The following is a 72,089-nucleotide window of genomic DNA, read 5'->3' as shown; positions in this document are numbered from 1 at the left end:
CATAAAATAATCATAGATCTGCCACTGGTGACACAGGTGTTTCAGGCATACTATTTGAATTGGTTGAAGCATACTAACGACTCTGCGTGCCTGTACTACCAGCACCCACCGAACACTGTTGAACACAATTTTTGATTGTATACCCACAGAGTCCACTCAGATGACAGTTAAGATGATCGTCGGCCGAAACATTACTCCGAAGAACGTTCTGGATTCGCTGTGCAGCCCCACCAACGTCTCGTCTCTCGAGAACGACTGACTACAGACTGCCTTTCGATGTACTACTCAGTCCTTCTAAGAAATAGTTAAGAATATATTACTTTGTAAAAAAATAGAACGAGAAAGTCGCGAACGTAGGACATTTCGGGAGGAAGAGGGTCTGAAAAAAATGTTCATGTATATCATACTATTCATTTGTAAGTCGGGTAATTTATTTTTTGTTCCCGATATTTTTTTTGGGGGGTGGGAAGGGGGTGAACACTCCCTCCTACGATCGCGCCTGTAACGAGAGGATAGCTGAGGCTGAAGTAAGAACTAATCTATGCGGGTAGCCACTCTGACCGATGTCTGAGCACTCCTCGGACAAACAGTGTCCAGTGGAACAAGAACCCAGGCAGGCGAGTGCATGCGACATCGGGCCGAGAATAAACGGAGGACTATTCTTATAATATCTATTTTTTATTTTATAATATGATGCAACACAACTTACAATCACCCGATGCGTTATTTCAGTTATTTGTATTATATGTACTATGCTATTTTTGCAGAATTTATATCACAATCAACCAGTGAATATATCAAAAATCTCTATTTAGTATATATGTTTACGATAATTTCCGGTTAATTACGTAATTTCCATGTGTTACATCATTTACTATAACATATATATACATAAATCAACGATGGCAGCTGAGGAACACATTATAGTATTGTACATACAGGGCTTCTTCTGCAGTCGGTTAAAAAAATTATTACAACTAATTATAATACAAATTCTGGATATCGGAAACTCAACACACAATGTTGATCTATAATTTTTTTTTTTTTTTTTTATAGATCGAGCCATAACTCAATGTAGTATGTACAGAGATCTTAGGTATAGATTAAAAATTAAATATACTGAATATAAAATAAATACAATTTAAACTAATGAACACAGAAAAAAATATTAACGACATAGAAAGAACGGGTTGACAATGTGCATCATAATTATATAATAATTAGTGGTGCAATGGAATGTAAAAATACAAGACCAAAACTATAATTATGGAGTTGTAAAGTTAACTTGACTTAGCGTATTCCACGACTTACCCTTCAATAAGCTTCAGTAGAAACACTAGTTATTAATGATTTGAAATACTAGCTTACTAGCTAAAAATAGTAAACCTAAAACATGTTTATAATTATATAATTCATACTCTATGACATTATGAAATGCGTTAAAAATGTTATTATTAAAAGTTTATAGACATACCAAATTTTTGATAGATTATTATTAAAAGGTACAAGTTTTATAATCGGGCGTTTACATCATTGTATTATTTCTGATATCCACCCTACTATAAGGTATATAGTATAAAATATGTCTGTAAAAGCACAAAACAAAATCTTAAAAAATTATTTTGTGGTAAAAGAATACATAACACACATGCATGGGGTGAACCAAGTTTGTACGTGATAAAAGTATAATAGTAAAAAATATATTTTTAAGAATATGTTCTTTGAAACCTAAAATTTAAGAAAAATGACTGAAATATTTTCAATTATTTACAATAAATTACTTATAGTATAAAACTACTTCATAAAATAAACAAAAAAATGCATAGTTAAAAATGCTAAAAAGCGTAAAAAAAATGTACAAAATAAAATTTAATTTGACCACTGCTACATCGTGACATTGCGTATACCAAATTAATTTATTATTCAGTCACCAATATGCACGACCAAAAAAAAAAAAACTACGTAAAAATCGAAAACATCCAGACCCGGCTAACCTTATAACAATATAATATTATTCTAATACTTGCCTGAATTAGTTTTGCACGCGCGGTGTGGCTTCTACTATATTAATATTATGCTCCGTAGCCTAATATGGCCGATGTCATTGCACAAAGGAAAATAGTATATTTGTATTTTTTATTTTTGTCGTATTTTAAATATTATAATATACTCATTGATATCAACAATTCATTTCCGCAAATTAAGATTATTGTTATTAACGATGTTTGTATCACGCATATTGTATATCATTATTATACATATCATATTATAATATTGTACAGACATTCGCGGAAACGAATATAATTTAGCTGTTAAACGATTATCGATTTACAATATTTTTCCGTATACATAATGTATGCACGCGCATATAATATATATATATATATGACCTCGAGGATACGTAACGTTTGAATAAAATTATTTATCCAAATAAATGACGTAAAACACGTTAAATTAATTTATGATTGAAAAAAAAAGTAAAATGTTTACCAACAAACGATAGATATATACATAGAAACTAGGTCGACTTAAATTAGCTATTATCATTATTATTTTAGATAACACACATACATTAATTATTTTGAATTATTGTGCCAGCAGATATACACATATATATATGTGTGTGTGTGTGTGTGTGTAATGTGTACATACCTACTGCAGTATAATGTATGTATACACTTCTAGACAAGACAATGCAATATCGTAATGTTTAAACAACTCTGTTGAAAAGCGTTTACCCTACTACGTACACTTCAGTTTGACAATTGTAAATCAATATCGAAAAAAAAAACTAAACTATAGAAAACACTTTACGGTTATTCAAACAAATGATATATTGATATATATTATATGTTGGAAATTGAAACGAATTATTATTAGTAATTATTATAATATCGAAACCGGTGACTTATTTTATTACACCTATCGCTGCGTTTATGAATAATACAAAATATTAATTCTCAATATATCTTAATCGATCGATCTATTTAATGATAATATAATATTGCAATCGACCACTTTAGTCTATAATAATATAAAAGACTTGTATAATATTATGTACGTTACCTAGTGAAAATTTCACTGATTTCGAACAGATTCGTTCGTGTGCAAAATAAAACATTAATTTTGAATTTCGTTTTTATAATTTGCATATCAAATCTATAAATTGTATACATATATTGAGTTGATACCTATACCAGCTATGACTACAGACTATCGAATATATTACAGTCGATCGTATAATAATATTATGATATCTTACACGGTGGCCCACCGTGCGTGTTTTCCCGTTTTCTCTTATGACTAATATGCGAGGAAACGGGTAAACGCGGTTAGTGACCGAGCCACCCCGTATATATAGGTTCTGGTTGATTCTGTAATAACACACACACACACACACACACACACACTATTTTATAGTTTTATATGTACAACAACGACACTCGAATAAGCTAATCATATTAGCTAAGGTATTATATAGGTATACCTAATATGACATTGTGAGATTATTTTTCATTATTGGCGTGGCCTTTACAAGGACCAACAAATAACTGTTTTACGGCCGGAACGTGATTTCTTTGTTTTTCACCATAAGGCAATAACATTATTGTAATGTGTACATTACCGTGTTATCGCGTTGAAGCGATTCGTATAAACGAAACCGTAAATAGTCAGCCGCTGGCAGGTACATCAACACGATATCGGTAGGTATAATATTATATGTGCGTAAACTGTACTCAATGCTGCACTCAAGTGTGTAGCCTTCAACTTAAATTTCAAACTAGAATCGAATACCTAGTCTATAATAATATATATATATATAAATAAATAATATAAATATATAATGTTACGAATACATAATATATTATACACGGCGGTTGGCTAGGTCAACTTTATTTTATTGGTAGTGTTTGTATGATTCGATAATTATATCATGACAAGGCAATTACTCTTCAAACGCGTTTTAATAATATTATAATATATTTAAACCTATTTGTTTTTTTTTTTTTACTATTTTTATTTATTTTAGATTTTAACCTTGAAAATTTGCCATAAAATTCTTATTGATGCAATTAGTTATTTTTAGTTTTTATACCGTTACAAAGCACAATTTTTTTTTAATATTTCTATTCCAATTTCCAATCGAATCATAGGTAATTGATGGTTTTCATGATTAAATATGGTGAACAATAATAATTAATAATATAATAAAACATGCGTCCATATTATATAAAATAAATAAGTAATAAAAATATATAATAAGTTTTAAAATATTTATATCAATACCTACTTATTTATAGCTAGTTGTTCCCACTTATAGTTCCAGCCTTCTACCAGTACACAGTCAGAAGTCTTTATCGGAAGTTAAGATCAAAATTGAAAGCATGTAATGTACAAATTTCATAAAAAAAATAAAAGGTTATAAATAATGTTATTAAAAATAACAGTTTTGATATTAATTATCGATAAAATTGTCTACATTTTTTTTTATTGATCATGATTCATGAATAATGCTTCGTTGACTTGACCAATAGCATTACATATTATAATATGTATAAGAAATTTAAAAAATAAGAATAATTGGTATATTAACCTATAAAATTCAAATAATTTAACAAATTAAAAAAAATATATCGTCTTGATAGGTATTTGAATAAATTTATAAAAAACCACAAATACAGAAGAATTTAGTAAACTCAGAAACTAGATACCTAAGTCGACATAAGTCAATAATCACCTTGAAAACTCATTTGCTCTCCAACATATAATAATTATACTGTTTATTCCAGCTGGACAGCTGAAATTCATTCTTTTTCTTTGTCCCCTCAAAATCCGGATTTATCGAGATTTCAAGTATCTTAAATATTTATATATTCTAAATGTTTTTTTTTTTTATTATACTTTAAGATTAGTCAAATTAAATGTAAATACTATATAATAATTGTTTTACCTTTTATTCATATCAATAATTTATTAATTTAATGATGTACAAACAATTATTATACAAATACTGAAATACACTTCAGTACATGCATACAAATAAAATAATCAGCACAAACTGATTGAATTTACATGGGTTATTGTTTATCAATTTGAGTTTCAATAAACTACCTACTAACTATTAAGATTAGGTTCATTTCTATCTAATAAAATGTTTATTATAAAGTTTTGCAATTTTGCAAAAATTAAATTAACAAAATATGTTTTCTCGTTAATAATAAAATGATAGGTAGTTGACCGATAGCTGAAAGTACTAATCAGTATAGATAAATAGCGTATAAACAAACCCATAGGCCATAATATCAAAAATAATTTCCTAATTAAGTGACCATTATATAATTATATAATACACGTACATTATAGCATTGATTATAAATTTATAATCAATGATTATAGTAACATAATAAATAGAAACATAAAATCTGATAAAACCGTGTAATCAGTTAACATCATATATCTTAATATATAATTATTAATTATAATAATGCCATATGAATTGTTTATGAAAAAAAAATCCAGAAATATTTGAAATTAAAAAGAAAAATATTTTTGATATAACTTTGAATAATTATTGAAAATATTATTATTTATTGCATATAATCTTCTTTTTAATAATCTCTATAAATAAATAAGTTAATGATATACTATTACTTATTATTATCAAATCCTACGGACAATTTGTAATGCTTTGATTTAATAAACTACGCAGATTATTTCTTACCTCAATACAAATTAACCTACTAAAACTTTATTGATTTACAATTTTTTCATAATTAATATTATAATAATTAATTACAAGTATATTATAACTATATGGCACAAGATCCATGGATGGACTTTTAATTTTACAGAAGTTCTTTGGTCCTTAAGGAAATTCTGTGAATAACGCAAAAAGTGGACAATAATTAGGAAAAATAGATTGTTCAACTAGAAACTAATTGGGGGAAAGGAGTAATCGAGAAATTGATAGTGAGGCTAACGGACCAATCAGCGAATATGCGTGTAATATAGTGAACAAAATGTTAATTTTTTTAATATGCAATTAACTGCAGTATATAAGGTATGTACTGTTTAAAAATAATATAATATGCCTGTTTATCGATGTACACCAAAAATGTCAGAAATTCTAATCGTTTAATAATGAGTAATTCGGAAAACCCTATGTATTTATCGGTAGTAGAAAAATGATTCACTTCTGTATTTCCGTGACATTTGCCCATAATTTATGTACGCGTGCGGCGTCGTCACAACACGACTAAACAATGATATAATATGTACATACCACATACGTCATACGCATAACATATTGGTCAGACGATAGTCGTCCGAAGGGAATAAAAAACCATTAGTACCGTATCGTGTAAGGTTTAAAACGAAATTCTTCGTCATACAATTTGATATAATATATATATATACATTCTATATATAAAAATACATTTACACGAAAATTACTAAATGTTTTTGGGTAAACGATAACTACTGGACACGACGTCGCGCCGGCGTCGTCTGTGCAGTATATTAACCGTAATAATATGGGTACGCGCAAGATATCGCTGCGGAGTGACACCCGGAGAACATTTAAAACGATATCGTCCCACAAAACGCAGTGACTACGATAATAACACAAGTGTACGATGTATAAACGAATATAACAGCATGTCTAGACGCCGTAAGGTATAATATAATATTATATTATAGTGTTTCAGACGACGGCGACGACGGCGACGACGACGACGACTCTGTCCATTAAAGGGTATTTGAACGGAGTAGAAATAATGATAATAAAAAAAAATAACCCACACTACGTTTATAGGTGTATTTATATATACATGTATACCTATATATGATATCTACCATCGGCAGACACGTGGCATATGTAGGTAGTATGTTATGTATACTGCACGTTATACGGAATTGAAATCAAAGAGTACCTACATAATATTATTTGTTCCGCGCCCATCAGTGGCGAGACGCAGAATAAGAGAGAGAAAGAGCGATGGAGAAAGAGAGAGAGTGAGAGAGAATGAAACGTTCGAGGTAGAACCCGCCCACTGAAGAGGGTATTTCAAGACAGTTGTATAATTTTATAACAATATTTTTACGATGGCGAATTGATTATATTTTAATATTATTAGGTGGGTATAATTTATATGATTCACGGGCGTTCAAACGAGCAGACAAACGATTTAGGATTGAGACATGCAAATATAAATTAATCTGCTAAAATGCCTATATATTATACAAATACATTATTTTAATTAATTAACGTCAAGCGGCAATTACAAAGTTAGGTAATATAATATACAAGTTAATGGTTATAGAACATAATTATAACAACTAACAAGTGAGTACAACGAGAGTGCACGGATAATATTATAATGAATAGATAATATTTATTATATTTATGCGATATGCTGAACCCTAAAATGTACATTATAGTATTTTATAAATATTTAGTTATATTTTTGTATTTGCAATAACTAATGTATACTTATTATATAATAATGTACGACTCTGCGACTATTGCAAGTTAAATAATTGATATGATTACAAAAAGAAATATATAGTTATATTATAAATATATAAATAATAATAAATGCTGTTTAAAATTATTTAAATAATATGTGTGTTTACTGTTTATGTATATTATACCTATTATAAATGAAAAAAATGTAACACCTATTATTATAAAATACATATTTTATAAATATTAGGGGTGGCTTTAAATTTGGAAAAAGTAGTGCGAATACTGCAGTAGACCTGTCGGTACTACGTCCAACCAGTATAGTGCACAAATAGAAAATAATCCCATTTTCTACCAAAAACTTAAACTTACACAATTGTTTTTTTTAAGTTACTTAATATTACTAGAATTTGAATACATATTTTAGTCTGTTGACTATGTATTGTCATTTTTTATATCTATTTTGATGACAGTTTGAAATAACATTTGAAAAGTTTCTTAAGATTAATTTTCATAACTGTAGCTTTTAAAAATTGAATTATTGCACTTATATACAAATAGTGATTCACTCCTATTTTTCCGCTTAATAATGGATTTATTCAAATTTTGATTTTTGTATACTCTACAACATACTTTCAAATACTTAGATTTTATATACCATTTAAGAACGTTACTGGCAGCTGCGATAGTAATTTCTTTTGAAAAACACAGTGCTATAATAGCAACAAATCTTAAAAATAAAAATAAATAAATTGGTACCTACGTATACGAACAAATTCATTAATAAAAGAAAAAATGAAAAGGACATGATCATACAGATTCACACTTTATAAAATTAATGTTAGTTTTTTCAATGTGTTATACATTTTCTAAAGGTTTCTTTTTATATTCAAAGACGAATTCAATACATTTGAATAAGCCATTAAGGAAAACATACGACTTCCTGTAAAAAATAAAAATTAGCACGTTATACATTCAAGTATACTCGTATATCGAAAAGCGTGTCAAAATCGACCAATCGCATTTTCGAAAAAATACGTGATCGCGCACCATAGTTATATATTATGTTCATAAATCCAAGCCCTTATTATTATTATTTACTACGACGACGGCCTTCTCCCGCAGGGATCGTCTGACCTTCAGCGCGGCACACCCTATCCGTACGTCTGAACCGCGTTGCACCCGCGATGATGTTGCGTAACACGGTCGTCGTCTGCGGGGTGCGTCTTATAAAATATATTATTACATACAATACGTAATGGTCACATAAATATAATAAGGTTGGGTATATAGTAGGTAGTGTATTGGTTTTAATCTGCGTATGGGCTTGTCGCGAGGGTCGGTTATATGCTTATACCTCCTACCCATATAGTTGTCTATAGATTGCATGGTTGCCCGAAACATAATCCTATTTTTCACGTGCAGACACCGCACCAGAAAGAAAAAAAATTGTACTTTAGGTAAAATTGTCTACTGTACACAATTCTATAAACCTATACATCACGTCTGCTATGTACATGTATATACATACCTATATATAAAGTGTTAGCCGAGCAACAGGGTCTTATTTTCATTGTATATGCCACCGTCGCCGGAACAGCTGTTGCAGTCTATAGGAGAACCGATTTTTAGTTTTTACACTCACACACACACATATGTATTTTATATTATAATAATATAATAATATATATGTATAATAACGAGACCGTCGAGTAACGATAGACGTTCGCGAGCACAAGGCATTGAGGAAAAAAAAACACACACACACACGCACACATATATATAAAATAAAAAAGCAGGTGATAATAAAGGTAGGTAGGTAGGTAGGTACCTATAATGTACGGAGAGACTGACAGAGAGAGAGAACAGTCAGCAGCAGGTGTATTTTGGCGGGAATCTTGGTGTATAAGGTCGCGTGTGCAGGTGGTGTGCGGGTGCCGATGGCCTGGCGAGGTCAATATTATATGGTGAGGTTTTTTGGCGGGAAAATCACGGTAGGGCCTATACACGCACACACATACGCGTTTCGCCATGTTATATAACTCGTATATTATATTATTATATACCGGTCGGTCGGGGTGCAGCGCGATCGGGTTAGCGGGGGCGGGCGGGGGGTGAAAAAAGGTACCTTTTATTCGTATGCTCGTGTGTGTCTGTGCCCCGCGACTGTCTTCTTCGGGGTTTGTGTGCATGCGTTTATAAATGTATATTATATTAATGTTCACCGACCGACCAGCTGCCGTCTCCTCGTCCAAACGTGTCTGTGCCTGTGTGCGAGTGTGTGTGTGTTAAGGCCCGCGAGGTCTTCGCCGCCGCCGCCGTCGTCGTCGTCGTCGTAGTCGTCGTTGTCGACGTCGTCATCGTCCCGGGCACCAGGTGCACGCAACAGCTGCTTTGCTTGGTTCTGTCCGTGGCCGCTGCTGTTTCTGACGGGCCGACGGGCTGCTGTTTCCACGGCGATCCTCCTCCGCCGCCGATCACGCCGTCAATCTTACACGCGTTATACCTACATTATATTGTATATAATAAATACGGTTATATATCGTAAACAACGCGTATGCAATATATTATACCTGTATAGTCGCCTTTACCTGACGCCCGGCAGATTCACCGTGGCCCCCCAAAAATACGGCTTTATGTACCTTTGAAACCAGAAAAACACAATAATAATAATATCGTCTCGCGTATTATAATATCGCACAATAATACCATTCGTCCGCGTACACCCGTTGCCACGCGTTTACCAGCCGTCGTCGTTTTATTTTCGGTCGATACCGCGATCGTGTACCTCCAATCTCCATACGAATGCGTACGTTGCCGGATGTCGCGCCGCCGGACCCGCGCCGTGTTTCCGAATTTCGTGGGTGACCGAATTCGGAAGTTTCGGCTCAATCATGAATCAAATATTCAAAGCGCGCGCCGCTACCGCCGACGTCTGATCGTTTCCGTTTCCGCGACGACCGTTTGCCGCCGTCAGAACCAATTCTCTCGGCGGCACACGTCCTCCCGGCCTGACTACAGCCTATATATTAGCGCGTATTTGGATATTGTCGATTCCGGTCACTGACCGGCGATTATCTACAATAATACTATACAATACACATATTAATACATTCAACGTCTTCTGTATTATTATAATGTGTCGCGTGTGACGATCACACCATGACATTATATAGTCGTCGTCGCCGTTTCACGTTAACTGCGCGCGAGGCTCGTAATAAATAATAATACATTAATATATTATCATAACCATTTACATACATAGAAAACTTGTTATATTAACGTAAACAAAAAATTATACCATAATAGGCAGTCATTTAGTTTATCGTAGCGATTTCTAATAGCTTCACTATAACAATGTACCTAAAATAAAATAATATTTTAAAATAGAATAACGTTATTATAATTTTAAACTGTTTGATACTACAATTGAATCGAATTTATTAACACAAAATTATATCACAATTTTTCAGAAAATAACTTATAAAAATGTTTTCTTACTATATAGTCGGTGTGTTTAATTTTTATGAAATCAAATTCTCATACGACATTTATTGTGTAAGGCAATTTAAAAATTAAACTTATGTATAAATACTTTCGATTTGACCACTTTCATAAATAATTTATTCAAATAATTCCGCACTAATGCACTATACATTAAAAAGACAACGAATCCACGCGTGTTGTCTCCGTCTAGTCCGTCTTCTACAAATGTCAATAAGGAAAATCTGCATTCAGAAGCACCAGTTTCGCGATGTTGGCTTGCATATCAAAGTGAATTGCCTTATTATCGAATTTAAGAAACCAAGTACTTCATCGCTATGGTATATACTATATTATTTAGATTTTAGGACATTGGCATCTTTTATGAGCTTTTATAGAAATTTAAATCCAATGAAATACTCTTGATAATGTCTTACGTGCTTGTTTTATTATACGTTAATTCATCACTCAAATATTAAAGCTATCAAAATTGGTTCTGCTGAAGACAGATTTTCCATATTGTATGTTTATGGTTTGTAAAACGGAAACAATACGTGCGGCCCATGCGGGGATTCGGTGTTCTCGTTAGTTAAACAGTCGTATTGTACATTTTTACGCACTGTTGAGAATTCATATACCGCGTAAAGATGTAAATTATTTTCAATTTTAAAACGAACGTTTTGTAACCAAATTAATACGTTTATAAATCGGTACTTTTGTACGTCGTTACTAATCCATTATAATATATTATCGGTATCTAATAAGCGTGCGCTGCTAACTGCCAACAATTTGAGTAGAATGAGTAGATTGTAGTGGAGCCTTGATGCGGATACATAATAATACTGTGTTTTCAATCGCGAGAGTATATATTTAGATTCATCGGAAACTCGATGAAAATACTTTCTCTTCTGATTCATGCCTATAAATACAAACACATAAACTCAATGTCTAATGCTGTGAGCTAACACTAAACTATACTTTAAGAAATTTTACCAAAAAAAATGATTTTAATGTTACGTTTTCTTTACATATGTTTATCGTTTTAATATTCTATCTTCGGTTTTAACTGTTTTGTCAGAATTGCCAATGTTATTTTAAATATATTTTACATTTTTACTTATATAATATTATTCCAACAGAAGTCGGAAGTTTTTCACGCTACATCACGCATTATTATAATTATTGAATTTAATGTAATTTTACTTATTACTTTATACACTATATCGTCTATATTCCAGTTCTTAATAAAATAGTTTTTTCAATAATATTTTGAAAGTCTACAGTACTCTTAAAGTATTAGCCTTCAATTAATGCATGGTGCAAAAAGTGCATAGAAAACAATTATGGACGTCGTTCCTAATTTTATGACAAACATTTAGCAATGGTTTAAAAATATCATTAAAATACCAAAGTTAAATAGTTTTTAAAAAATGTTTGTAACTATGTGGTATTTCGTATAGACAATATATTAAGAAAATATTTGATTGTTAAAAGCTATGAAAACGATCAAGGTACTTATAGGTACCTATACGTTAACTAATTATCTGTAGGAATCCAGTACTTGCCGAGTCACACTATGCATTTTGGCGGGTCGCATTAAAAACAAATCACTTTAATTTTAATATTTGTAGATGTCTGTATGTCACACTATATTTTGGCTTGTCCGGTCGATTCTACGTCCCATCGTCGAATTGCATAGTACTGTAGTAGGTATGACGTATTGTCTTCGTCTAATAAACGTACAACATAACAAATTTCCGTTTAGTTGGACCGTTTTTTATTTTTATAGCATAATGGTTTAATATTATTGTGAATTTATACCCATCACCATCAAAATTAAAGATAAGAATATTATTCGTGTTATTACGTTGGCTTTTTACGATATGATAGAACATTATCGTAATATCGTTATTACCTTTGAGTTTGGTAAATTCCCTTAATATTAAATCTTAATACCTAACACACGGACAGGGCCGATCGAATTCAAAATGTGCTATGTTGAGTGTTTATTAGATTGGAACAAAACATGATGCTGGTGTGATCGTCTTACAAAAAACCAGACCTAAATACCTCAATATCATTATTATATTATGGTTTAGTATTGATACACTTAGGTACGTACCTTTTTATTTTCGTTTCGTAGAACTACATTATATTATTATGTTATAAAACTACGTCGCGAGCGATTTTCTTGCAACAAACCTCTCGGATTCCAAAATAAACTATGATGTCGTGATGATATCGCCATCGAATCTTTTCGGCGCGGTAGGTATGTCGAGTTTGGAAAATAACTATATACTACCTATTTATAAAACTCGTCATCTTACTCGAAAACAACGTACCTATACGCGTGTCAGCCGTTCGCCGTTTACAAAGTGCACGCGCACCTTTAACTGTGGAATTTCGTTTGTAATGTAATATATCTTTGCGCAATATATCACATCGTATATTATATTATATTCCATTATTATTATTATTATTTTTATTATATATATATATAATGCACAGTGCACTCGCACATGTACCAGCTGGAAAAAACGTATATACGTATACGTCCTGCTGGGGGCGACAATCGGGATGAAAGAAAACACGTGCCCGGCACACTTGCTGCGTATATATATTATCTTTTTATTAAAATAATACATTTTCCTCCTGCGTACCTATAATATATATATACGTCATATGAATACGCGTGTCTGTGGCAGCGGCGGCGGTTGCTGCGGGGGTGTAGGGAAGGGCCCGGGGGCAACGGGACGTGAACAAATATTCGGCACTCATCAAAGGGCCGTCCAGCATCATCGGTCTTATATACTATATAGGTATATACACACACTATATCACTCTATACATCATATATATATATATATATCTGGACAGTAGTCGGCCATCGACCGATTCGTTTGAGGGTCGTATCTTGTACCGATCGTTTTGAAAAACCGTGTACGTATATATTATTGTATATATGTTTCGGCACGAGACGGGCACGTGTTACGGAGATTCTGTAACGTCGATAATATACGACCGGGCGCGTGGTTTAACATTAGCGGTTTTACAAATAACGCGAAAAAGGTAATAATATGATACACAATTTTGTCGGCGTCGGGCAAAATGAAACGAGTCAATTTTGGACATATCTCGTAGAAATAACATAATTGTACAAAGTTTTGTTTGATTGTCGGATAATTTCTTATTTTGAGGTTGTTGGAGCCAATGCATTTTAACTTGCATAACAAAAAATCCTTTACTCATCGTTATATTCAATAATTTATTTTTATTTTTATTCAAAAGATGAAGACTTTGGGTTGGAGATCGCACTGAACTCAGATTTTAAAACTGCATCTTCAGAAGTTGTAACTAATGCCTATTTGTCATAAATTGTTGAATACTTTGAAATGTATTTTTCTGAAATTATTTTAAGTTAATTAGAAACCAAGGTTCAACCCACTACTTAATAAAGTTTTCATCTTTCAAGTAAAAAAAAATATATATACATTAAAATCCGACTATTTACATGGCGAGATTGTATTTCTGTAATCTATTGATAGTTGATATTATTTGATTTGATTTTTCCGGACGGCCGTTGTATGACTATCGCGCAATGTAACTAGGATTGTCTGAATTTTTGCCTTCTAATATCTAATATAAATAGCTAGCTCCCAACCCTTATTCCGCTTACAAACGTATACCGTAATAACATGTACGTTTAGAATAATGTGTTATTCTATTTTCAGCATTAAAGTAAATTGACTACTATAAAAACATTAAATTATATAAAAAAAAGTCTTATGGATAATTTTCTTACTTTAATATTTGATGATAAATAGGGGTGAGTTAATTCTATTTATTATGTATATATAATTTATTAATATTTTATACACTCTATTAGGTTTACAATAAGTGTAGATAAAATACGGCGGAGAAACGTGATTGGTGACTAATTGAAGAAGCCAACTTCGATAATATTAAAATAACAGCGTAAAATGAATTATTCTGAACGTAAAATTTGGTATATGTTGTACATTTGTACGCTTACGTTAATAAGACGGAGACAACACATCATGCGGGTACGTCCTCTAAATGTGAATGAAAAATCCCTTAATTTGTTAATAGAAAATTGAATGTAATGAAACTTTTTTTTTATCGGTCTCTTAAAAGAAGTGAATTTTTACTTATTCCTTTTTACTCGCATGTTGTCTCAACTAACAAATATACGTAATACAAACGATTTGATCGTCACGTTTCAATCCGAATAACATTCGAATAATACCATTAAATATGAAAAACTTGTGATATTATATAAACAGCGGCAGTGGAAATCAAATCACGATAAGAACTTATTTTCGTGGTATACCGTTTGTTTATATTGTATTTGTTTTCATTTAAAAGTATTTTATAACTATAATATAACATAGTAAATAATAATATGAAGTGTATAGTGTTACGAGCATCTTATTATAGTTATAAATATAAATATAGCGAAACCTCTCCTAACCGTAAGCACGTCTAAATTATCGAACACCCCCAAATATCACCTTTTTTTTTTTCGTTTTTTGGTGTTAACTAATGTTAACTAAATACAGAATATCTCAGAATAGTGGACAAAATATCAGTTATTGATAGTGTCCAGTAAGTAGAAATTTTGCTTTACATATATGTATATTATCATATGACGTATATTATGCCGCCTTCCTTAATGTGTTTTTATTTACGCCATAAATGTTTGTAAACAAACACGGTAATTAGCATAAATGCATCGAATCAACATATGCGTTTACCATAATATTGTTATATGACTTACACGTTCTAGCGTACCTGTATAGTATACATGGAATAATATACGAAATCATATGGTTCAAAACAACCTTCGCTGCAGCAGACGTTCACTGTACAGCTGTTCCATATACTTCAGCTGCAACTGCAGTAGAATCTACCATTTTCGAGTTCTTTTTGTACTGATATTCTACACCACACATATACATACATGTTAGGTTTTTTTCACGCTTTCTACTCGACGTCCATTTATTTTCTAATATTTTTCCTGTCCTTGGTGCAGCAGCTACATCAGCAGCTGAAATTTATATTACTTTTTGATTTTTAACAGCTTCGCGGTATAGGTATTCGTTTTATACGATATAATATCTTTATGGTAGTATAGTATATTATTGGATAATAACGTATAAAAAGTGATTCTTTTGAAAATAAACACTTATTTTCTAGCAAAGTGTTAATGTTTTTGGAAATATATGTTTTACGTACTAAGTTTAAGTCATTTCGATTACAAAATAATTACCTACTCTCATGATGAAATTCAATATTCAACCAAAAAAGTAGAGTATATCGGTACCGACGATCGCCTTAAAAAGAATCACCTTGAAGAGTATATATAGGTATACTCTTTAGTCTTTACAGTTTTTCGTGATGCGTCGTTTGTGTAAAAGAACCCGATTAAAAATCACAAGTAAGTACCATATACTTTTTGTGTCTATAAAACGCATTACTCTGACCGTCCCCCATCGCACGCACCACTATTCTTTTTTTTCTCTCGTTTTTAATTTCCACCCGTATAATATGTGTACAATATTATTATACTCGAGATTGAATAACGCATAACGAAATGTCGAGAATATTTTCCATCATATAATGCGTTATTAAGTACCACCCAGAAGTGTACGTATATCTACGATGCGGCGGCATAATATTATACACATTATATGGTGCGGTGGCGGCTTTGTCCGTCTCGGAACGAAAGGTCCGTGAGACAATTGCAGCAGTACTGTAGTCGTGTACATTCCGACTCTTAATAATCATTCTAATATGGAAACGCGACGAGCGCGGCAGAGGTCAGTTTCGTGACCGACCGCTAAGGATGATGTATATAACTATATACCAAATATAAGTAGTGATTTAGTAGCGTAAATTACATGGCTTTCGGCTCACACACAGTCGGGCGGCCCAAAAAGAGGGATTAGGAACGAAGATTGTGCGGAAAAGACGCACGCCGCCGTAGGTATACGTATTAGGCAGGTACTATATTCAATAGAAACGCGTATACGCATCATAACATATTATTTCCCTATTTTACTTGTTCAGAAGAACGCGCGTATTGTGTGTGCAGTGGTATTATATTATGTGCGTGCGTCTAATTTTTGATAATCAAGTGTCTTGACGAGATTTATGGATTTATAAGATATATATTATTAATCCACTTTGCGGCGAAATCGACCCCCTTTTCCCGAAAAGTCGCACGTATGGGGTTTCTTAGGATGGAAATCGTTTCTAAAGAAATATTAGAAAACAAGCAGACAGATTTGACACTTCTTCGTGAATTGTATATACGTTCAATAGTTTGACACGGTGTGTACTTTTTTCTCACGATTTGGCCGTAGCTCATCTGCATCGTGTAAGACGATCAATCATATTTTTGTTCTTTACCGTGTTGTTAACATATACATTATCAAACGAGAGCATCTTGGAAAACCTGTATGGTAATTAGCATGTACAGCCACTAATAAGATTTAAACACAACATCGCATTTTATTACCATCTAATTATTTATTATACACAACGATCTTTACAAATTACAATTTAAATATTCAATTAATACCTATTACATTTAGATTTATTTTTTAAAACAAACTCGTATTGTGTTATTATATTATCGTTGTCCATTAATTGTAAACATGGTATTTTTTCGACATTTATGGATAATGGTATAGGTTGGTATGATTTGAGCTATTTTTATAAGATCAAATTTTTATCATCCATAAAAGTCATCCATACCAATATGTGTTATTCACTCTTTATCAAACGCACAAGATACATTTTCATGAGTATAATAGTGTTCTTATTAGTATGTATTAATAATTCAACACGTAAAATTATAAAAACTACCAGTGCTATATTATATATTTATATGAAGAGGTCAGGATTTCTAAAGCTGATCTTGTAAATGTTATAAGACGAAAATACATGTCGACAATACAATAAAAACAAATCGTAAATAATAAATCGAATATCGTGAAAGTGTGGGAACTAGAAGTGCAAAGTAACTAAATAAAAAATACTAAAAATACTGAAAAAAATTGTCCAGAGTCGAAGTTTGAGAGTTTATTTTAATGACAAATGTGTCTACTCGAAGAAATTGTCGACTCTTCATGAAAAGGTCGATTTCAGTCTATATACTTTCTCGCGGATTATAGTGCCGGCGGCCATCACGCGAACCTTTAATTTTTATCGTTTATATTGCAGATGCGTCTGCAGCATACTCGCGTGGTTACAACCATATGCGGCGGTTAGGGTGTACGTCGTTTAATACGTTACAAGACGCGCAAGATGATAATTATAACATATATATATATATATATATATAATTGATCGTCGTGAGCCTCGAGCATTGGAATAATATCATATTATTATTATATAATTTTAAACGCGCCACCGACCCACTGCGAGTCCCATCACGTCGGATGTACAGCATAAAATATACAATGGCGTCATCTGCAGGGCTCCTTCAAACTACGTGAACCACGAAGGATTGATGTTCTCGCGCACACTTCAAACGAACACCTATACCGCGGTTATGTACAGTATATAATATAATAGCGTCAGCACGGTAGCTGTAGATCAAATTACTCGGAACACGAACGGCCTTAGGTCCCGCAATAAATGTCTTGGATCATTAGTACCTATATTATATATATATATATATGTATAAAATATAACTACTGTTGTGCAAGCGATGTTTTTCGAATATTACCCGCGACGTGAATCACATCCCCACACACAATACGAAATCAAGAAACTGAAACTAAGCTGCTGTGCGTCTTGGATTTCGTCCAAGGTCTGGCCGGATTCGTATAAGCACTAAATATATATGCATTATTAGTCTCCGATGCGTTACTGTATATTCACATTGTATAATAATATATATATTTTTTGTATACTATACACGTTACCGGCCTGCACGATGAGGATAATTTAAGTCTGAAATAGTAGTGATGTTTTGTGAACGTTTATTAATATTACGTAAGACCATGTATATTAAAATTTATTAAAAAGCATGGAAGATGCTGAAAAAGTCAAATTACGAGGAATCCTAATATTAGACTTTCCCTATTAACAACCTATTTAACTGTTTCCCTCTCTTCCCCCTCAACTTTCTTACCACTGGCCACTGGCCTATGTAAATCATATAAATTATCGTAAGCAATGTTAAATAGAAATCTGTATGATGAAAATTTCTGTGTTATTTGTATATATATATATATATAATCTTCAATGAAATAATCGGACGATGAATGTTGTATGGTTTACATGCATTACATACAATTCGTTAAGTTTGAAAGGTAGTAAGTGAATAACCCTTTGGCATCGCGCTAAAATAATATTATAAAACTATTGAACCAGATAGATTTAAAAAATATAATTGCAAAATTAATTTAAAACTTATAGTTTTGATTTTTGAGCATGTCATAAAATATTTAATTACATCAAAATTATTGTATGTGTAGTAATTTACCATATAAGATAAAATATAAATAAGAAAGATGATTAATTTAGTTTAAATAAAAAAATTGGTGCAATATCATCACATCACCTGAAGAGGATCGCATATTGATTTTTCGTTAAGTATATATGCTTTGTTGATATTCCGATTTATAGAAAGTTAGTATAATTTTTTACGTTTATCAAAAATGAATAGAAAATAATATTAATATTTCTATACACTCCACGGCAAATTTCAATATTACAAGTCATTCTTGATTTCAGTGTCTAATTATCATCATTGGTTATTGATAGTAACGCATAGTAGGTACCTGTATATGTTATACTGAACGAATATTTTATCGAAAAACACTCATTTTTATAATAACATTTGCACGTTTAAATGAACAATGTAAACTCTTATAAATAATATACTAATAGCACAGTTATTTAATATGGTTAATATATATATATAAACAATGCATAGAATATATAGATTAAATATTTAAATTTCTATTATAATTTAGTATAATATTCATTTTAGTCAGATATATTATTATATTAAATACATTTAATAACGTAAACTAATTTATTAAAAATATGAAATAAAAATTTTTAAATCTACCAAATTGAATTTTCGTATAATACAAGATATAAATGGTATATTTAAAAGAAACATTGAAAATTATTTGTAGATTACTGTAGCATAACAAAGATTGTACATTTTCTACTACAAACAAACAAAACACATCAAAGTTTTCTCGACATATAAAACGCATTCAAGAAAATGTATAAAAACTTTGTGAAAAAGAAATAATAGACATTTTGCTTTTATATAGCGTAAGTGATATATGAGTACCTTGCCACCTTATTGGGCGCAGCAGCATATAAAAGGAAATTAAAAAAACATCAAAGGTATCGACTAGGTTTATAGAAATTCCACTCTTAAACATATAAACACAAAACACATGTGTATGCAGTGCAGAAGTACAAAAACATTTAGAAAATATACTCAACTACAAAATAAATAACAAAAAAACTGAAAACACGAAAATACCGAATGAAATGGAATGCGAAAACGAAACAAATAAAAATGGTACAATCCAGGCAACCGGACTTAAAAAGGAAAGATACAACTATAAAGAATCTCTAAGAAATAAGACATGTGTTGGGACGTTCCTAACAGAACTAAACACAACAATAAATAATGCAAATTTGGTAACTTATATTAAGATCAATACTTAGACGACATGATAAAGAAAGCATACATTGCCTATTTTTTTTAAAAAAGTGGACAAAGATGGGTACCGCTTGTCGTTTATATTATTATCTGTCGAGTGGGTCATATTGTAATATAGTCTCCACGTTTATTGTATTTGAATTATATAACAAAATAATATAAACATTGTTATTCATTCATCGTTCATATAATATGTAATTTAGTCCAAATTTGAATTTGAAACACCTATGAAAAAAAATTGTCTTTGTATATTTTTTAGTTGTAGTATAAACTATTTATGAGGAGCATTGTTTTTCATTTTTTAACACCAAAAAGGGTCATAATATTTAGAAAATTATTCTACTACCTATATGTAGGAAATACTAATATAAATATTTGATGAAAATTTCAAGTATTTAAAAACACGTATCATTGTAAAATCGAAACATTCATCGCTAAGCTCAGAATCTAAAATTATGTTTTCGCTATTTTTATTCTTATAGGCAGTTTTTACTTTTATGAATATACTATATGTTTTTAATTTCTTATTGCAAAATAGAATATTTTTTGGAAGATTTGATGTATAAAAATTTAATTTTGAACTTGTAGTTTATGAGTTACATATATTAATATTGAAAATTATAACTACTCGTCTTAAATTTATAATTTTTACACATCGAAATATTTAAAATATTTTTGAAATAATGAGTGTTCTTTTATAAAAAAATCGTTTTGTGTATAATAGATATGTGTATTATAACAGCGTGTATAGTGTTTAAAATCGTTGTTTATTTCTCGATTACAATGTTATAACTCGTTTAATAGTCGATCGATATTGACACAGCAGGGACTTGATGTCGTTCGATGTATATTAAACTAAACATAAGGTTTTTTTTTTTTAGTTTATAAGTATTATGGTTAGATCGTTCATAATAATCTATATTTAAATTATTAATAATATGTATCGATGTTTGTGTTTGGTTACTTTCGTATTGTATACATATACAAATAATAGTATATAATAATACATAATAATTGTTCAAGAGTAAAATATCGAACCCATAGCGTTCCACATACGAATCAATAATGTTTTTTTATTAGAGATAATTTAAATATAGGTATTGTGTATGCCTATACAATATTTGAAATCAATATCGTCTCCGTTGACTTGGAGTAATCAAAGTTTTGTATAATATTTTACATACAATTATATATGATGTAAACCAGTTTTGGTATAAATGTTTAACTGATGGTTTCAGCAACCACCCCCACACAATAATGTCCGTCATTTTTAGTGGGCTCGTGCGGTCATCATTTCTAGTCTCCGGCCAAGCCCTAATTATGGGGCCTCGTCGAGTTGAAACATAATTTTGATCATGCAGGAATGCGTTTAATTCTGTTAGGCACCAAAAAAAAATTGTACGTTACTTTTTGGGAGAAAATATAATAACACAATCATTACCAACGGCGTACGTATAATATTGTACATGTTGTATGTTATTTGTGCGATGGCCGTTAAACATAAAACGCAAGTCATAATACTGTACAACAGCATAAACCCGACAAATTTACGAGTCGCTCGTCCGTATAATAATTCCATAACAGTTAATCCTTTGCACATGGTAATGTTCACGAAATATTCATTTTCATTATATACTAGATTATGTATTAGGTCGTATATACGTACGACTCGTTCACGTGAAACGTGCCAAACCTTAAGATAAGGGTCACGTCATGATTTTAACCATCCTCCTCCGATCGTATATTTTAAGGATGGTTTAAGGATATGGATATAAGTGCACTTGAAATAATTACAATAATATAATATGCCGGGCGCAGCGTTTCGAAGGGTTTATATTATATTTAAATGGTAGGTATATGCAAATGCCCGCGCAATAAAATAAATCTGAATAGCCCCATGTACGTTGCTCTCGGTTTTAATGATCAATAAAAATTAAAAATAATCACCTCTTTATTTTTGAAATGCAGCGGTGGTTATATGTATAGGCGATCAAATATATCGTATATCATTCGTCTGCCCCGGTAAAAATATTCAAAATATATACGTATTTATATGTATACGATCATTATCGCCCCGGCCAATTGATTTTTACGGCCCGCGGTGGCCGGTCATATAATACAGTTTGAGTTTCTGAAATGATTTAATAACAATAACAATGCTCACGAATACGACAATAATTGCAATTATTTCAATAATAATAATAATAAAAAATAATAAAAATAATAATGCGATAACAATATTATGTACCTTTGTGGGGCTAAATTACGGTCGGGGCACGTCAATAAATTTTGTGCGCGTGAATTATAATAATTGTCAAAATAATATGTAACGAGCAGCTGCATCAAATCGCGCGTGCGATGGGTCGGAAAAACAGAGACCCAAAGGAGTATAGCAAATATATAATAATATATAGGAACCTACCTACCGCCTAGTAATAATGCTAATAAGTCATCGAAACACAGTGGGATAAAATGATACTTAGCTCATCGAAAAGTACCTATTGTTTTTCAATATATGCCAATTGAATGTAAATCCCGAATTTACACTTATTGTAATACATAATATTGTTTACATTAAAACCACCTATATGGCTATATTAAAAATGAAAATGTGATTGATAAAAAGTTTTTAATTTTCTTTTATTTCCAATTCCTTTTCACAACCATTTCAATCGTTGTCGTTATTGTATCCTCCATTAATATTATCTAAATTATATTTTTTTTTTCAAATTAGTGTATGGATATAATTTGATAAGAAAATGTTGACAGTTTTTTCAAATGACTAGAGTAAAATATAGACAATATCTTCATTTATTAATCGTAATTTAATCTATCGACATGTATATAATATAAGACCAACTAAATCGGTAGTGTTAATGTTAAAAAGCTTAGAAGTTATACCACAAGTGAATATTATTTAAAATATAAGTTCCTTTTTGACTTTTTGTACTTTTTTTTTAGTTGTTTATTTTAAAATTTAGCCAGTAAAAATTACGTGCTTTGGACCACCATAGCTGCACAACAAATAATACGAGTAATTTCACAAAGCCACGCAAAGTTTTTTTTTCTATTTAAAGAACTAAACCTAATGTACCACGAGCGTGGACTGCACATAATTTTCAGGCGCGAGCAATCATTATCACGGCAGTTTACTGAGTTAGTGTTATTGTAAAATCGAAATCAATTTAGTTAACCTACCATTGCTATAGGATATTGTCTTATGACTAATTTACACAAATCTACTTTTATTTCAGTTCGTCAGCATTTTTAAAATTATTATTTTTTCACGGTGACCTAAATTATAAATAAATAAAATTAATATCCTTCTACACCACCGTGCTCCGGTACAACGCGACGGCGGCCTTGCCTTTCTACGATGACGACGACACACCACACACGTGCAGTATTATTATAAGGTAAATAATAATAATAATATGCACCGTGCACGTGTGCAGGGTGTATATTATATACATTATATTATTATATTATTACATATTTGTATCTCATGCACATGCAGTGCATCCGACAACAGAACGATCGAGGTCAGCGGCAATAATGTGTTTCGGTGTGCGATACAATAACTATAAAAAGATACCTAATCTAATAATAATATTAATATAATATAATATAATGTCGTGTAAAAAATATCGATTATTATAAAACCTACGCACGCGACGACGGATAGACGACTGTTGTAGCTACGAACAAGAAACGCAACAACAATCATTATTTTTATTATTATTATTATTGTTGTTATTGTTTTTTACGTGTAGGTGTAGTACGGTGCAACGGGTATCGCGACGAGAGCCGCTCCGGTGCAGCTAGACTCCCGCACGGCGCGCCGCCAAACCTCGGCTGCACGCAGTGTGATTTTTATTGTTCATCAGATCCGACTATTATTGTTATTATTATTATTATTATTATTATTATTATTTTCAATCAAGTGACGACCGTCGAAGGCCGTTCGTTATAAAATTATGCGCGGTGTGTGATATAATGATATGCGCCAGTGGCGTGCCCGGGATTTTCTTTTATTAGAGATTACACACATACCCATAGAAGCAAGGAGATTCTCTTTAAGGTAAACACTCATTTTCACTCCTCCAAAAGTATCTTGGCGATTTTGAATATTTTATAATAGATTTCAGTTATTGCAAAACAACATTTTTGTAAGAGTTTGTGAGGGGTGAACCATTGCGCAAAAATTGTGCAAAAGACAGTGACGAAGACTGTCCAAAGTATAGTACTTGCGTACTAACAAATTGCAATACGATTTATTCTCGTTTTATTTTAAAACTTCTCGAATGATATTACAATAGATTGAATTGTTTTATTATTTACATATTATATTATATAGTAATAGTTACTAATTATTAGTAATCATCTAGCAATTTCCTTTTATCGGTAAGTCGGTTTTAGTCGTAGCAAATCATTACAGTAATAAGTTGTGTCATCACACAATCGCTCGTACCGATATCGCAATAATGTAATATGATAACATTTTAATACTGAAATGTTATTTACGATTTTACGACGTATTTTATACGGTGGCGATGTGCCGGTGCTGCAGTGGTTGCCACGAAAGCCGTTGCAATGTTGTACTACTGATTAATAGGTACGACGACCCGCCCGCAGCATTGCCGATTTACGCGCTTCGTTAAAATCTCGCCGGCAAACGGTCCACACATTACGTAATAACAACAATTTATTGTAAAAATTTACTAAATAATGAAAAATATAATACCCACTAATCCTGCAGGGTCCAGTTAAATAAATTTAAATGTATAAACTGGCCACAGGAGGCGGGGGTATACACTATACGTTATAAAATTCAACGAGTTCTAATCAAAAATATCGTTTGGTATATTTTTGTAGGGTTTTCGATCAATATATGGTTGATTTTTCAAAAACGAAATAATTTGTTTCCGATTGATTCGTTCCCAGGACGCAAATATATAAACTTACCTGTTTGTTTGATCGTTAGCAAACGTCAGGTATTATTTTGAAAATTAAAAGACTACGAACGCAACCAATGGGCTTGTTTCCACGATTCGTAGGTCCCGGTCGGGAACAGTAACTGCAATCGCATAAAAATGCATTAACAGCGCATCTACAGTTATGCGATGTGCGTATCTACCGCGACGCGGAATGAAATCAAAACTGTTTTATCGCTATTTACATGCCGCACGCCGACGAGTACACAACACAGTACATTATACATATACACTGATACATTATACACTGATACACGTCATAATGACGCGGGTAAACATAAAATATAGTATTATCGTCATGCGGGCAACAACACATAATAATAACATAACATATTATATTATTACAATATTATGTAGATGGTATAGTACGACGACCGAGTGTACTACATACGAACGGACGTGCTGTAAGGACAAATGCGCGGGACCTGCTATTATACACCGCCACTTATTATTATTGTTATTTATTTAACAGGCGAATATCACGATAGAATATCGATTACAGTATTTGTATAAAAGAATAAACAAATGCGCAGTGGTAATATAAAACAATAATAAATTATAGAAATTAACCGAACAAGACAAGTGGACATCATAAAATCATTAAGAACAATACATCTCTAATTAAAAAAATTTATTAGGAATCATTAAAAGCTATCCGGATGTGTTGTTGTTGCGTCAAAAAATAAACCAGATATCTCCATTTGTTTGTATAATATCTAACGATTGGGATATACCTGATTACTGTGCAAATCGACACTTTTTCATTTTTTTTTTTTTTTTTAATTTTGATTGAAAAGCGTGCGTTTTTAAATCTCTTCAATAAATTGCTTCAATGTAGCAATGAAAGTACAAGCCCGATTTAAAATAACATCATAATGATTTTTAATATTACCTAACTAACCCTAAACTTGAGTCATTGATGGGAATACAATAACATGTCGATGTTCAGCGGAACCAGATCACATATTGTGTAGTTGCGTCAATTGCTATTATGTCGGAACGAAATTATAACTGCCATCAGACTTAAAGTTAAAAATACAATAACCGCCTTGGCTTTTTTTACGATATTTCAATTATTAGATTATGGGGGTTATGAGTACAATTTAAAAAACGCTTACAATACACATCACCGTTGCAGCGGGTCGGAGAATGAAAACAAATAGTGTGCCGACATCCTCTTTTGAGCCACCGCGCTGACGTCTCAAAACGGTTGAAATCTCCAACTCGAGCGATCGGTGGTGTCTCGACGGACGCTACCTATATAATGCATTATATAATACACATACACGCCTGTATAAATATAGTAATAACAACAATATATGTACACGCACTATCGCATATATGATGTGTATTTATATATAGATATTATACATACATACCTATAATATCGTTGCCGGTCCCCTTGTCATAAATCTCCGGACAGGAAACTTATAAAAACCGGTAGCTGACACGACCCGCCGAGATCAACCGACCCCATTGTACGGTCGTGCGTGCGTGTGCACAATGATAACGCGCGTGTGTGTGTGTTTGTGGTGTGCGTGCGTGTACGGTCGACAAATGATGATGAAGAGGAGGAGGACGCGGGCAAGAAACGGTACAAAATAATAATATATATATATTGTAGGTACATAACCTGCGAGGCTGTGTTATACACTTATATACCTCATATATAACTGCACGTGGGGAGAAAAAACCTATATCCGCAGAAATCGTTAAGAGTTTATCGCGATCGGAGTCGCAGACTTATTAACTATTACTTACATTACAATATCAAAGTTTTCAACGACGAAGGTAATAAGTTGCCAATAATAATAAAGGCCGTAGAAGACCGTTTTGATAGTCTAAAATTTAAAGCTTTTGTCCGATATACTCAATATTCTAAATCTAATTATTAGGATGACATAATATTTTGTTAGATTGACTACCTTGCGAAGTAGAGTTGGGGAGTTTCTGATTTTTTCGTCATTAGAAAACTTCATAACCACGATATTATATCCGCAAAAACTGTGACGTTTTAATAAAAGAGTTACGCCCTAGGTGTAGCAAAAAAGCTTTTTAATTTGTCCCCAGGAGTATATTTTGTTAGGGTCTTTAAGAACCTCCAGATACTTTGTCGACATCGGTTACTTTCTTTTTCACCAATGTGTTGTAAGTACACTAATATTCTATATTTCTACAAATATTTTGCGTGTACAGTTTAAATTAATATTTATTAATTATAATTTGCATTTTTTGAAAATAGTCGTCGTATAGCAATAAATAATAATAATCATTCCTTATCATATTTACAATCGTAATTTGAAAAACGTATTTATATATTTATATAGTAGTAATATGTGAAAACAGATTATTATCTAAGATTAAAATGATTATTCAACATTTTGCAATACAATAATAGCATAATAATAATATCATATTATTAATATGATACGATTATAATATACCTATAATATAATAATACATTATCTGTTCTGTATGCATGTTGTAAGTTATCGAGAACAAAATAAACAAATCATTGTGATTGATAAAATTAATAAAATGCGCGTTTTTAGTTACTCCTAAAATTTTGTTTGATATTATTTAGTCCTTAATTAAATTTATTATATTGTCTACATATAGTAAGGTTAATAAGAATTTATACCTATAATACACATATTACGTTACGAGAGGAAAATAGTCTTCAACATAATTATTTTAGATTTTTACTTTAAAAAAGAAATCAAACAGATTCGAATTCGAAAGTCTCGGATTAGGGTTGGCAAGAATATAATATTAGATATTGCTGCAGAGTGGCACTGACACCACAATCCACCGCCCCTGTGTGGCTGCGTGTAATACTATCGTCGTGCACATTATATATAATTGTGTGTGTGGGTATTATATGATATTATATTATTATCTGCCATGTATAATACGATTAATACGTACCTACCTAGTTATGACAAAGTATTAAAATCAAAAGGGGGCCCCATATGAGATCCGGTCCGTAGCAACCATAACTGGTTTCTTTTTCCTTTTAAATATCAATACATAATATAATATAATAATATTTCCATGTATATTATGATGATGAAGTGCGTGCGTACTACGTACATAAGAACCATATTATATTATATAGATCTTGGTCTGCGTGTACCTATATTGTGTAAACGAGGAAAATAATAACCGTTCAGCTGCAGCAACGCCACCGTTTTATGATATTTTTTTTATTTTTGTTTTCCGCGGTGGCACTTGGTGAGTTGTGAAATACGACAACGATGTCGTACCACACGTACGCGACAGTGCTGTAAAAAACGAATAATAAATAATATATTATTATCAGAGGCGAGGGGTGGCCCTAGGTTACGCCAGGGGGCCCGGAAATTGTATTATTTCCCGTGGCCCTTTTTTATTATTATATTTTTCGGAATTAAAGCTTACCATCGGTATATATAACTACTTAAATTTATAATAGTTTCATAATAATCAGTTTTATTATCACTTTTATACTTTTTTTAAATTTTCATTTCTTGTTCGATGTTCAAATACACCGTTACATTAGGAATAACAAAATTAAGAGCTTGCCGTTATCAGAAATAGCAAATACCTAAAGAGATTACCAAAAACCGATTGGAACACAGTAAAATCAAATCACTAATCAGGATCACTATCTTTCCTAGTAATTTATAAGCCCCGCACTCTTTCGGGTGTATACGGAGACTTTAATATACGGGTTGAAAAGTGTATACATATAAAGACTACGTGCATACTTCAGAGTTCGCTTTGAAATATTTTATTAGTTCCTAACAAACATTATACTGGAAAGCTATGCAATTTATAACAAAGTAAAAACTAAAACATTAACCTTATCAGTTTACAATAACTGAATGTAATATATTCAGAGAAATATTATTTCTCGAATGGATCGAAAAAAAAATCACTAAAAATAGATATTATTTGCAATAAAATTAAATTAATGTCACATGGCTAAAATAAATCAACACGATTAAACGTTCAACAAGCATCCGTGCGTATATAGCAAACGAATGTATTAGATCGATTGGAATTTGATGTCCAATCATCTCTCAACAGTGCGGTTTTCCCGAGAATACACAACATTTATGGCACGGACATAATTATATAAATATATTATGTATGGTGTGCCTGGTGTGAGTTGATTGCAACATTTTTCTAATTCAACAATCGTTGTTTAGTTTTAAACATCATTATAACGAATAAACACATATTATCATTGCGTGGATATAATAATTGATCAAAAACGAGAATATCTTATTAGACTTATTAGCTCGTGTTTTGTACTGGAATAAATAATAATTACTGTTGAAAAACTACAAAATTTATATTTTGCATTTGTATTATGATGGTGAAATACTTTATGTAAAAGGGTACAGTCAATCGATAGTATAAAATTGTAAGTGGTAAAATTTATTGTTTGGTAACTTTGTCGTCAAATAAATCGATCTCCTACGATTGATGGTTAAATAAAAATAAAAACAAAAGTACATATATATACGAATATTTCAAAATGAATTAAGATTACTTTTTTTTCTATATTTATAACGAGACGCGCACGTGTCTTCCCAGAAAACTCTATGAACTTGGGCCATGTTCTCGGAAACGTCGTACGGACGACATAGCAGTTAATCACTCGTCGATTAAAAACGTATTAACGCGTGGTCTTCGCTAGTTTTAAGAGCTATATATTAATTATATCGTCAGGTCAATGCAAACAGTGAATTAATTATTAATAATATTATTTTCCTTATCCTCTAGTTTATTTGAGCTTATCACAAAAAGTTTTATTATACGATGAATCTGGAAAAATGTAAGCAAGTTTATGTACACTCGTTTGCGGAATAACAGTTATAGCTTATAATATGCGAATTTCTGATTTTTTCTCGTCGGTGTGACCCAGACGTACTACATTATAGGAAGGAGAGTTTGTCCCACTTTTAAGATCCACGATTCTTTTTTATAATTAGTTTCAACTATGTCTCTTATTCATAAAAATTCAAAATATTTATTTAATTATTTAATTCTTATAGATATGATAAAATAAATATTTTATCATTTATTTGGTCCGTGATTTTTGGTTATTAAACTGACACTATTAAGACATTGACCGCTGTCAAAAGTAGTACTTACATGTAATTTTATACTTTTAAATATTAATATTATATAAAATTGCATAAGTGCATTATATATCGGCTTACGGAATACAAATTGTGATACACGGTACTTGGCACAAACATAATTTCAAATCAAATTTTGTACAGAGTTAAACTTTCAAATTTTACTTTATATTCAAATAATATACAATCACGAGCTAACAACATTTTCAAAGGCTCCTCAAAATAATTTCAGATAAAAATTTAAAATATTGAAGTATCAAATTTGCGATACGAAATTCGTTGTTCTATTATTTCATATAATTTTACACGTCATAATCAAAAACATAAAAGTAAACAAAACAGTTCTAACCACACCAAACTATCTTAATTATTCCAATTTCATCGTACATCACTGCGGAAAGAACTATTTCTCAGTAGTCAGTATTAAGGAAATTGGAGACATTTTTAAGTTCTACGATGGTACAGAATCGCTTCACTGATAAACTGATATAAACCAATATACTTCACGTTCATTGAAATGAAGATGTAGACATTGAAAAAGTCACAAATACTTTTGTAAACAATACCATAATTTGTCAAAAAACATTTACATTATATAACGTAAGATATCTTTGGATTTTCAAGTGATATTTTTTATTATAATAATTCTAATTATCAATTTTTCTTATTAATACTCGTTATGTATACAAACAGGCCATCGTGGATATCTGAACATTGATATAAGAGCGCCCAATGGATTTTTGAAAACCTGGCGCCTATGTTCGCCCAATAACTATATACCACTATCCCACAGGGGACAGGGCTACAGCGTTGTGTACTATCCAAATGAATTTTCGACCCAACAAGTGTGGTTTAAGTCAGTGGTTATAACCGACCATAATATTATACTATATATAACATGTGTATCGATGACGGGTACTTATCGACCTAGGTGGCTGTACGACGGCGGCGGCCGTGGTTTACATCACGCACACAATATTGCAGTATATATATATGTGTGTGTGTGTTATTATATACACACTTGAATGCGAATATAATATATATATATATATATATACATATATCATTTCACGCACACGTGTTGCAGATACTCACCACCCACGCGAGTCGACGCGAAGACCAATTCGATATATTATAAATTCTTGCAGCGTACCCGGAGATGTATACGCCGCATATGCCATAAAACGGTTTCTGATCGGCACGACTAGCTGCAAACGTTTACGGTCGGGTTCGTGAAATAGGACACTTTTGTATTACATAATATTATAATATATATATATATATATAGGTGGTCGCGTGTATTCGTGGTGGCGGTGGCGGTGGCGGCTACGGTGGTCGTGTCTTCGTTGGAGGCTTTGAATAAAAACGAAAAGGCGCCAAAATCGTCCAACTTGTATATATTATATTATAATATATGGTTGGTCCCTTGTCCCTTCGACCGTGTAAAACTGCCATCGATTGCGCATATATCGTCGATCACGCACACATTGTATACACATACACACATTATCATCATAACACGTATTAAGCATTATATATATATATCTTCGGGGCCGTCCCTGCTCGGGTGGGTTGCACACGTGTCCGACGGACGGTTTAAACGTTTTCGATGTATTATTGTTATTATTATCATTTTTAAAATTTTTTTTCGTAATCTCCAAATGTACGTCATAAATAAGAATACGGTCGAAAACTACCCCACGCGCACTGCTGTTGCAAAGGTCACTGTTACAACGCGCTAATAGTCGTCTCAACCCCGTCGGTCCTTAAACACACACATATATGTATATATATATATATATATGTTATAATAATGTACGATGTAGGGATAACGATATTTTAGTGCTGGGTCGGCGATGGGATTTTTCGGGAAAAAAAAACAATACAACGCCCTCGATCGATACGCATTTAGTCGACTTGATAGAATATTGGATGTATCGCAGCGGGAAGGCGACCGTGGCGGCGGCGGACGATCTAGATAATATTAATATAATATAACATAATACTTACTTACTCACTATACATTATGTTATTATGTTTGCAACGTACAGCGTATTATCTTCGGATCAGAGTCGTTCGCGTCCGAAGTCCCGTCGCCGATCGGTTTCCATAATATGTGCAACGGCATTAAGTAATATTTGTTTTTTGTCGCGACCGAGATAATCATTATTATTTATATACGTCTATACAGTACACGCACGACAATATAATCGTGACAGTGACTTATTGGTCATTATCGACAACGATGACGACGTCGGCTCCGCGCGAGCTGTGCGGGGCGAGTGAGTGCCGCGCCCACCCCGTCACGCGCATGATACAGTATTATGTGCAATACGCACACATTAATATATTTTATTAAATTATAACATGTTAATATGCACGTACACGACGATACGACGTCACTGCCGTAGGAACGTATTGTGAAATAAAAATTTAATTTATTGGGCGTACACACAACACACGTGTGTCGGAGACGCTGCACTCGGGCGCGCTTAAAACCGTGCCGTGCACGTGTGCTGCAGCAGTGTGCGCCGTGTCCAATATTATCAGGATATTTTTCTTTCACCCCGTTTTCGGTCGCCTGATCGAAACACGTTTAGAATCTCGAACCCCGCAGTAACCACCCTATTTTTCCCACCGCGACCCCTTTTTTGTATTTTCCCCCGCTGTTGGGTTTCGACGTCTTGTGGCGGCGATTATGCACGTTGCGTATACTCAGACATAATATTATAGCCGAGCCTCGATTTAAGCAGCGATTACCGTAGATAAACTGCGGGTCAAGTCTGCAGTAAGACCACATGGCCTGACTTAATGACAGAAAATACACATACAAGGACGAGGGACAAAAATTATAATATAATTTTTGTGTCTGAGTGGTACAATTTTCTATAATATATGTATATATTCTTGGAATCCGATTGTCACACAATACAGACAAAGAAAAAGAAAAACATTTTTTCGAGGGAAGACGATTTTGATATTATATTTAAACTCGGCTTAGTGAAAATAATGTCAATATAATTTTGATCATGATTGTGAGTATCGTGTATACACTACTATTCTTAATACAACAAACAATTTCTACATAAATTGTATGATAAATGCATAGAATAATATTATTTTATTTTTTTATGTGCATACTGTTTTGTATTAAACACTTACAATTTTTATTCACCATCTCTATTTACAAGTTTATATATTATAAGTAGATTAGGGGATTTTTTAATGACGGGAAGGAGAAGTCGCCCATTGGCGACACCCCGTGAGAATAATATTATAGTTGTAATATTAGGAGTAGGTACTTATGTAGGAAAAACATCAAGGACACATGTCCGCCGTTAAATATAAAAAGGATTAGTAATTAATAAATTATTTAAATCGTCTACTGCAGCTGTCTCGTATGTGACTTGATTCTATTTAAACTGATTGAGTTGGCCAGCAACAAGTGACTATATTATTGCAGCATACTCGGGTCCCAATGTTTTAAACGACCTTAAATTAAAAAAAAAACGTTAATGTTTCGTGTAAAATACATTTTATTTTTATTCAAAAGTAACACCTGCAAGTGCACTGCATGTTACGCAAAGAACATTATATTATGTGATTAGCATATTATTATACAATATAATCTTAATGTGTATCGAACCGTTTTCCTGATGACCAGGATTTTCACAACTTTATATAGACTCCTACAAGAGTTTAAACAAAAGAATGATTTTAAATCTCGAGGACTTTCTCGGTTCTAATATTATTCATCATCATTTATCATCATAATCATCACTGCGTATGACACAGATAAACATGAAAAATAATTTACTAATATAGATCGCGTTGCAAACCACTGCAGTAATGCAGTATAAGTCGGAGGATAGCCAGAGCTTAACCGATTTTAATATTTGTACACGGCCGAGAGTCAACAATAATACTAAAACGTTTTTACACGCGACAATGTTACATGTTATTATGGTGATATGCATTCGCAATCCAGAAAAAAAAGTCAAACAAAATATAAATACTCGTTGTGTACACTTAAATACGTTTTCTTTTATGTATATTTTTTTTAGGGGGGACAGCGGGGTAAGAGTTTGATTCTAAAAAAAAAAAAAAAAATGCCCCTTTCTATTTATATACAAGTACCTGATCCAAGACTTTGTAAATCGCTGCACGGAGTCGGCACATAATATGTATAACCGTAAACCCCGGACCGACAACGTCGTGTGTGTATATAATAACATTATATGTACACACAACATATCGCGCGGTTGTAAAAAAAAGGACCCTTATAACAAACCCGAACGGGCGCGGGGGGCACAATGAGCGTTCATAAAACATTACATAATATTAAAATATTATAACGACGAAATATTTATTTATATACACGGGCACATGTACGTATTATAATAAACGGACGCACACACAACACAAAGTCGTCGTACACGCAATAATACGTATAAATATGCATCGCGGGACGACATTATATTATTATTATTATTATTTTATACGCTGCGGCCGCCCGCTCCGCGACTAACCCTTTTACGACGGTGGCGGATGTTCTTTTATAGGTAAAGGTAATATAAGTAGGTATAGGTATACGCTTACATGCCGTTTAGGGGAAAGGTCTCTTTGGGCCATGTTTTCTTCTTTCTTTCGTTTCTCGCCGGTTGTTTTACCTATACGTATACATATATATATATATTATATCGTATTATTATTCTACACGCCATTATAATAATATTATACACTGCACGTGATGTTTAATATATTTTGCGCCCCCGAGACACGACCGAACACCTCTCGCGTTTTCTTGTCACGGGTCGCACATCCCCTTGTGCGCGTATATTACACACACGTGTGTTTGTAAGTACGCGGCGGCGGCGTGAATAATGATAATGATATATTATATATACGCAACACACCACACCGCGAAACACACCCTTTCGAAACATGTGTGTCGAATATATATAATATTATACATTTAAGGCGGCCACCGCGATTAGGTACGATTTCAAAACGCCCGGAAAGCAGCTACACGTAAATATATATATATTCAGCATACTCTGCACAATGTCATACTAATATAGTATGCGACACGGTTACACACATTGACACACACACGTCACATGCACACCCACACATCACGCGTCACACAATATACACACAAAATCCTGTACAGCGTGGCGTATATAGAGATGAAATGACAATATTATAAATATAAATAAGATCTGACGTTGAAACACGATATCCATAATTCGGTCTCGCAGTCTGCATCGTCATCTCATATTCTAATAATATACGTAATGTGTATACCGGCCCCTATTTAAATTTTTTTTTTTAATTCGTACTGCACGCTTTTCTGTATAATTATTATTCGGGGTCGAGGTGCTGGCACATGTATGTGTGCCCGGTGCAGTGAAGGGGTGGTAAAAACGCTTTTTTTGCAACCCGACTTTTGAATCCGTATACACACGATGCAATATGTCCAACAAATATATAGGGGCTTAAATGTTGGGTGCATATGTTCATGTTATAGGCTAACATTTGGTTGGATTTTTTAGGAGTGCTAGCCAGTACTATCCAATGTATAAAGTGGTCGGCACCCCGATGACTATAAGTAAATATTATATACTGTGTTAACATGGACCACGGACTATAGGGATGGTAAGTAGGTACATACAATTACATTCCCCCCACACTCCGACGACCACCTATTGGGCTGTGACATTCACTGTGCATATAGAAAAATCAAAAAAAATCGCATAATCTATGTATTATAATATTTTATTTTAGTACCTATAACTACTGTGATCGTTCGTTAAAGTTTCTCGTTGTATTCACCAATACAATGTATACTTATGTAGTACCTACCTATACGTTAACGTCCACGAACGTTGTCTAGCTAAAAACACCTGGAATTACCAATTCATATTTTTGGAGCACCAGTCACTACATTAGAAAAAGCGAATATAAATATTAATCGAAAAAAAAAGATAAAAAAAAAATATAAATACATTTCTTATATAGTTATGTATTATGTATATATTATTATTATTGAATTTTTAAATCTTATGTGTATATGATTATTAAAAATAAATAATAATATGCAAAATAATTTGCAAATTTTCGCGATCATTAGTATTTCAAATGTTCATTAATTGCACAGAAAGACTCAAAAGTCAAAATATTTTGAAAATGTTATCTTGTATTGAAAGTTCTAGTATGAAAATTTGGTGGAAAGTTTAAGTAACTATGGTAAATGGTTATTCGTTTTTGAAATAACTACATCAAAAAAAAAAAAAAAATGAGATTGATATAGTTGAATACTGATTTTGCGTGAATATTTTTCCATCATTTTTTTGTTTTTCTGATTACTTTGAAAACAATTAAGTTGTTTAATAATTTATTTTCCCAAAATACCAAGATTCAATTTGCTACCGCCTACCATTAACCAATAGCAGTTTCTGAAGTTGAAATAATAGTAATTTACTGCCAAAAAAAATAGGAAATATAAAAATCATCGTACAATCAATAAATATTGTCGATTCAACTTAAAAATAAAATGAGTGAAAGCTAAACTTATAGGAAGCTCATATTTTTATTTTGTATTTAAAATCCAACTTTAGCATTGGAGTTAACACAATAACAAAAAATCTCAAATAGTCAAAAAACAAAAACAAATATAAAATATTGCTTATTAAATTATAATAAATATAATCTTGTATTAAGTTAAATAAGTAAATTAAACAAATAAAAGGTTTTTTAAAGCATATTTGCATATCTGCATGTTTTATTAAGCTCTAAGTCCCTATCACTATTCACTTTATCTTTTTATTTTATGTTGCATTCGTGAACTTACTATATGAATTACAATTTACATTCATAATAGTACTATTGAATTTTGGGATAAAATTAATTTTAAAACATACTCCGAGCTTCGACGAATCTATTGATATGTTTTATATTGAAATCGGTCCATTAGTTTCTAAGATAAGCTTTTCAGACCAGAGGAATTTCATATTTATTTAATATATATATATTGTCAGAATCGCGATAATCACTCAAATAACATGTAATTATCTATTTTTATCACAATTATTACCTATCAACGATACAGCAGTTGTTCGTTTTTCCCGAATTTCTTATATTAGCATTTTCTGTTCATGGTAGCATTAGTTTCGCATAAACGCGTCTAAATGTCTAGTACTGACATCAACCTAAATGTCAAATCAACTCATATAATGATAGATGTATAATAAGATGGGACTATGAATTGCAAAGAATAATACACAGTGTATCAAAAGTCTTCATCCGATTACAAATTTATATAGCTCGGCAAACGTTAGCCACTAGTAAACGACCCATATACTAATGAAAAGATTAGATAACCGAGTTTATTTTGAGTTATCTTTCGATTAGTATATGGGTAAGTTACCTGCGGCTTACGATTGTCAAGTTATATAAATTTGTAATCGGTGAAGACTTTTGAAACACTCTGTATAATCGAACCGTATAATACCCTAGTAACTAGAAAGTAGTAATAATTTTTAAGTGTAAATAACTATTGCCGAAGATTTATCGACTAAATTACAATTATTATATAACCTAAGGATTTAAGAACATTCAAGTACGTATATCCTTAAAAGTTTTAAGTGATATATCGGCTCTATTACATAATATGGACAACCTGTCCATGTATAGTACGGTGAAACCTCTCTATAACGGACGACGGAAACCATAAAAAAAAAAAATATCCTATATATTAAAGGGTTTCCGTAAAAAGTGGCATAACTAACTGTATTTAGATCCTTAAATGCAGACCACCATGCATAAATTTGTTCTTGGAATTGTAATTTTAGTCGTTTTTTACAAAACATATAATAATAGTAATGATGATGGGCTGTATAGGTACATGTATCAATATATTATTAAATATTGTACTTATACTTTGTTATTTAACAATAATTCATACTCATATTATATTATATGTTTGTCCATTGGCGGAGCTGGGTGGGAAACTAAGCTCATCCAGGCATAAAATTAGCCCTTACACTGTACTTATTTTTAATATATATCGACATTTAGGTATAAATGTATAATGTTTACTTAATTCTTCATAAAATATAATATAAATTAATAATCAAACAGTGGAAATATTTCATATTCGAGCCAATTATTTCTAATTTTTTAAATAAAATGTATATTTTATTCTTATAAACAACACATAGCTTTTGAAAAATTAGGATCTCATTTTTTTCTTCCAAATAATTAATAAAATTAAATCAATAATTTTCTATCATCAAGCACCACTCGAGTATTTTACTCATATTATTATACCTTTTCAAATTCAACAAGACGACAAGTATAATAATATCACTGTTTTCTATGCTATAGTACTATTATACCTGTGTACTCATAAACATACACTCCGTACGTTGTATACCTAATAAGTAATAAGTTGTGTTTTTCAACGTGCACAGTGCATACCTATAATTACGGTGATTCGAGTCAAAGAAATAACACGTTCTAGCAGGCATATCATATTATCGTGTTCTTTATACACGCCGCTCGCATAATGTGGAATATACCGACGTACAATATTTACTATTCAAAAAACTTACTGTTTAAATCGTCAACACCTTTTGTTGAGTGCAATAAATTACGTTTCTACATGGAATAGGTCAGGAAAAGAATGAGTTATTTTAGAAAACTGTCGGAGGAAAATATTTTTAGAACAAAACAAGCGCATAATTATACGGGTACAAAATATGTAGGAGTGTACTCACCGACTATAGGACAATGTCAAAGTAGTTGCCTGATGTACTTATTTTTTGAATGGATTAGGTGTATATCTATACGCTACTAACTATTCGTCTGCGTGGAAATCACCATCGCGAGGCTAAGTATAATACATGTAGTCTTTGAAAGTCTGGGTCTCGAAAGTTAAAGCGTCGAGCATAATTACTGTGTATATTATTATTCATGTCCGAGAAGTATAATTATTTCCATCACAACAATAATATAGATCATAACTAGTGTCGTCGTCGCTGTGGTCCACGAAACCGTATAATGCGGAGAAAAACACTAATGTAGGTACATGTAATTCATACAACACTGTAATATTAATATAGTACCTGTGCCTAACGCGTCGGTTTCAGCTAGAAATTGATTTGAAAGTATTTCACATATTCTTACATTGAACTATTGAAGTCCCCGCAAAATGGTTTTCGATATTACAACTAATGCACGATATTTTAATAACAGACGAACTTTCTAGACAAAAATAGTATACCCAAAACGCTAAAATCAGATACGACTTAACGCACTAGCCCGGAATAAAAGGTGTGGGTGTAGGGGAGTTGTACGAGGGTCATGGTATACTCGTTGATTTTAGTGGCCCACCTTTTCCTACAAATTATTTTTTTCTGATGAGTTAGTGTAGTAATGATACTGAATAATAAATTAATATTTGATAATTAAGTTTGTAAACGAGAGTTGTAAACAATTTTAGTCCAACGTAGTGCAAATTATAGCTAGAATTAAATTAAATTATTAATACTATGAACATCCTAATTTATTCAATTTACAAATTATATTTGGTGTTTTTGACCTATGATGACGCGTGAGGTACACCTAACAGCTAACAATATTTTATGTTAGTATCAATCGCACTTAAAGTAAAATGTTTTATATAGGACGTTGTTGTGACTTGTGGCTACTATATAGAATGTTTTGTTGAAATAATTTCTAATTATATATGTATAATATAGTATGTATTTCTATTGACTATATACAGTCAACTTTAAGTCTATAAAAAAAAATCAAAGGTATCAATGATATTACATAATTATTTTGCTAGTCGTAAGTACTAAGATTAGTTTTATTTTATTTTAAATATACAACCGTAAAATTGTAGTTATTATAGGAATTCTTTTGTAGTTTGAAAGGGACCCTTTAATAAACGACTGGTATCTCAATGTATCCGATTATCCAATGCATCAGTGGCGACGAAATTTCCAAATATTTTTGTTCTACTCTCAGTCTCTTGTAAATTTCTGAAAATCTCACGACCTTTTTTGACCATATTGGGATTACTGTAGAAAGACCAATAAAGATAAAATAAGTATAAACTATAAACTATTAATAATTAATGTCATATTAAATTGAATTCGAATACTGTTTGATCAGTCGGGGATCAGCATGGTTGATTTTATTCTATGTGTTAGGTCACATGCGGTCACGCCTTCTCAATAAGTTCTCCCCCATAGTTGAGAAACATTGCTATTAATACTATGGTCAAATTATTTTTTACTTGGTCCTTTGAACAAATTACCCGCGCACCCATCCCACTCAATTACTCTATTACAATATGTTGCATCGACGACAGGGATCGGCGTCACTGATGCCTATAATGTATTTACATTGTTTCAATAGTCCCGTATCACCATATTAATATTTTTGTGGAAAATCGTTATAGAATATTTAAAATGAGTCGGCTCATATTTTACACCATATTATAATATGATCGAATTCATTTTTTTTAAGAATCGAAATGCACAACGCAGTTCTCTTGTACGTTACTGTTGAAAAACTCGCGCGTTTAAATATTTGCCGTGGAGACACTTGCACTAAATACATAGTAATATAATTATTCTGAATGCGACGATTGTTTTCATTGTTCAACAGTCATCGGTTATATTATTATTGTATTATAGAGAGGAGAATTGAAAGTTAAAAAACCAATCGCAAAATTATAATAGTTATACATATTAGACGACGAGAGAGCTGTACAACATGTGTATAATCAACACCCACGTACTTTTATTGTGATAAATTGACTGTATTAATGTACGCCGATCGACGATCAATGACGACGATTGTAACATAAGTTGAATAGAATTCGTATACGACCAGCGGAAACGCGCCGACGACATTGTCTATATATTACTATAATAAATGGTATTACAACAGCATACGACTGCCGCGGGTTCTCTCGTATCGTCGAGATATATGACCCGGACACGCGCGGATAAGAGATTGAGGTGGTCTTCGGGGAGCGGGATTAGCCCGTCAAAATGCCCCTTAAGCCTCTTCGTTAACACACAATCAATTATAATGTTAATATTAAACATATAGGCAGATACGAATTGTAATCAGTTATGGTCATCACGAACAATTTTTATGAATTTTTTCTCGACCTTAATCGTTTATATAGAGTATAGACTATAGGGTATTGACCTCATTTTATCAAAGAGGCAAATATGATAATCTCGCCTTATTTGCAAATCATTACACTTGGGCAACAAATATTTTGAAAATCAAATAACAAATCCCCTTAAAAAAATAAAGTAAAGAGTGATGTAAGTAAGTATTGAGGGATACAGCCGTACATCGCTTTTTATTAACATTATTATACGTCATATAAATAAAAAATACATATTTATAATGAGTTTAGTATCTTATAATGCACATATTTTCCATGTTGGGCAAAAAATATTAAATGTCAATGATTTTTTAATAAATATTTTTAATAATTTAAATTTAATTAGTTATACAGACGTGTGGCCTTTGACCTGTTGACTGCCGTTGTTGTGTTGTTCTAGAAACATAGTCCAACTTTTTCTAATCCACAGTACCTACTACTCCGCATCTTTGTCTACGATTGCAGGTTTCGAAAAGCTTCTCTCACACAAACTATATTGTTACCCGTATCATGGTTGTAATAAAACAATCATTTTTATACTTTTGAAAACATTAAGCAAAGTAATTATATATACATCAAAATCTTAAAAATCTTTGAGTCATCGTAATTTTACATTATTATATTAGTCTAAACATACAATACGATTTTATGAGATATTAATAAATTTAAAAAAAAAATTAAAAAAACTAGTAAAACAATAACAAAGAAATAGATATGAAAAACCAAAATCGAAAACAAATAATAGATTTTAACATTTTGTACAATGGTGTATTGTACAAAATCGTACGGTATGTACTGTGTTCCGTTATCGGGAGTGGTAATCCTAATAAAATAACTCCTGATAATTAATAAGAAGCTGTTATAAACTTTATTTTATTTTTTACAGATTATAATGAACATTATTATTCGAATTTAAAATTTGATAAGAATAAGTTATGTATTTACTTTCTAAGAAAAATATGTGCTTAGTATACTTTTTATTTTATTATTTTCAAAAATGTGAAATGTAAACGACATTTAATAAAAATAACATTTTCTACCAATCTAAAAATTGTAATACTGTAAAACATAATATGCAACAGTGGCAAATCTCACAGGAAAATCACTAAGGTAGATTCCAAAGCCGATGCAAAATAATAGTATATAATAAATACAAACCATTTTATTATTAGCTTTTTTTTATCAGTATAGTCGATGTTGTGAGGTGTGGGATGACTACTGTAAAATTACTCAAATTGTGTATACTTTATCTATACTCTGTATCTACAGGCTGTAATAGCTGTAGTAATACTTAGCCATAGTCTATATAGGTTATCAAAAAACAGTAATTCTTGACGTTTCTTTTTTTGTATACAATATCGCTAAAACCGCGAAGCACAAGTAGGCGAGTAGGTCTATCCACTGGGTAGTTCTTGTACAACGTTACTGCAGATCGATGGTGACCTATAGAGAGTATACACATATTGGTGTTGCATATGATTGAAAAGATGTTCTTTTTTTTATCCACGCAGGCATGCAGAATATAAAAGGCGTGTTCCGCCGTCTGTCGACATGTCACAATCAAACGACAATGTTACACACCGTAGTTATGAGTTGCAATGGAATACATACAAAAACGAGTGTAAAGGATTATGAAAATGATAGGTTTGGATAAAGTACCTTCGATTGGATGCCTGATTGGTCGGGATAAATTGAATCAACACAAAAAATTAAATATTTAAATATTGTTATATTTTTTTTTAAACTAAAATAAGTATTTCAATTCTTATTATATATGTATATATTTTACATAAATATATAATATATTATAATTTTTACATATATAATAAATAATAATATAATATAATTATGTCAATTCTAAAACTTAAGACAAATAGTTTCTACGTTCAAAGTATCGTCTAAAGTCTATCTAAATCTAATGAAAAAAAACTGTCGATTAAAAAAAAAAAAACAACACGGTCCTATATAATATATATATATATATATAAACTGTATATACAATTTTTTTTTATAAAATATAAATTTTTTATTAAAACGACCGATTATATATTAGATATAATATATATATATGTATATAAAATAAAAAAAATTGTTATTCGGTCTAAATTGAAAAAAATCCATTTCTCTTACAACACAACATATTATATAATAATAATAATAATAATAATAATATATTAGACAAAATGGATTCATTCGCACCTATGAAAAATATCAATTTTTCTATCCACCCTCTTGAGATCAGACAAATAATACATCACAGGTCGAACTACGCAGAGAAACAATTTTAACAATAGAGAACAAAAACCGCCCTAACTAGCCAGAGCGGAACAATTTTTTGAGCTATTATTTTTCATTTTTTTTTCTTTTTTCTTTTTTTTTTTTTTACTAACAAGAAAAACAATTAGTCTATACAAGATATTTTCACAACAAAGAAGAGAAATTTTTTGTTCAAAATAACCTTGTGTAAAAAAATAGTTAAAACAATGAGATCGTTTCAGTCCCATATTGGAAAAAAATTCTGTTTAAAGATTATATTTTCGTTTTTAATATTATTATTTTGTGATGCACATAAATTTAAAATAAATTTTTGGCGAGCTCGGATTAATAAGTTATATATTATAATATAAAATAAGGTGATGTATACTGCGAATGATCTACACTGATATAACCTTCCCCTGCAAATCACCGTCGCTCGTTAGACGAGTTAATCAAATAATAAATAATTCGCTAATATCATGCCTGCGTAGAAGACCCGATTGTAATACACATCACCTTTGGATTAAATTTTGATTCGCGAATTGGATTTTGACAGATATATTTCTTTGGACATTGTAAAATTAGATATAAAGAGACCACTGAATCTTTGGATTTTTATCATTAAAATTGAGATCTTCTCGAAAATTGAAATACATTAAATCATGGAAAAAGATCGTCATATTAAAAAAAAAAAAAACGAATAAAAAAAAATTATCTGACGAAAAACTTTTTAATTTTTTCCTTCACTTTGGTGATGTTTTTTCTTACCACTCTTTTTATGATTTTTTCAACAAGCTAAAATTAAAGAGTTAAATGTATAATTGCACGTTAACATTAAAATCTAGAGCTAATACTAAACGTACAGACATTAAGCTATAATATGCTTAACATAGTATTATAATTATATTATGGTGGATAAAAGTTTTTTTTTTAAAAAAAAAACTTTCATTTAATAGATAAGTTTTTCATTAAATTTGTAATATAACGTAGACAAATAAAACAACAAAATTGGTCTGCGCATAAGCGGTGGATAAAAACCGAACAATATTCGTGAAGGAGATCAAAAAACAAAACAGTATAAATATTAATTGTTTTTAAAAAAAAAATACATAATTTTTAAAATTTTTAAAATTTAAAAACATCTGTACAATAACGATGGGGTTTGTTAAAAAAAAAAAAATATACACATAAAATAATGTCATATAAGAACGTGCGATATCAGGAAGATTCCTGGAGAAGAAGATTATATATAAATATAAATTATCATTATTATATTATAGTTAAGACTATCCATACTTGGGAGATCTCGAAATTTTGCGTCGAAAATGTGAAAAACTTTTGGGTAATCAAATTATATTTTATTCTTTTTTTCAATTCTTATATTAATTTTTATTCTCATATATTTACTCAGCTGTGCTGCCTTATTTCCCTATATCGTTTTAGATAGCCATCATCGTCGTCGTCGTCGTCGTCGTCGCGACAGACCGGCGACTCCTCTTGTTTGCCGACTCAGGTTCGTCCAAGACTTTGTTGTTAGAGCGCAGTGTCCTGCTGGCAACACTCAACGGTCGTTTCTTGGTTTTGCTCATGAAATCTAAACGAAACAAACAAAAAACAAAAGGTAAACGTTAGTAAACATATTACAGTAATATTACCGGTACGATAAAATATTATAGTAATAAGTACTACACAAATACGAACAAGGATCGTGCACGTCATGCGACGACAACGGTTGTAGGGCCGCGCGTGTGAAGGGAGGAGAGAGGGGGTGATCTAATTTTACTCGAGCGTCGTAGCGGGCCGAGGGCAGCGACCTCATAGAGCGGTTGCGAGGGGAACCGAGGAGAGGGACGAAAAAAATACAGTATACAAAAAATAAAAAAACAGATAACAACTCGGCCGCTAATGATAATAACGATAGTATAATATTATTATTACCGAGCACAGCTCTCTGGACCACGCCCATTTGGCGCAGTGCACTTACGTACGTTTGTACGCGAGGCAGCGGCGAAGGAGGGGGGTACACCTATATGTTGATGATAATATTATAGCAATAGCCATTTATTTTATACTTTTTTTTTTTTAATCATCAATTTACACATCGCGTCCCGAGAGCTGTCGTTATACGCGAGTTCTCTTCTCCCCACCCAAAGTATAACAACAACAACAATAATAATACGCGCATACAGATATATATATATATATATATATAATAATAATAATAATGTAATATGTTTATGTGCGCGTTGGCGTGTGTGTGTGTGTGATGTGTATTTGTACGAGTGTGTGGGACGAAAAAAAAACCGGTCTCCCGAACACGTGTGCACATATGCAACGCGAGCTTATTATTATTAATATTACTATGAGCAGATCCTTGTAGTATGTATGTATAAATATACAGTGTATAGTGACACTCCTCTCTCGGGTCGAAAAAAAAAATAATAATATTATGTCCTCGTACGCGCTCGTACGTCGTATACAATCGAACACAAACACAATATTAATAATAATGAATTTACATAACCTAAAAAAAAAAAAAAATATGCGCGGTTCCTAAGGAAAAAAAATTTCAAGGTCTTTCGACGCTGAAATCGTTTTCGCGCCATTTCACAATCGTACATCGGTACTACCTATACCGCTGGCGTTGCCGCCGCAATAATAATTAATATTCATTTCGCGCGTACACTCACGTTCTATCCGCGAGTTTTAAAAATGTATTTTTTTTTAATTCGTTACCGTTTTTCAAAACAATAACGGGCCCCCACACAACCCTTTCGACGAGTCGAACACAAAAGGGATGGTAATCCGGGATTTTATCGACTGAAACCAATCGGTGGGAGGCAGCGCGTAAAACTGTCAAATTTTCTCCGGGTCGCTCGTAAAGCGATTTTTCAGGAAAGGGTTTACCAGACGATAACAGTACCGACGATGATAATAAAAATAATAATAATAATAATAATAATACCTAACGATAAAACATCGGCGAAAAAAAGTACAATTATTCTGAAAACCGATATTAAAAGTATAGTCTCATCTCCCTACCGAACAATATTATCCATCACGTCGGCGACTTTTATTACATTTTTCCCACACTAGCGTGGCACCCTTAGGTTCACTGCACCCCAAACGCACAGCGCAGGTGCCACCCATTGTGTTCTCGGATGGGGGAGCTCAAACTTCACACACACACACATGCACAAATGCCGGTTATAAACGAATAATCTCATGTTTACGCCCACGGGAAAGGAGAAAGACAACGGTCGTTGTGTTACGCGGTAGAGAAAGTATCCGACCTAAAACCACCGTTGCGAAAAAAAAAAACGTCTCAACAACGTTATATTATAGACCCGTCAGCGTTCGGGAGAAAAAGAAATGGTGATAATGATATCATAATATCGTTATATATACCATGATTTATTATTATTACCTGTGACTTTAGATTGTCGCTGATGCTTGCCAGCCATTCGTCTTTGTTGTTGTTGTTGTTGTTGTTGTTGTGCTGTCGCAGCGGTCGTAGAATCCGTTGCGGCCGCCTCGTCGCGACGCTTCGGCGGACATACACGTTCCCACGCGTAACGGTCGGCCGGGCTGTCGCGCAGCGGACGTTCGTTGACGAAATCAAAGTTCCACGACCGCGAATCGGCCGCGGTGGCCGCGCACAACTGTCTGTCCAGCCACGCCCGCGTCTCCGCGGGATCGGCCGGTGGACCGAACAGCACGCGCCTCACGCTCAACACGGACGCTTTGCCCGTGATCGACGCGGATCCGTTGTTGTTGTTGACGCTGGTGCTGTTGTTGTTGTTGTTGTTGACGTTGCTCAGGGAATCGGTTTTGGCCATAAGCACTCTCCTGCCGTTGTTGACGGATCCTCCTCCGTCGGTGGTCGTTCCCGTCACGCCATACGTAACGGTCATGGTGATCGGCGGGTTTAAATCAAACGAATATACACGAACGTACCGTAAAAGTTATAACGTCGGACGACGGTTATAACGCTCTTCCTCTAGATGCCTAGTTCTGGAGTACCTCTTCTCGTCCGTCACCGATCTGGTCCGCAGATTTGGCGCACTTTAATCCGTCACACTGCAGCTTTGCTGCTGTACGGACGGCGGTTAAGTTAACGTGAGTTCTATCTCAAAACGGGTTGATGTCGGCGCACAGAGCGAACAGCGAACGCGATACGAAAAAAAATTATTTCTTCAAATAAACAAACGAACGATTATCAAAAAATCACACCGGGTACCGTCGGTTTACGATGTCGTAAATGGCGATGATCGAGTCGCGCCGAAAGCGGCACACACACACAGTTACAAAAACGTACAGACACAAAAAAATGGACGACGAGCGCGTAACGAGACGTCGCGAGTGTAGCGTGTACGGCGAACGGCGAGAGAATGAATTGGGTCCGGCGGGTAAGTCGGGTAACAGCAAGAGCGTCACCGCTGCCGAGGTCACGTATACTATACGACGTACGGTTGACGGTGGAGAGGGGCGGCGGTCACGTCATCCACGGGCGCGCGCGCGCACGCGCAGCAGCTCCGGCCTATCCCCGCCTCACGCGCGCAACGGCGGCGGCGGCGGCGTAGTGCGCGAACGCACCGCCACCGGCGCAGCGCTCGTCGACCGTTGTTGTTGTTGTCGTCGTCCGTCGCCTTCTTTGCCCCCGCGCGTTCACCGGTTCGTAACGACGCCGATGACGGTACGCCGTTGCGCGCGCGTTTGTTTTTCCGCCGGTTACCACTGCGCGTGCGCGAGTTTTTACTATAACCCGCCGCCGTACCTACGAAACACACGCTAGTAATAATAATAATCATGGCGAGAGGAGAAGAAAAAATAAAAACGAAAGAAAAAGAAATAATAATAAAACCCCAGCCATGTGCTCGGCCGCCGGCGTGTGTGTGTAATGTGTATAATATTATTATTATGTACAGACGGCGAGTCCCGACGCGTCGCGGCACGACGACGATAATATTATTATTGCCTCTGTCACACACACACATACACAGTGTCTTTATAATAATATAATAGATATAATGCATATGTGTGTGTGTGTGTATGTACAATAAGATTCACGACGTCGTGCCGATTTCTTCGTTTAAATCCCCTCGTCACGGATTACGCGCTCGGACCCGGACCGACCAGTGTCCGGTCGTCGTGCCCACATGTCGTCTAAATATTTACCGAAAACACGAATCGTATACCGTATAAATTATATTATAATATATCAGGTATATTATTATTGTGATGATAACTCAATACCACCGCGGTTGTGCCAAATGGGGTTTCATGATCGGTATAAAGTATAATATATTAAATCGAACTCGACCTTTTCTCATAATGTATATTTTAATATAATATATATATAGGCAATAATATGAATCGCCGCGCATCGAAACCCTTTTCAGCGTTGTTATTTTCCGTCACACATGGAAATCTTTTCGCAAACCGAACTCTGTTATTGTTCGCATACATTATGTATAATATGGTGTATGCGGTATCACCATTGACGTACGACAACATAATAATACGTATACGGTGTATTTCTTTCTACAATCTCAGAATCTCGGATCCGCCGGTTACAACAATCAAACGTAATTTTCTCACGCGTAGCAATTACCTGGATTTTTTTTATGTCCAATTCGTGAGTCCGACCGAGTGATTGTTGAAAACGTTGAAGTCCAGTCATCGTGTACGGTTTACCCCCACGTACATAACCGTTGATTTAACACTTTTCTCGTATGCAGCTGACAATAAACATACGGGTAGGTATCACCAGAAGCATAATACAAGTTTATAGGTATTACGTGTATGGTATATACAATACAAGTAGGTACTTCTCAAGTACTTTTCCTATTTTCATTTTAATTAATCGTATGATAATATATTTATATTTTATGTAAAGATTGTGAAGTCATTTATACAATGATCAAACACGTATTATTCATTTCAAATTTCAAACAAACTTGTTCTGATCACCTTGAAACATATTGTACAGATTATGACACAATTTAATTTAAAATTGTTACCTCAGAATACATTACTCGTGTGTATAATTAATTTATACGATATTTAACGTTTTGTTTCATTAGTAATAATATTATCGTTTATCATTATCATTAATAGGCTCATCCCACGGTGGGCTATAGTTAATGAGCAACTGAATCTTTATATACTTCGTGTAATTAAAAAAAAAAAAGTATCTACGTTTAAGGTATAATGAAAAATTTTAAATATTACCTAGCCTAACTTAACCTAAAACCATGTTCACAGTTTTACTGCTGTATCCTGTAAGAATTTAAATTGATAAAAAAATCCTATTACGATTTGCATTGGACTCATAATACTAATATTGAAAAATAAAATATTTAAATAATAATAAAAATAATTAGTTCCAATTTAAATCAAAAACTCGATGTCTGCCCATAGAATTAAAAAAAATTGTTTTCTGAATTTGAATTAGGAAATACATAGATAAATACAAGTTTTATAGCCGTTTGAATCTGTCGGTAAATGGATTATTTTGATACTGCGAACAATAAATAATATTTATATAGTTATAAATTACTATAAAGTAATTAAAACATTGTATAAACTTATGGGCACGTAAATATTTCTGAAATTAATCGCTAACGCTTAATAAATAAATATGCAGATTGATATTATATACATTGTAATCGGGTACCTGTAATATAGACAATTTACTATATAGTAATACTGGAATGCTATATTATAAATCATAATGATGCTCATCTACTATATCGACAATAATAATAATTTGTAATCGACAAATAGCACGACCACCTATTAAGATAATGATCCCATTCACATATTTCCTGTACAGTAGCGTGTGTATAACTAATATGCACGTAATATGTATATAGGTACACACAATATTGCAGTAATAATTATTATGATAACAATAGTGTGTTTGGCACCGAACATAATTTATTGCGATCGTTACGCATAATATGTATTATACTATTATAGTCACTTTTTCTCGATAACCGACAAACCTGAAACGAATCAAAGGTTAAAGAAAGAATCAGTGCGTTATGACGTTATTATAACAGAGTACCTACTACCGATATAAAGACATATTATAATACATATATGTACGGTGATATATGCAAATTACTAATTATATTAATCTAAACGTATCCATCGTGTCTCCGTGATTATTAGTATATTATACGCGTGTGCTCGTGCGCGTGTAATTTATTCGGATGTTAATATCGCAGTCAGTACACAGCTGCAGTGGTCGCGCGTCTTGACGTGTAACCCACCACATGAGAGGGTTGCTCGAACGTGGTGGTGTATGTCGGTTGGTAACCGCTACCTGGGTCTAAAACTTCGTATACAGTGTATTATAGAGAAAACGAGAGAAAGAGATAGTAGTGACGGAGAGGTAGAGCTGCGCTGGTGCATTACCTTGTAAGGTTTCGTTCTGTGTGGATGGTTACCAAAAGGAAGTACCCAAGGATTTCCACGGATGACTGGCCGGCGCGCTGTTCGCCGTGCACGAGGAAGGCGAACGAATAAACGTAATTACTCTCCTATATACCACGACACATACTATATATAATCGCGGTGTTTAAATAAATCTGTTAGAAGTCACGGTTTTATATATATATATAAATATATATAATATGTATAATATTTTATGATCGTAGTAATAATACTATAATATATAATATTATTATAGAAGGGTGTTTTTGTCATCAGCGCAGGACATTATGGGAACAAACCTAGGTCTGCAGGAATTTCAATTAAACGGTCATTTTCGACGTAATCCTGGCCATCGTCACCGTACCGAAACCATCGTTAATGTCACGTACATTTTTTAACGCGCGTTAAATCCTTCTTCGAACGGATTTCCCCGAGAAATATAAAGCACAAATTTAATATAACAATACGTACCCTTTATATATATATAACATTACATCTTATAAGCTATAGTACGACGCATTATTTTGTTATAAATTATTACAACGAATAATATTTGAGACACGCGGTATATTATGCCGTGATTTATTGTGCATGGCTATATAGACGGTATAGTTGTTCTATCTTTGGGCCGTTTTATTTTAAAATATTTCTGTTATAAAAAATAAATAATCGATACAATCGGAGATCGCAGCGCCGAATACGATATTTTTAACGATATAGACTCGGAATAAGGTCTGTCTGTTGCAGCAGTCTGGGTCAAAAATACCAAGTGGCGTCATTTTTCTCCGTTTGCGACCTATTCTCGGGTCTGTGTATTATGTGAGTGTGTGTTTATTGGCTATAATCTTAAGTGGTATTTTTGTCCTGTAACATACAATACGTATAATACGGTGATTGATATAATTGATAAGTGATGAGTGATGGCGAACAGTCTATATAATAATATACAAACATATATTACGTAGCACGACGTCAGTAGGTCGTTATAATTGTAATAGCTGATACATGTATAGCATTTTTCACATGTAAAGTATTTACTTCTTGAATATATATACACACAAACACATATATATATATATATACCTAATATCGCTTCTATATACACAGCATACAATTTATATAATGTATAGATCGTGTGGTTCGTTCATGACGCGTATTTTTTTTTTATAGCGTTTATATTGAGTCGTGAAAGCAACAGTAATTCGATTTTAGAACACGTTTGAAAAACGCAACTTTTTTTTAATTTTATTATCATAAACATAATATCTTATCGATTTCTTAGATTCTTGTAGAAAAATTGATTTGTATTGTCTCAATTATTGTGGTGGAAAATATAATTTTATAAATATATCCGATTAGGTATACTTACTAAATAATAACACACTGCTGTCGATCCAGCTCGATATATTATTATGTATGTATTGTATAAAGCTATTAAATAGTATATTTAATTATAAACACAACGTTAACCGTGCACTATTATATATTTTTATGATAACTTGACAGGTGTATAAAATGTATTTAGTACAAATAGTACAATATAGACAAAACATTTTTAATGTTTTTTTGTTGTTAAAACGATATGGAAAGATTTACTTTTTAATATTAAATAAATGAAGGTTAAACTACCTACACAACACCACACATTTTATATACTATATAATTTTCCGCCTACTGATGACTGTATCTTTTTTTTTTTTTTTATTAAAGTTTTCCTAATTTGGTATATTCGTAAAGGTTCTTGGTTCTTATACGTTCTACAATCGTTTACGACCAGACACTGTGGGCGATCCAAGAAAACGTTTGTATTCCGCGATGGAATTATACGCATTCGACCGTGGAACCAAAATCTTGACGTACGTGATAAGTCGGTTTAGTGCTGTATATTAATATAATATAACACCGTTGTCACGATGCGTATTTTTTCGCGATAAAACGCTTTCAAAACTCAATTCGCAAACAAATACGGAATAACGCCGTTTTACTATATAATTTATCATAACTAATAAGTCTGATGTTGTGTTTTCACAGCGGGCTTCTATCGAAAATTAAAATTCCGGGATGTTGAACCACCCATCGCCGGTCGTCGCAGCTGCTGCCAAGAGGTGTCTTTTCCAGGACGATCTTCGACAACTCGCAGCCCGTAACGACGATAACGCGGCTCTGGAAGTGGCTATGACAATTGAACGGGAGCTGCTGGCACGAAAACGAGACCAATGGAATTTCGATTTCGTCAACGGCACACCGGTGGAGGAAGAGCTTATTTGTAATAATAATTGGCAATGGGATATCATTGTTACATAAACGTCGATAACGACGACGAAGAACTTCGGCCACAAATTGATGATAAATTTACTATTGTTAAATATGATATGAATATAAAATTCTACGTTCAAATCTGTACTGTATACACCTATAGTCTCACTTTTACATAATACATGCGATGTACATTAAATATATCATCAGTGATTGCACGTAGTGAAATATATACGTATTATACCTATATGTACTCACAGTAAACGTACTAGATTGATGTTTACACAACATATTTTTATTATTTGAAGATTAGGTCGGTATAGATTACAGTGAAATTTATTATAATAGTAATACTATATAACTAATAACTAATAAACAATAACTAATGAACTACATACCGCGACAGGCAATATAACATTATCGTGTAATTGCCATTTACCATATCTCAATATTAATTTATACCTAATCATGTTGCTGCGTGTATATTCGGCAAATTATAAAATGTTTACTGTATTAATAAATATATTATTATGTTCATCATTAGCAATCTCTATACAAGGAATTATACGTTGAAAAGGTACTAATGTATAACTTTTTGATACAAAATAGTAGGTATAAACAACATTATGTGTATTTATTAGTGGGGATAGCCGTATAATATATGGTTGCTTGTCTTTACACTTTATTACAAGGGTCTAGCCGTCTGCGGGATTCAATCTACGCACCAGATGCCCTATGGAATTATTTAAACATCACAATATTTGAGTACAGTTTGTCAATTTGACGTATTGGTACTATAATATAATATATATTGTCATGCGGAGTAAATATATGAACTGATATTAGATATTTATATTATTCTAGGAGTGCTGTGCCCTGTGTATACCATAACAATAATATTATCACGTTAGTAAACTAAATTCACATTTAAATTAAGTGTACACCTCTATGTTTTTACGCAACCTGACTTATCCAAGTAAAATGTTTATAATAATACACATTAGGTAGCAATTTTTATCAGTTATTTTCGCTGTTCCTCAATAACCTTGTAGCATAAAATAATACAGGTCGGTACTCGGTTTAATTGTGTAGTGATAAAGTGTAATAAACAGTTTGAACCAATTTTTTATTCGCAATCTTGTACTTTGATTTATAAAATGAATTAATAACAACGTAGAGATGATGGTTATTTTTTCATTGCCTTTGTAGGCTGATACATAATTTATATAAATAATTACTTTATATTAACAAATTTATTAAGAGAACATTATAATCAAATGTGTAATAAGTGTTATCTCTATAATACGGTAAGCTATATAACTTCTAAGGTATAACGTTACGTCCAGAAGAATACGTTTAATATTATTGTATATAATTCAGAATATTATCTTATAGTTTCTCACATAGGTATTTTTTTTTATGTTTTAGTTTAGAAATAAGTTATGAACATTTTAAAATTGATTTTTTTGAATATTAAATTTGCACGTGTGTGTTAATATATAAGACAGAGACAACATATGCGGGTATGACGCCCTCTAAATGTAATAATATCTATTATTAAATATATTATATTTTTTAATAGGTAAATCACAACATAATATAGGAACTAGATAATTTAAAAGCTTATTCAACATTATTAATCAGCGTTAAACTATTTAAGTGTACATGAACGGATTTATTGGACAGGAAACATTAAAAATCTACATCACCTAGCTAGTACGACAATTAAAAAAAAAAAAAAAGTTTTTTCCCAACACTCTCATAACGTAATTTTCTCTCATGCATAAAAACATAAGTCATGGTCCGACAAACGTAGTCGACATTTCCTATTTATTTTCCCAGAGACCGAATCGTTTTGTGATTTTTTAGCCCCATGACAATGAAAACACACCTATAACGCGTAAATAGTAATCAACAGGTTTTATTCTACTAAAGGTATGCTCTATATATGTTATGTATACAAGTATTGGATCATTATCTAGCGTTTATGTTGTATCAGATTGATAATTTGAGCTGTGTGTGTTTATGCATACGTGTCCGAAAAAAAATATTGTTTTCGGTTTGTTGGACAGGATATCCGGTGTGCAGTTTTTGGCTGTATACCTATATAATATAACATATACCTTTCTAGCGCTTCGCTAGACACACGCCGCGGCAGAACAACAGAGGTTGACGCGTACAATATGACCAATATATTATATATTATAAGCGGATACACGAAAACTAATTATGTATACATTACAATAATTTAATTTATACAGAGTCGTCCTGGTTTTTGAATTCAAATTTTATATTATATCCTCACGTTATTTTTATATTGTTATTGATGTTAATATGAAATATAATCATTATCAGGTTAATATTAAGTTAACGAGTTATGATTATGTATAATAAGAACAGTTAGATATACTAAATTAAGCACTTGAAATCTAGATCTAACTATTTATATAATATATACACATAATTATAGAACCTACATATTATATGAATTGAACTTTAGACTTGCTTTAAACTTTAAGCACATCTACCCAATTTTATATTAGTGTGTTTTTATTTTGAGCTGCAGATGGTTATATAAATTATTAATTATAATTATTAGCTACTAATTACCCATAAGATTTATACTAATACCTCATTGATAGTGGTTCAGGGTTTGTATAAAGTGCATAAATTAGTACTAACAGTATTTACGCAATCATATCATTTTTACAATATGAAAATGTGTGTTATTAAATATATATATATTATATAATCACGTTTTTGTAATAATTGAGCACAGCAGACCGAAAAGATAGTTATCTCTGTAAGATATTCACAAGACTGTAGGATTTCTTCAGAGTGTATATAATGTAATAGATCAATGCCCCTGGAACCGTCAACACTTTAGATGATTTCAGTTGGTTCCACTTCTAATAATTGGGCGTTGAAGTTTCTAATAATACAGCACGATTGCTGCGCAGTGATTGGCCGCACCTCCTTCTCAGTTCTCGGATAGGAAGTCGAAGGACATCTTTTACGTGGGAAAACTTTTTACATATATACTATTTAAAGACATACACACACACACATATACATACACAATGTATAAGTAGGTATATCTGGTAGGTTACATGTGTATATATTTTATATAAAGGACTAAATCACTATTTTTTTAACACTTTCATATTTTACTTTTTAGGTGCCTACGTCTATTTATAGCATTCCTTTAATTCCTTCAATATCAACATGATGCACATGGACTTGAACAGCTGAAACGCCTGAAACTATAATAAATAAATGATAAGTGTTCTACATTCCCACGACGGTTATTATTTTTTAAGTGTCGCATTGTCAAGTATACACAACGCGCATCTTTTATTCGTGGCAGCGGGGAGTACTTGGTGACTGGTAGGTATATAATATAAAATATAATTGTATTAATGTTACATCTGAGCGTGAAATAATTTCTGTACGACATAATGAGCCCACCAACTCGTGATATCCGACAAGTTAAATGGCTTATTATAAACGATCAAGAATGGTTTCATTATTGATACAGAGTACAGACTGTATGTATAATACGTTAAGTATACTTATTAGTGTAGGTTTATTATACTACAGAGTTGCTAATTATTCAACGGTTTTTTTTATTATTTTTACTCTATTCTGTACACAATGTATTCATATAGACGAAAGTTCGTAGTGTTCACTTAAACTAAAAAGTATAACAAAATCAGAAAAGGGTAAAACATTGTACTTAATAAAAACATTTATACATTAATACCGAAGGGCGGAGACGTGTTCCAAAGACGTGATCACATGAGTGGTTATATGTAAACTTATATAGTACATAGTGCCCGTGAACATAGGTGAAAATAGTGTTTCAAATTTGGAAAGGTTTGACTGTTTGAGTGTTCAACATTGTCTTATATAAGCAACGAAGGTTTGAAAAAAATGTTCTTTCTTATGTTCCGAATAAATTTAATACATTCACTGCCAATAAACTATAAATCAATGACATATTATCATACTAATATGTAGGTTAACTTGTATTCTCCTTTCAATTTCTCTTTTTTATTTTATTTGAAATTGTGTTTGAAAGGCTTTAAACATTTGTCCATTTTGGGGAGGGGGTAAATTTTACCCCCAATTATGCAAGCTAGGTTTTTTTATTTTATCGATATACATTAAGTATATACCTATATATATATTATGTATTATATTATAGATTTTAAATGTTCAAGATTTAGAAATATTTTTAAATGTTTTAATATATCTTGTATTTGATTATTTTTTATGTTTTTACTTTATTTTAACTGATTTAATAAAATATAAATATATTATTCCCATTTATTTATGTAATCTTTTTTAGTGGTAAAAAAATAAAGTGCAAAAGTTGTCTGGTCCGTAGTTTAATATATATATATATATCGTTTCCATTCGTGTAGCTGGTCTTAAATAAACAAAATAAAAATATTATATAATTTTACTGATTTAATAATGTAAATGAGCTGAAAAATTATTCGTGTATACTGTATAGCTCACGTAAAAAATATGTGATAAATTAAATCAGTTTTTCGTAAATAGGACAAATGTAAATTTTGTTATGTTTTATTAACGGTCATACAATAACAACGCGAAAAGCAACACAAATATAATATTATTGTTACAACATAAACAACGATGATAAAATACATATTTATTATAAACGATGCGAATATCAAATTATATTATTACTTGTTATAATATTGTGTATAAAATATAAAAATGTATTTATATAATAAAGTGTGCTGTGTATATTATCTATAAATAAAACGTGCCACTAATGGCGAAAAAAAATTACAATATTGTAAAAAACAAACGTACTATATACATGCTTAATAATAACAATAAATAATAATAATACAACACTATAGTACGAAGGTAATAGCCAATATGCAAACGCAAATTGCATCTGCTGCTGCACTAAGCACGCCGTTTTTATGATATTATTATACATTTGTACCTACTCTGAACATCGAACACGTGGACATTATATTTTATTGTGCTGTACTGAAATTATTATAATATCCATCACGTAGTATACCTACGTACGTCATTATGCACCGCATACACAGACCTCTTAATTGAGTTATTCACTGCAACTTTATTATAATATACATTTTATTGTATATATTGTATCCACGGCGTTTATTAGATGTACGTGCAGTGCGTATAGGTACCTACCGAACTACCTAACACCTATACCGACTACCAACTATCTGGTTATTATTATTTTATTGTTCATCAGAGGACGCGAGCCCGATGTCCGAGCGTGGCCAGTGTTTGCAACGGGGGACAATGATTCGAAACGCATATAGAGGTACACTGTAATGTACGGGGGTATTATGTTTTTTAGGTTCTTTTACATAAAGGGTTGGGAGACCGTGTCTAATAACCGTCAAAAATTTCTGTATAATATACACTTTTTTAGGGTAACGAAAAATCGTGAATCGGTATTAATGAACTATACACATATTAATAATAATAAAATATACTGTACCGGACTTCGGAGGGTCAGTACTCTATTTTACCACACTCGATATATGTAAACGCACGTACTCTTGGTTTTTTTTCCTATACATAGGTATTACGTGTCTGCATATTCTTAAAAGGGGCAGATTAGTATTAATGGGGTGCAGTGAAAGGAGTACACTAAAAAAAAAAATTTTAATAAAACGTCAGCTGAAATATATGTTCACAAAGACATAATATATTATATCTACAGTTGTAATAATTATGTATGTATAATATTATTATAATATTATATTTGTATGCAGCATGTACGGCTAAAATTCTGAACGCCCACAGTGTTATAAATATTAAGTTAAGTAATTGATCATGTATACTTTTCAAATAAAGGATTTAAAATACCACAAAAATACTGATTCAAAAATTATTGATCGTTTTATTTAAATTAAAAACTAGGAAATCCTACACTACGTCACTGCGAGTGTTTTTCTATTCAATTTCTGTTTAGAAATTATAATTTTAAGAATAATATCTAGGTATATCCTTGTTAACCAAAGCAACAATCATAACTACAGACAGACACATCAGGGTTATGAAGGTATTTAAACTAATGTTTATTTACCAAAAAAGTTAATAAAAATTGAAATAATAAAAACAAGCTATAAACAGTTTTATTTTGATACAAAAAAATAGGTACCTACGCCAAAAATCAATAGTCAACGCTTACTGATAGGTTGCAAAATAAGAATTTTGATGATGGTCAAAAACGTGAGGCCTAGATCACCAACTACTCTCTCACAAAAGACATCATATTATCATAAATGAAAATAAGGTACTCGAAACAATTTTAGGGACGTGGCACATATATTATCAATCTCCGTACAATATATATAGAATACAAATCAAACATAAAAAAAAAAAACTATCTTAATAATTTACAAATATATTTTAATACAAATGGAAAGAATATCTTAAATTATACATTAATATTTTTATATAAGATATCAGATATTTTTACATTCAGAAAATAATGACAATTTCTTTAGGAAACGATTAAAATTCTTAATACGGGATGAAAATCGTATCATTGTCTATAGTATATGTATAATTTCTTAACGATAGCAAGAAATAGTTATTATTATTTTAATTATGATTAGGTATGCTTGTAATTTAAATTGTTAAAATAATAAAATGGTTTGGTAATAAATATAGGTATTATAGTTATATTAATTATAAAAAGGTATTTGCAATTAATATTAAAATATAATGCTTAACATACTATTATTTTAGTATTGTCTATTATTAGCTAAAAACAATGTAGGTAGTATTGTTTATTTTTATTTTCCATGGCAAACTTTCGTTACATTTAAATTACAAATTTTGGGCGACAATCTATAGCCTGTTGCCGTACCTGTTTGTATTGCATTTTGTTTGACATCAGTAATATTCTTTGTGTCCCTGAATGGCCTGAATAATATTTATAATAGCTAAAGAAATAAATTGAAAATAAAATAAAATCATGATCGCCAACTAGAAAACGAAATCTTATTTCTTAGGAGAATTTATACCGAATAAGATCAATATATTTAATGCAAATAGTATTAAGTTTTTTTATAGTTTTAAAGCATAGTTTAATCAAAATCTATTTATTATTTTTTTCCTTGTATAATCATGTAAAATAGCGTAAAAAAATCTAACGAACGTTGACCCCCGCTGTAAAAACTTAAGATAAATAATTTAAAAATCTGGTCTAATAATAGAAAAAATAAAATAAAATATTTAATAAAAATAATTTTACCCAAATACTTTACAATACTGTCTATATGTACTATAACCCTAAACTTATTTTATAATCTAACCCCCTTCCCTTAATATTGTTTTTTAACACCCGCGCCCCTCTTCCCTTGAAGCCACACCACTGCGAGTATGTACACAGTGCCCTATTATTATAATACGTAATATTATTAAGTATAATAACGGGCATAAGCAACTGTATTAATTGTGAATGAAACGGCTAACATATTCGAGATTGAACAAGTTTCCATACGTTCCCGCTATGTAAATCTTGAAACAATGAAACATGTACATTTCATTAAGATTTTCTTCAGTTTGTTCCGACTACTGATTTAACTGGAAAAGGGCTAGCTACCTTATACTAGATAGCTTAAAATATTTTAAAACTGAAACACAATATCTACGTGGGCGAGGTTATGATTTGTAATATTTTACGATTTATTTTTTTAGATTAGAGAGACTTAATGGATTCGCAATGCTGTGCTTTACAACCAAGATACATGCTCATCACATGAAATTTAGTAAAAAATGACTTTTGTACTTGAAAGTTGCGCAATATTTTAAATTGAATAAACTATTTTTTTTAAATCAGTCATACAATTTTAATATCTCTGAATGACAATTCTCTATTCATGTATAATCTATTAATGACTATTTTATAATAATACTATATTAACCTATAAAATGTTAAAATTATAAAAATTGTTGAACCCTAGAAAAAAGTTGAAAATACGCCACTGGCTATGTATATATATTACATACACATATAGACGTACAACGTTATATACAATTGTCGTATTCTATACTTATAAGATCTGTGTGTGTGTTTGTGAGTGCACACTTGCACACTTCATGCGTGGGTCGTCTAATTAAACGTGGCTTTATAATTTTTCCCCTCCAATAGCAAAATGTGGTTCGAGATTTTGACGTGCGTCTCAAGTGGCCTGTATATGCACCGGAGACCGGAGAATGAACATGTGGCTGTTTTAAAAATAAGACCAAAAAACACCCAGTCATGAGGGTCGGTTAATAATAGCCCAGTCGTGAAAAGCTGGTGGTATATCGACGAAAGGTGTTTGCGCGCGCGCGCGCGCGTGTGTGTGTATATATCGTTAAAGGGACAACAGTTATTTTTAATTACGCTAAGGGTTCACTATTGTGTTATTATACGTATACGCATACGCATAGAGTGTATATTACGTTCACGTATGCGTGTATTATGTACGTATGTACAAAAAAATGAAACAAAAAACGTGCAAATAGTCGTCGGTGTATTATTATATGTATAGTGTGGGTCATTATGTCATTGTTTAAAGTCTAACAAATAAATTAAATAACTGCAGCACGTACCTATTCAACAGAATTAATGGACTGAACATATTATATTAAATATGTAGGTAGCCCATTCTAACAACAATAGGAAAACTCAAGGGTTATCTTCGTCAAATTATAAATAATATTGTTCTTCGCCTGCAAATTTTTTTTTTAATTCATATTAAATATTACTGTGTGCTATTTTTTATCGACTTTTATCAATATAATTTTTTATAGTATAATCTTTAGATGTTAGAATGAAAAATTAAGTTTTCACTATCGTCGTTACGTAAATCAATAACTTATAAGATTACTCATGTTGTATTTTTATTAAATGTCTGATATCCGTATGGCCTTTTTTTATATTGTCAATCATAACTAGCCTTCTTGTTCAGGAGGTGTTAATATTTTAAAACATTAGCTTCTCACTCCTTATCAGTAAAAAACAAATTATTCCTATAATTATAACAACTTTTATACATAACTTTTACTACTTTTACCCATAGACCAGCCAAAAGTTTAAAAACTGACTCAATTTATATAACTGATAGTGCAAAATATTAGTAAGTGTAGTAACCATGAGCCAACAATATGTTATTAAAATTCATGAGATCATGACTCTAGCTGACATAAACTACTAAAATATTAGATTATCATACGAAGAACTACTTTTATTTACTATTGTACGGAATAATTATGCGAAAAAAATTAATGTAACAAATAAAAACTAAGATTCTAAATTCTAATATCCTATTTCTGATAAACTTGTACAAATCCGATTTTTTACGTTTGCCCGGGACTCATTGGGAGGTACAATAAATGCCCTTCACTCGCTCCCTATAGGGACCACTAATAATATTTTATGAAATAATGTTTTTTATAGGAATTTTTTCATATTCATAAAATAATTTAGTATTATTTCATAGAACCAAATATATATAATATATATATTGAATAAATTATAATACTTATACATTTAGCTGCAATATAAGAATTGTATACAGTACAATATTTATTATTCACTCTTTACACAAGATAATAGGTCTATTCTCCGATCTTTTAATATGATAAATAAGATATGATCATTTTCAAACGAATCTTAGTGTATAGAGTGTACCCATCAGTTTAAAATTTTATTTTTTATCATATTTTACTATACATATTTTTTAAGAGTAGTTGAAATGCTCAAAAAGTTTCAATGTGCTTGGTGTTTTTGTTAATTGGAAACCGATGAATTTTGATAGACTACCTTACATAGAAGCCCTTTATTCAAAACGGAATAATACTTATAATAGCGTGCCGATTGTTTACTTTTAATACTTTTATCGTACAAAAATGAGGTATGATTACATGCTTATAAAGTTATACTTTAAAAAGTTGAAACTATCGAGGCTATTTTGAAAATTTGGAATAGCTAATATGATGTTTATTTATTAATAAAGCCTTATAGGAATTTTCTGAGCCACTACCTATTTATATTTATAACATTTATACAAAATCCTAAATTCTGAAATTTTAAGTAGCCATATTAGTTATATATTGTATTAAAATGTCAGTAATCTAAGAATAAATTATATTTTACAAATATATTATTTTGACCACTGAATGAACAATAAATTTAATTTTGTATTTTTTATACTCTATAAATTTAAACACACAATAGTACATTGCATACATACGTATAGTTTTAGAAGACAGTGTGTGCAGTTCAGTACGTACATATATATATACGAAAGGACTTTAAGCACTAGGACGCTTATCGCGGTTATAAAATATGCGTATAATATGATATGTTTTTATCTTGAAAACTACACATGGATTGTAAAAATTACATCAGGCGTCAGTTAATACGAGTCTATAGAGTGTAGTGTTACAAGCATACGTATATTATAACAATGTGACCATGGCATGTGCCATTTCTATCAATGTTGTCGTTACGATCAGCTACATCCTACATAGGTACAACGTGTGCTATATATTATAATTTATAATGCAATTCAAAACAGGGGTGAAGACTGAAGAGTACGTATAAGTGCATCGTACATAATATTCTTTTGAAAACTCGTTATTGTAATAATGGTCGCGGACATGGTGTGATCACAATTTGTAAGATAATTGTTACCCTGCAATATTCATATAAATTATAGTAAAATTAATAATAAAATTCATCCTATACAATGTATAAATACACGATTCTGATGCCGTTCATAATTTTAAAAATGCACCAGTATAGATTTGTATTTAAAAAATGAAGAAAAAATAATAATATTTTTAAAACAAAAGGACAATTTAAAAGAAAATAATTATTATGACAAAATACTCATTATTAATGTCACACAGTATTATTGTTATTACAAACGATAGACGACATCACGAAGTAATGAGTCGGTAACAAAAAAAGTTGAAAATGAAAAAATAATAATGTAATGTTGATTGTTGTACAATAAAATATTATGATACAACTATATAATATAAACCTAATATCAAATGTACATTTTTTTTTCTAAAATATTTTCAATGAGTTGCAATAATATCAGATTGCCGTTTGACAACAGTTCTTTAAACAAAAAAAAAAAACCATACCTACCTGCAATGTCTGCGTACTCTATAGTAAAATAATAATATGATGAATGGGTTTTCGCGATTACATTTTGTATGTCTGTCTACTTTATGTACATTGTACATAATAATAAAATTGTAAAGTGCAAACTGTATAATTAATTGTATCATTCATATATACACTCTTGTCATTGTATTTACGTAAACGTGTATTTGTTATATACACGTCATATTATGGTATATACGCAAAATACGCGTATTTTGAGTAACGATAATGTGATTCTGGATGCAGTTTTTATCGTTATAATAACATTATGCGATTATAGCATTATGTTTAGACGTCTGGTTAATTCCTAGTTATTTTGTAATGTGCACTTCCGATAGACACGGAAGTCCGACGTTTGAAGTTCATTGTCTATATACGTATTATGAAAAAAAAAAGGAAAATTATTGTCCGAGTCAATGAACCGTATATCATCGGCTTATATAGTCATGTACGATATACTCGTGATTGTGTTTATGCGACCATTAAAATCATCTCGAGTGTGAACGCAAAGGCCCTCCACTCTAGTGTTTATGTGTTTTCATGTACAAATCAATTATTAATAACCAATACGGTAATCTCCTGTGGAGATCTGCTTTATTTTTGACTCGAGCAAAACATCTGTGTGTTTGCGTTCTTTTGCTTTTCTAATTTTAAAATATATATTAATATATGTGTATATATTATATATACCTACCATAAAATCAACAACGAACAGCTGCGTCGAGATAAAGGAATCGTAGTTTTATCTTTTAAAATAAATAAAAATATACAAATATAAGTATATTATTTTTTTATGTGCGTCTATATCTATAAAAGATAAGCTTAAAACCAATAAATTAATAACGATTGTAAAATAAATTTCGGAAAATCTTGTTATTTATTTTCATATTTAGTATTTATATAATTACAAGCATAAAAAGGATATAAATTATGGTGACATGGTTGATAAGCCAAGATTATAGCATGCTTATTATTTAGTATAGATATGTTATTTATTTGACTAGATATTCAAATACAAAATATTAGTATGTATTTTTATATCTCAGTAAAAAATTGTATCAAACATCGAGACAACAGGCAGTTATAGGAGTTATATTATAGTAGCCTTTAAAACTGTAGGTACAAACGGAAATACTACCTACAAATTTTTTAACTTACAAAACCCAGAGTTATAAACTTTTATTACATAAAAATATAGATTACCTATTTATATTTTAATTCGTTAAATAAATATTGTTCATAAAATTATTCTATTATAATTAAATGCTTCACCCATTCAGAATCTAAAACTTAAACCTACGACTATTTTTATTATGAATATCAGATTAAATTATCATAATTTGAGACAAATCAAATCATATTATTATAAATTATATGTTAATTACTGCAACTTTGATGTTATCGGCCACGATATGTTATAATGTTACCCATTTATATTAGAAGTGTTTAAAATAATAATTTCTATAAAATATATTTTCAAACATGAAATATAATTTATAGATATTACAGTGAAACCTCTATTAATGGACACCTCTCAATAGTGGACCCTTCCCAATAGTGGACACTTCTAAATTCCCCGGCAAAAATATATGCGCATAATAGGAGTTTAACCATTTAATAGTGGATACTCTTAATAGTGGACGTGGACACAATAAACTGGTACCAAATTAAAAATTACCTCTCATAAATGGACACAATACATGTAAATATCGAAAACGTTTAATACCTAATAAAAATACTATATTTATCTGTTATACATTCATTCATATTTTATCTTATCTTAATAATTTTCCTATTCGAAAAATGACAGATGTTCGGTCGTTAGTTGTGTGCAGGGTGCAACACATTGTGTGAACACGTATCTGCATTAAAATGAACAATAATAGAAAAAAAAAGATTGAACTTAGAAGAAAAAATAAATATTATTAAAACTAAGGAAATGGAAAATCTAAGTGTTCCTATAATAGCAGAACGGGTTTGCATAAGCAAGTCACAGGTAAATTTAAATATTTAAATTTTAAATTTATTAGAAATTACAGATTTTTTTAATTGTACATAATCATTAAACATTTTTATAAGCATTTTTATACTAATTTTTTAATACATACATACAATATATACATACTTATATTATAGTGTAATAAATAATAAATTAATATTGCAATGTGTATGTTCATATACAGTATATAACCAATTTCCTATAGTGTCTCCGTATAGTGGACATTTAGTAATTTCTCGCAAGTGTCTATTAAGTAGAGGTTTTCTCAATAGTGGACAACTCCCTATAGAGGACATTTTTTAATTCTCCGTGGCTGTCCACTATATAGAGGTTTCACTGTATTTGATATTTTTAAAAATTATTTAACATATGTATCTATGTTCTATATAATATAGTCAGAGTCAGAAAATAATGTTTACGCTAGGAAATGAATATCTATTCCTACAATACTTTTAGAGTTGTATTTTAAATGCAACGGTAAATATGGAGTTTTGTAAAAACTAAAAATGTCCTATAACTGTAAATACGTCGAGTGTGAAAAACGAATAATTAGTCAAAATAATCCGTCTGCTTGCAACGCGGAGCAGCTTAAAACAGTTAAAATACAATAATTAATCATCAAATACAGTCTCGATTCCGTATTTTAGCAGATGTAGGCGTGTATAAAAATGTGTTTTTCGATTTTAACTAACGTGCTAGTCGATAATCAATATTAGCTATTTATATTTGTGTGTAGAGACTATAAAGTTTTAATGTATTTGAGTAACAGTAGGCATATTAAAATACTTTTTTCTTTATTGCATAATAATTATAATATTAAATATTTTTGTTGTTTTTGAAAAATTTAGTTGGGAAAATATTATTGACTACTTTAATAAAAATTTTATTTTTTGTGGATTGAGCGACCGTGACAAAAAACAAATTAACATAACGGATAGTAACTTTTGAAATACCATGTTTCTAAAATGCAATAAACAATTATTAAATGAACAAATATTATGCCATGTTAATTACAAATCTACAAAATAATAAAAAAAATATTGAAAAAAAATATTTTTCACGACACTGTGTTGTATAGGTACCTAAATTATACGTGATACTACTATATTATATAATAATACAATATATTTTAAATATTTCATTTAAAATAAATGTATTATTCTCGTGACGTGAAGATTATAATAAATTGATACTTTAGAGGCAGGGATGTTAAAAAATCATCTTTAGCATTGTGAACAAATGCCTGTTAAATTAACATCACATCTTGTATATTCTTAATATATTATATTAAGCATATTATTAATATTCATATATATATATTATACCGAAATAGTGTAATACCGTATATATATTATGTTTTATTTTATTTTAAATAAGTATATACTTTAAATCTCTGTAGAGATCTTCTCTATTATCCTACAAACCTTGTTATTCCAGACGTATTTTAAGTTAAGGGGGTTACCTACACAATAGGTAGGTAGGTAAAGCAAATAAATATAACGACAGTGTATACACACGTTTATCCATAAAATCTAAGTGGGATCCTAACAATTCTGAGGAGACTTTAGGGCATTCTACATGCAGTAGTGAGTAGTCAGTAAACTATTTGCAATTTCAACGTCATACTTATTACTTTTACAATATGTCACTGTACTCACTACTCACTATAGGCATTATCCACCTATTTCATTTATGGCATTTTACATCATATATAACTATAATAGATTTGGTGCTTCTATATAAGCTCCGAGGTTTATTATAACATTTGCTTATTATAACTATATAGATGCTACTAGTCAGTAAATATAAAGATAACATTTAGAAAGAGAAAGTTGAAGCCCCTCAAAATACTCACAAAAAGGTTAAGGAAGACGTTATCTCCTCTTTTATACCTCTGTTTTGACGTAGTCACTCCTTCATACAATTACAAATTAAGGTAAAAATATAATTGTTTGATTTAATTAGGTTATAGTTTTAATATACAATTGGTTAACCTATACAATTTATCATTTGAGATGTATTAACAAATATTTTTTAAGTAATTATATGACGAAAAATATCATGCTTCTTTCAATAATGAATACTATAATCATGTTAGATATACATAATTATGTGTTATTAAATATGAGAGGTAGTAAATCGTCTAAATATCCCAAGGAAAATATTTTTCGGAGAGAGGGCTTTACCATCACTCAAGCCTTTGGTTAGGCCCTATTGCGTTACGTACACGCTATCGTTCTAGGGACTTGTAACTAAAGTACACGTCATAGAGTACGACAAAAACCACCTACTGCCAGCCCGTATATAGTCTCGAGTACAGAAAAGCCTAACGAACCGTGTAAAATGATACAGCCGACCGATCTCCTGGGCCATCCGTTGAAAACGACAGATGCAGACCTCCCGTATATTATATATCTCTATAATAAGTGTATATTATGTGTGTGGCGCGGGCGTATCTCTATGTAGTAATATTAAACATTCTCTTCGGGTAGGTTTTTCGTCCTCTCTCTTGTTTTCCTCTCCGTATACACTAATGCGCACGTATAACAGATGCGATGCGATAAGATAACGAACGCATATTTTGTATATACGCGCACGCATAATATTATAATATAATATATATATATATATATAATAATACAATATATATTATAGTATCCGTGATAAAATAAAATACGATTGGTGGCAGTGGTGGTGGCTGAGGACCGGTCCCTGTTCACGTCGTGTGTCGCGCGTTTGCATAATGCGCCCCAGATCGGTCGTCCCGATAACCCACGATGCGATCCGTCCACGAACCGGTGGCGTTCGATCGACGTGTTATATCTTAAATCATATAATATGTGTATGGCCCATAGGTATATTTATATTATAATATTATACTGTATTATATATACACAGGGTGTTTCGTAAATCCGTGTCTCGCGCGTTGTCATAATTATTTATAAAGTGAATAAAAATGTATTCGATAATTCACGATTTTTCAGCAGTGCAGAGTAGGTATTATAGGTGATGTGTTGGTATAATATGATATATCAAAAAGTATAACATATATTTATGGATTTTTTAATGACAACATAAATATATATATATAAGATATAACGTTTAATAAAAATCAAATATAGTCAAATTAAAAAATATGTATACTGTCATTATTATATCTAGATGATTTTAAATTAAAATATTTAATTTGAACTTATTATTTACTAGTTATTATAATAGCTTTAAAATATTGATTTATTTAATAAATTCAAATCTTTTTTTAATATGTTACTTATTATTCTAGTAATAAAACAAATTATCTTCAAATTTCCATTGATATGATAGATGTACTACTGCAGGTTATCAAAAATTGAATAATGCTTAATTTTTAAGTTGAATATTTACTAACTTTTATGTATTCAAATATATTATATAGCAAAAACACTTTTGACAGTGAGAACTGATTTTGAAAATATTGATGAACAATACGAGACTGTTGGAACACACTATACATATACAATACCTATATAACACCGCCGAACGTGTCGTCGCACAACCAATGAGACGGTTTTCGGTACGACTCTCATATAATAAATATATAATTTATACATACAAAATAAACATCGTACAATATTATAATATATTATTTTATAGACGTGAAAGGACTAAACAAATGCAGCGACGTACATATTAAAATCGAATAAAACACCCGTCGACGACACGACAGTATTATTATTTTGACGGATGATAATAATAATAGTAATAATAATAATAATATATCGTACAACAATATAATAATATTCCTTGGGAATGACGACGACGACAATAATAATACATTTTCCTTCTGACTCGCTCGTCAACGATGGTCCCCGGCGATATCGAACGTAGATACTATATTATATTGTGGGGGTGCATAACCTACCTCATGTGTATACTGTATAACAGTTCTTTTGACCCGCCAATCATTGCCGATCGATACGCAACTATATATTATACGTGACTGTATACAGGTCTGGGACCAGCGACTATACAGATGGGGTTATTCTTCTTATTCTTCTGCTTCTTCTTCTTCTTCTTCTTCTACTCGTCAACGTTTACATTATGATTATTATTGTTATTGTCTCATTTACATTCGAATGGGGTACTTTTGTACACCGAAGTGTATATATAAATATATATGTATATAGGAAAAGAAAACAGACAAATTCGGACAATCGTATCTTGTGCATGAGTATACAATACTAATATATTTTAATAAAAATGATAATACACCAGTCGTTTATATATACATATACATTATACACAGTATATAGCGTATAATAGGTACGTCACAAATGTATATTTTATCGACGATAAATCATGACTTACCGTATGATAGGCATATAAAAGGCACATACACACAACGCATTCACGAAACGGTTTATCTCTATACATATATTATTATAGACTAAAGCGTATCGCATCATCCGAAAAAAACGCGGGAACACAATTAAATGTGTTATACGATATTATGATAATGTTAATGTAGAATAGCTATCTTTTTCCTTCTGAATGTCGCCTGTCGCGATGACGCCGATAAATACTCGAGTATAGGCCCGTGTAATTTATTATATAATAGGTATAAACCTGCTATACCAATAACATGATTCTGCAGACGGTACGGTCAAAAAAAATTTTTTCAACTATAATGGATAACATATAACGACAAAGGACTATTACATTTTTTTTTTATCGTATCCAGAATTTGGAATGAAAAATTCGTATTTATTTATTTAATTTTTTTTAATAATATATGTGGCATCTCTATCCACAAAGAAAAAATATCCAACGTACAAATGTTGTAACATTTATGTTACTACTCTTGTAAGTAATACTTATCATAACTGGAAATATTTTAAGAATGTTATCACACAAAAATATAATCGTACATAGATACCATGTACTACATAATATACAGT

The 72,089-nt window shown here is 31.5% G+C and overlaps 1 protein-coding gene across 1 annotated transcript; it reads right to left on the bottom strand.

The window, feature by feature from the left end:
- Positions 1-44,365: 44,365 nt before the first annotated feature.
- Positions 44,366-48,691, bottom strand: LOC113549105 (anaphase-promoting complex subunit 4-like). The gene is made up of 2 exons (XM_026950266.1): positions 47,679-48,691; positions 44,366-45,845 (listed from the first exon to the last, which is right to left on the bottom strand). The coding sequence occupies exons 1-2, from the start codon at positions 48,163-48,165 to the stop codon at positions 45,691-45,693; spliced, it is 642 nt and encodes a 213-aa protein (XP_026806067.1). The 5' UTR covers positions 48,166-48,691; the 3' UTR covers positions 44,366-45,690.
- Between the last annotated feature and the right edge of the window lie 23,398 nt (positions 48,692-72,089).

This window comes from Rhopalosiphum maidis, chromosome 4 (assembly GCF_003676215.2).
Source record: "Rhopalosiphum maidis isolate BTI-1 chromosome 4, ASM367621v3, whole genome shotgun sequence".
Lineage (NCBI taxonomy): Eukaryota > Metazoa > Arthropoda > Insecta > Hemiptera > Aphididae > Rhopalosiphum > Rhopalosiphum maidis.
The sequence above is the reverse complement of the archived record's forward strand: the minus strand, read 5'-3'. Positions and strand labels throughout refer to the sequence as shown.

What these genes read in the sequence shown, in the direction of transcription:
- LOC113549105 (XM_026950266.1), bottom strand. Translation starts at nt 48,165, where the DNA reads ATGACCGTTACGTATGGCGTGACGGGAACGACCACCGACGGAGGAGGA. An exon ending in GCGACAATCTAAAGTCACAG is followed by an intron (nt 45,846 to 47,678) that starts GTAATAATAATA and finishes TGTTTCGTTTAG; the next exon opens with ATTTCATGAGCAAAACCAAG.